The following is a 72089-nucleotide window of genomic DNA, read 5'->3' as shown; positions in this document are numbered from 1 at the left end:
CAGTAAGATACGGAATTCACCAACAAGCAAAAGGTTAGATGTTAGCTTTTGGAATTTATATATTTTTAATTTACATAAATGCTGGTATACGATTCATTTGAGGAGAGGTGCGATTTTAGAGTCAACAAAGGGTTTTTAACAAAGCAATTTTATGAACATTTCTTAAAATGAAAGCAAAAAATTATAGGGAAACATCACAGAGAACGCTTTTTCAGAACCCAGATTTCTAGAATAATTGAATACTGTGCGATACACCAAAGTACATACTCTACCTGAAAAACACACACCTTAAATCAATACGCTTATCTAACCGCTCCACCTAGAACCATGTCAACCCTCTAAAGGTCTACAGGATAACCAAACAGCCCTGAGCAAAATATCCCGCAGCTTCTAAAACGCAGAAGGACGTATTCACTAAACTGTGGTTTGCATCCAGACAGACCAACCACAGGCAATTTCTCCTGCAAGAACGGGCATCGTAATGCATCGTTAAACTCTTGGGGAAATCTTGCTTATTTAATATGCATTGAGCTGCTAATTCCATTAGCAATTGAGCAACATGTTTAATGTTTAAACAACATCCACTTACCTTTCTCAGCACATTGATGAAATTGGAGAGAGCCTTAAGTCGCTCCCCATCCAAGGTTGCGAATCGAGCAACCTCCACCCTCAAGGAATAGTGAAGAGCCGACTCAAGATCTGCCATGTACACCTTGGCGCTAGAAAAAAGTATGGAAAAGATATAAGTATCCTGGAAAACTCCAGAATATGGCGGTTCAGGTCGGCATTCAGAAAAAATGAATGCTTAGTACACAGAGCATGAAAATATTAAAAAAATATGCTGGGGCTTACAAGAACAACGGGTAAAGCAGGTATTAGATAAGAAATACTAGACAGAGGACCTAAGTGAGATAAAGAGGATTTCCTTTACCTGTCGGCCTGTCTCTTCGGTGATTCAGTAGCTACGAGAGATGTCTCCGACCATCCGATGAGAGCGTGGTTTCCCCTCTGCACCCCGGGTAGTGAACGCAGGAATTTGGTATACGCCGAGCGAGTCTCTTCCCCACTAACAGAGAGACCCAGAAAAGATCAAGAACAAACTACTTAAAACAGAGATAAGAGGAAAAAAAACAACCAAGGCAGGAGAATACTCACAGGTTAATTCTGCTGGTAGATCCGTTCTTAGAAATCAAAAAACCAGCGGGGAATGAAGATACGTTGAACTTCTCCACCAAGTCAGTTTGGTCTTTAACTACCCTGCGTACCGAGACACCTTCGTACTGAACCATATCCAGAGACACCTGTAATGACAGATCGGGGAGCTCAGACTCAGACGATTCCTTTCAATAAACATTAGCTGGAAACAAGCTGCTCGTAGATCAATGGGTTCTCGCGTGGTTTCAATTAGCCTGCACCCAGGAGGTTAGCGTATTAAACCCAACAGTACTTCAACCACAGCTACGGGCTCTGTGATTCACTGCCAGCCAAACGCTCTACAGCTGTTTGAGATCCGCACCGTCTGCGGCTGGCTTAGGATCATAGGATCTACAGTCAATATTAACCTATACCGCTGCTAGTATGAAAGCATAGTAAACAAATATAAATATGGGTCATGAACAGGAGCATGTATATAGCAAAGGCAGGTTCTCAGCGGAAAGTACACACTACCGTTCCCGGCGCATATTTATGTGTTTAGCTACATCCCCAGACTACAGAAAAACGATAGATTTGTCTTCAAGTTAGGGAATTACAGCGTCGGGGCATGTCCATTTCAAGAAAGCCCCAGGCGAGAGCATGGAGCAAGAAGGGCGCATGACTGAGGGGACGACAGGCAGCCCTCTCCCCCTCCCGTTTTCCTGTTTTTTAGTAAATTTGCTGAGTCAGCCAGGGGGGCCGGCGGGCAATGTTGATTGACGGCCCTGAGCTGACGATTGATAGGTGTGCATCACCTTACTGTGCTTAGGGGTGGGGGTCACTATATATATATGGGAGCCCACCCCGTTTAGGTCACTTTTTCGATTGACCAGGAAAGCTTTCCCTCCCTCCCACCCCTCTTTTTTCTGTTTCTTGGCGGTTGGTTATCAAGCTGGCATAGCGCAAGGGTTAACCACCTTAGGTGTGGTTTGACCCGTGGTGCACAGGCCCTCGGCCTAAGTGCAGGACACTCCTTGGGCTTGTGCCTTGGTGAATCCTAGCCGTGACAATGGCTGCCGTGCAGGGGACGCCGGTGGTCTCTACGTTTTTACGGTTTTACGCCTGTGCCAGCCGGTTCGGTTGTTTACAATTTAGGGTTACGATTTGTAGCCTTTATATTTGGTTTACAATTGTTAGTTTTAAGGCTTGCACGTGTCATAAGTAAGTCGGGTGGTGCGGCACGTGCATTGCTATATTATATACTATGTTATATGTGTTTACAAATAAAGTTCATTTCACTATGAATAAAGTTATTTATATCTGTGTTACGGTGTGGAAGGCGTAAAGCGGACTGCACCGTGGCCTTATTTTTCCATAGTTGACTATAATAAAGCATTATATTATTTACTTTGTGTTTGTGTATTTATTGTGGGAAGGGGGGTAAAGAGGGCGTCGCATTGGCGCTACCTCAGTCATGCAGCCATTAATAAAGAGTCTAATGCAGAAATCTGGCACATAATTGTAAAAAAAAAACTTGGACTGTAATCATTTATTTGCAAGTAATTTCTTTTTTTATTTACTTTCAGTGTCAATTTCAATCTGCAACCATTCACCAATATTAATTTCCTACTAATGGAATGACACCCATACACCGTAATATAATAACAATAAAAAAGTAGAGCTCTTGTTCTACCTGAACAGCTCCAATTGTTTCCATGTTAATAATTGTCCAGAGTAGACAAGGTGTTTCAAAAATACTAATATAGCTTGAAGTTTCATGTTATGAAATCTTTTCACTAGCTTTAATCTTTAGAGCATCATCTCTAAATTATGGAGATTAATAGAAAACCTTACTGAAGGCTCTTTAAAGGCTTGAGAAGTATGAGACATTTCGGTTATAGAGATATATATAGATATATATTCCTTACCTCTCTACCCATGTACATCTTGGCATCCTCAAATATCACAGCCAGATAAGCCTCATTGTTGTTTGCGAAGAACTGCTCCAACTCGGGGGCGCTGAAAGAGATCACTCAATCACACATTGCATTCAGCGAAGGTCCGCACCACATGTTTAGAGAACGCGACACTTGCCCGATTTAGGGTTTCCGATTAACCACAAGTACCAGACGATTGCACAATGGCAGGTGGCGAGACATATTAAACGCTCTCTTCTGACTTGGAAACAGTTATAGTTACAGTGTAACCTATGCTTACATTACCTGATTGGTTCCAAAGGAGGACACGCTGGTGGTGGGGACTCCTTCTGCTCTTCCAGTCTATCGATGATGTGCTTTCTGATTTCTTGTACAGACGAAGCTGAGGAGAGTGGACATGAAACAAACCGGATTCAGTGAAACGAGGTACGCAGTCTGACCATACGATCGTTAGTACACTTTACCCGCGTCTACCATCACGAAAAACAAGGTAACAGAAAAAACCAACAGCCATGCCAAGAAATAAATACTAGAAGGGAATTAATAGAAAGAGAAACAAATACAGAGAAGTCTCAGGTTGCTTAGAGCAGTATTGTTCTAAAGAGATGCTGCGGTGCTCCCATATTAACGCACATTTTTACAAGCTCTTAATTTACAGCATTTTTTCACACACACACACATATATATATATATATAAATTAAATCTAATGTACAAGTAGTAAGGTGTCTCAAAAATGGGCACATATGAAAAAAAAGGTGTTTTGAAATCTACAGCACTCTGCAAAGGTTTTCTCGAAGGAAATCTAATGAAGGGATTTTGTCACCTAAGCAGGGTAACAACGTGAATCAAAACTATCTATACAGCAGAATGCTAAATAAGTGTGTGACACCTCGTAAATCAAGGGGGTAAAAGGCTGTAAATTTGCTGGATACATCCCCTTTTGGGAGATTACCAAGTGGTGCTAAATCCTGATCAGGTATTCTTCAGGACAGCAAACAATTTGCATGTGAAGCTTTATGATAATAGCATGAATAGGGGCCGGTTCAGACATATTCCCAATTCATTTCTCTTTAATTTGTAAAGCCATTTAGGCCGCCCTATATGCTCCACACCATCTGTATGTACAGATCGGGTACAGAGCTCCTTCAGGGAAACTGCCGATTCACTTGAACTCAAAAATGTGGGATGTGCCTAAAAACTTGCTTCTTTTACTGAAACAATATGTATTTTTGGTAGGATTAACCGTGACTATTTAAGCTAATTCCTATAATAAACAGATCGTATAAAGTAGAGCGACAAACAACAAAAGAGTATTAGACACGGAGACAGACTTGGTAGCAATCCAGAGGAAAAGGATATAATGAAAGACATTTTTTTCCCCCATAAAATAAACAAAGCAAGATTGTACAGACATTCAGAAAATAATTGGGGAAAGGATTTAGTTACCATACCTGGAACTCGTACACCCTCCGAAGGACTTCCTGCAAACGCTTTAAAGAACTGGAAAAATAAACAAGACATTTACCGATTTGCACAGATTGTGTAAGAATGTCGAGGGACAGACGGGACGGACGGACAGACAGATGGGATGGGACAGACAGACGGGACAGGCAGGCAGATGAGACAGAGCATGGTTCTCAAAAGAACGTATAGGGAGGCACAGTGAAAATAAAGAATACTGAGAAACAAACGAACAGCTGTATATAATGAAAGGACAGAACAAAAATGAACCGCCACATTATAGAACATTACCTGAAGTGTAGGGTACCCAGTAACCCCAAATTCGTTACAGGTATCGCTGTTTGACTCCTCTGCACAGTCTAGTACAGCCAGGTATACTGCCGGTCTCCAATCTATGAAAAATAAACACAGGTACCTTTTAGAAAATATACACTAATTGTTTGGGGAAAAAGGTCAAAGGAAAAGCCAAGACGACCAGACAGACAGAAGTATTTACTTTAACCGCGGTCTCAGCTGCCTTATGCCTCGGTCGATAAACCGTAGAGCAAACACTCTGTTTCCTGAGCTGAAAACATACCTTCCAAATGTTCACCGCCCTTCCCAGAGCGTGTATAAACAGTCATTATTATTATTATCTTTTATTTATATAGCGCCAACAATTTACACAGCTCTTCTTACAGACCCTACATTCAAAGATTATGACAAAACCAGGTAAAGAAGGCTCTGCCTCCGTAATAGTGAGAAAAAGGCATTGGTCACCGTGATCAGGGCCGCTGCTACCGTGTATCTGGCCTGGGACAGCACATGAGGTAAATTCACTATATGGACAAAAGTATTGGGACACCTGACCATTACATCAACAGGGACTTTTATGACATTGCATTCTAAACACAAACATTAATATGTAGTCGCCCATTCAATTTCTGTATTAATTCTAGATCCAGGATCAAAGTAACCACAAGTTTTTCTGTATATATTGTTATTATATAATTTGTAGGCTAGAGATTAGCTGTTATATAGAATAAATCAGCTTTATCCAATTACCCATGTGACATCACTAGCAATTTTGCCTCTGAAATTCCTAAATTCTGCGGTTTATGCTTTCACTGTAATTATCTCGGAAATTTGGCAGGGTCCCGGGAGCGGTGGGTCAACGCACAGCATGTTAAGCAAATAGGCCTTAGAAGATCTGTCATTTTAGTCTTTCCTCTGAAGGTTTAATTACATAAAACCACAAAGATTTTAGAAGCTTTTTTTTGGTTCCTATCGCAACAACCTGCCGGTGTACCACATGACAATTAATTGCTCCTTGCAAAAATTCTAACAATTTCCTTCATTTGTTCACCGAGAAAGCGCTGGAGCTATGTGCTGGAAAGCATACCCCACGCAAGGAACGCAATTCCTGCTTGGAAAACGGCTCAAGGACATGCAAAGGGACAAAGAAATATGGGGGATTTTGCAGAATGCCTAATTTACAAGGGGGGGGACCAGAAAAATGGGACCATGGAGCTATCATTTGCATTAAAAGTTCACATGATGGCTGAACCATCAAAGTAAGAGGAAACGCACCTAAATACTCAACGAGAACCTGTCCAGGAATGTTACGGGATGAACCTGAGAGTGCTGTTGGGAAACATTTCCAAACAGAAGTCTAAAGGACAGCATCTTCTTCATAAAAAGAATAAAAGTACAAACCCCCACTGAGGGCTCTCCCGCTAACACCGTGAAGGAGCTGGCAGCGTTTACTGTGAGAGCCACCAAGACCTCTCCGCAGAGGACAATATATCATTTCTAAGCAGGAGGTACCAACAACAGCAGAATGATTTAACGGGTCACTTTGTAAAGAAGAAACAGATTCAAAACCTGATGTAGACTGACTCTCAGTAGAGTAAGTGTGCATGTATGTATGTATGTATGTATGTATGTACGTGTGCATGTGTGTGTGCATGTATGTATGTATGTACACCTTCCACTAAACACACCGTTGCTGTTTAAAAATGATCTGACTGTGCAGTACTGATCTATTGGAGTTTGTTGGAGAACAAAACCAAGGGCTATGAAAATTTGGCTCTTTTCTCCAGAAAATATTGTGCAACATAATTGTGAAACCATTACGATGTTACAAAAACAAAACAGACTACTTCAGCCCCCTCTATATTTTTTTGTTCGGGTAACACCAGGTAACACCCCCCTTATCATTCCTCCTTTAATCAAGAACAGATTGAATCAACCTTAGATAGATATACAATTGTATACAGATTTTATTTTATTTACCCACAATCTAAAGTGTGTGTGAGTGTGTATATTTATGTATGTATGTATGTGTGTGTGTGTGTATGTATGTATGTATGTATGTATGTATGTATCAGTGTGTGTGTGTATGTATGTATGTATGTATGTATGTATGAGTGTGTGTGTGTATGTATGTATGTGTGTGTGTATGTATGAATGTGTGGGTATGTATGTACGAGTGTGTGTTTGTGGCGTTAGATACACCTTTCTCAGCAAACTCTCCGTCAGTGTGTGAGTAACTTGTTCCATTCCACGTGTGCAGTGAAGTCCAAACATGACATGGGGGGGGGTCTAGCACACAAAGCCTAATCACGGATCTGTCCACACATTCCAGACGGCAAAAGTAACTTTTACACCGTTTCCTAAAATAAGATATATGACACTCACTTCCAGACCGTGAGACAGGAGGATAAATTCACTGGGATATAATGTGAGCAGGGAAAGGACACATACATTTACAGGAGAACATTTCTGCCAAAATACAGGCGATATTAAGTATTAAGTATGGCAAACATGTACCGCAGAACCTCGGGACACATACAGGAAGGAAGATATGGGAATATTAACTCACGTAAAACAAATATCACTCTTACTTCTGGTTAAACCAGGTTCATTAACTTGTTGCGTCAGCCATAAAGTTAATATCACGCAGGCAAATAGAGTGGAACAGTTTAGAAGACTGTTTGTACAACAGGTTGTGTCTTCCATTCTCTGATGTAATCGTGGATCATGACATCACTGCTCCAAAGTTAGTTCAATTCACAATCTCTATTTCACTGTGACTTTCCACATATAACAGGGTACACAGAGGCACAATTTGAGTTCCAGTTGTATAAAACACCGGAAAAGAAGACCCAAGTATTTTTGAAAGCTTACAATCTAATGTCATCCAATTAGCAACTCTTTACGCCGCATGGTTCTTAGGAAAGCCTTAGAACCCCAGTAACTCAAAGGGTTAATGCGACGTACCACCCATGTGTCACTTTGCCAAGTCCCCACCGAGATGCTGCAGTAAACAGCGCGCTGGAGGACATCTGAATTTTAAACGTCTCCAAAGAAACACAAGGGCCGTGTAATTCGTAGCAGACACTCTCTCCGGTCTCTGCCACACATTGCCAAGCCCATTGTTTGTCGAGAAAAACAAATCTGTCGGTTCACTAGATCCCACAAACATACAAACATGGGGTTAAATAGGAACTCAATTAAAAAAAGACGGCCCTTTTCATTGTCATTTAAAAAAAAAAATCAGGATTATTCTAAAATTCCTAGAGTACAGGACGGAGCCAGACCACTGTTGTGTCCTGTCTACCCATTGTACAGCGCTACGGAATCTGATGGTGCTATGTAAAACAAATAGTTATCTGCTAAGGTTTGATGTACTTAACATACTAGAGAGGGAGATGAATGTTTTGTCTGAGTGGATACTGTTTTTTGAGGATCACCATGAAAGGTCCTGAGGACCACCTGGTGGCCTCTGAGTACAGACGGTGTAAAGAATAATCCTTGTTTTCAAGGAGAACAAATTTCCGTAACTTGTAACGGTCTCTTGTCGGAGGCGTCCGCCTTGCGGTGCCAAATAAGCCGGGGGTCATGCGGAGAATTGTCCTGCTGGACACGCTGGTAGAGAGAGTTCTTGTTTGTTTGTTTTAGGCAATGTCTGTGTGGGTCACGGAGATATCTCAATCACCTGTGTACACGGAAAACGTACCGGGAAGAGACGGTTTACCATAACGTTTTAGGCTGAACCGGACAAAAACGGGAATTTGGACATTCAGTATAATTTGACTGCTGGAACTTTGGCTCAATGTCAGTGAAGGCATCTCAAAGGTTCTAAAAAACGTTAGACTTTTGCATTCTGCATACATTTGTCCAGCACAGTTTAGCAGACATGGTATCCCCTGTCGATGTGGAAGTAAGTATGTGTGAGCGTGTGAGCGTATATAGCGCATAAACACGGTAAACCTTTTCAAATATAAAACATGGCAAACCCTGCTTCTACCGATCACCGAACTCACTAAAGGCTTCGGAACAGCTGGGCAGACGTAACAGCAGTGACACAGGGCGTCTGTGTATACAGCGCTGTGCAATACGACAATCTGTCTTATAAAATATGGAACGGGATCGTCTCTGTGTGTATTAAGCAGTCGAAGCAGTCTGTCCTAATCCCTCATATACATAAAGAATGATCACAATGTGTCAACGCACTAAGGGGCAAGTACGCCCTTTCATAATGTAAGCGTGTGTATTGTACCCCAGCCATACTCTCTGTATAAGCACCATACTTCTTATAGCACCGCTCTTATTATACATCTCCTTTATTACACTTTAGATGGGTATAACTTGCACACGAGTTCCGTGTTCCTGGATATACTGAAAATACCCTTTATACATGATCTCGCATTATATAGATATATATACCGGTATATACAGTAAAAGTCACTATAGGTATATGGAGGATCATTTCCACGGCCGGCTGCTCACCTTGCACATCCCGAGCCAGCGCACTCCAGGTCGGTCTGAACGCCGCGCAGTGTCCGCACCAGGAAGCATAAAACTCGGCGAGCCAGGAGCTGCTGGACCCGAGCAGGAGAGAACGGGTCGCCCCGGCCAGGGACACCAATGGCTCATCCGGGGAATAGAGACCGCCCCGAACCTGGGACACCGCGACCGCGAGAATGAACACTGCCGCTACGGACACGCTCCAGCATCCCGGGCCCGGCATCATCACTACTGAGTACTGAGACTCAGTAGGATACCGGGCCGGGAAGAAATCACCGGGGGTGGAGAGTCTGAGATCCGCCCTGTAAACACTGCGAGGAAGAGACAGACTGTGAACCCAAAACGGTAAACAAAACACCGCTTGGCGTCCGTACGTTGTGACATCATCATCACTTCTGTGACAACACCGCTAGACTGTCCTACTGAGAGACCGCTGGGGTAAATACACCAGCCCTGTGCCCAGGCTAATAGACTGCTGGGGTAAATACACCATGACACCAGCCCTGTGCCCAGGCTAATAGACTGCTGGGGTAAATACACCATGACACCAGCCCTGTGCCCAGGCTAATAGAATGCTGGGGTAAATACACCAGCCCTGTGCCCAGGCTAATAGACTGCTGGGGTAAATACACCAGCCCTGTGCCCAGGCTAATAGACTGCTGGGGTAAATACACCAGCCCTGTGCCCAGGCTAATAGACTGCTGGGGTAGATACACCGTGACACCAGCCCTGTTACCACAATAATAGACTGTCCTACTGAGAGACCGCTGTGACACCAGCCCTGTGACCAGGCTAATAAACTATCACAAATAGTAGTAACGTGACGTGTATTTAATTCAGCAACAAGGGCAACGTTTCGACCTTATAAAACACACCCGTTAGTGAATACATCCATGTGGGAAGGTGAGAGCTTCACGTGTGGAGAAGAAGCTTGGCCCTTCCTCTAACCGTGGGCACCTCCTGCTTGCAAGCGTTACGAGGTTCTTGGACTCTTCTGGGAAAAAGCGTGGCTCCGACATGGACCTGGCTCTGAATTAGCAGCTCTCCTGCTCCTTTGTCCTACTAAAATGCGCATGTTCCATGTGATTGTAAGGGATATGCACAACAAATAAACAGCTTAACTCATACCGTATTATCCTAATAAATAAAGACACTGACAACTGAATTGGAGAAACAGGCCGTGGTCTTTTATTTAGCTTACAGAGTAACATCAACCAATTATTTAACATCAACATAAACATTGTAACCATAAAGCACTCTTGGCACAAGCCCCAGAGTGCAACCATACTTAAATACTCAAAGACCATCCGCCCTAAAGCCAGGACAGCCCAAAACCACTGGTTCACCCTAAAGAAAAAAGGGCAACCTTAACCCCAATAAAAGCCACGACAGATTATATTTAAACCCTCTTTTTTTTTTTTTTTTGGGTGGGAGGGTGGGCGCCTCAGAAGTTCTTCCATCTTCGTACCCTTGGCTCTCCCGCTAAGCTGCCGCTCACCAGACGCTACAGAGAGGTCAGTGCAGTCAGCTAGCAGTTCGCCGCAGGTGTGAAACGAACGCACCTCAGCAGGTCTATTTATAGGGCAAAATCCCGCCCTTAGCGCAGCGCGAGCGCAGCGCGAGATACCCTTTTACCTCAGATAAGTAAAAACGCGGTTAAACTAAGTGGCACGAGACACCCTCGAGCGCAAAAAGCGCGGCAAACTAAGCGGCGCGAGCGCATCTAGTAGCTTCTACACTTTTTTTTTTTATTATGTAACCTCAACCCTAACCTATTATATAACCTGACCTTTTCTTGACCCCTCTATCCCCACAACCACATGCCGCCCTGACTGCTAAATAGAGTCAGGGCTCTTCAGTTTTGCCCTCATAGCTTCCTCAAAAAATGCATGAACCAGGCATGTGAGGCCTTGTTAGAACCGGGGGATGTTGGAGAACACAATTTTTTTTCTGCAGTTGCACATATTGTATACAAAATATAATATTAAATCTAAAGCAACATTGCAACATATGCAAAAAAAAAACCCCACAAAAATATAAAAATACCTAAAAATTTGGCAGCAATTGGCGATAAAATCCCTGTTTGAAAAGTGTCAAAATGACCCTAGTTGTACACCTCGACTTATCTACTGTTCATAAACATATAATTTTGGGGGGATAATCAGTATCTGTGACAACTATTGCAGTTATTAGCCTACCGTGCCAAATTTGAAAAGAATTACATTTTAAAAACCTTGCCTTGCAATATTTGCCCTATACTGGTCAAAATAGATGAAAATCCTGGCCATATTGGGTGGTTTCCAAATTAGGACAACTTAATGAATATATTTTGGATACATTTTTCTGATTGGTTCATTGTGTGTACAATTTGTATGTATACAAAACTGTTAAAAAAAATTTTTTTTTCATTCCCCCCACCTTTTGACGTTTATTTCAAACAAAACAATGTACTACCCAGCTTAATATGGTTTCAAATGAAAGTCCTACTTGTGCTGAAAAAACCCCAATATATGATTTGTTTGGGTGCACTAATTCATAAGAGAGAAATTCCAGTTGAAGAAAGACATAGCAAAAACACAAAAACGGCTTCTGGCTTTTAGCGCAACCTTAGTAACAAAAACCCGGTCCTGAAGGGGTTAATCCGGCAACATATAGGTGAGGTTGGACCGTCATCGGCTGAATTTAAAGATTGCAAAACGATTAGAAATGGAAGAACGTTGGGGAATAAAAAAAGATTCTGCTACTCAGCGGAGTCTCTGCTAATAACAGGTTTAAGGCCGGCTTAGTAGAGTAATTTGTGGTTTTGTGTGATATTTCTTCCTAGATATGTGATACATCATTAAGCGAGGCGTGCTGTGCAGCCACGTTGTTGCAGGTTTGGGACAACTTACTCATTGTCATAAAAAAAAGCAAAGCCACGGCCACAAGGGAGATCTGCGACGTTTGCTGAACTACTCCCATGACCTCGGGACAGCTTTCTGTCCGACCAACTAATGCAAGAGACGAAGCTCAGAAATAGCTGGATTTACAGGACTATTTGGACTTTTTGTAGAAGAACACATTTAATTAGTTTTTGGCAAATATGTTAAACACTATTAAGCGTAGATCATGCATTCAATATTTGGAATATACTTAAAGGTGCTGTTCCACCGACGTTGTGGAATTTAGCTTTTGTATCTAAACGCAGCATTAGAAGTAAAATCCCCAGTACTGTCGAGTGGCCAAACTGTTCCTGGAATTTCTTTAATTGTGCTTCTCATAAAGTTTGCTGGGAACACTTAATTTCCGTGCGATACAAACGTGAGCACTGATAGTTAGTTTGTTGCCATAGAAACTGGACACAATTGGATGAAACCTTCAGGAAAATGAATGCAATGCTTTGGTCAGCTTAACATGCTAGAGGTCCAACGTTTAAGTGGAACAGCTGCTGGAGGCAGCTAGGTAAGATAGGTCAAGCCACCGCGACAAATAGATTGTATGCCTGGAGATGGGCAGGATGAAGAGATGATGGAAATGAAACATGGATTGCTTTGTATCTAACAGTCTCAAGCACGGTTTGGATCCACAGCTTTGGTCAAAGACTTTTTGGCATATGCTCTCCTTGAATAGTGTGAGAATACAATTGTATTCAATTAAAACGATTTTGAATACAGGAATACGATGATGTAAAGCAGATTTATATTTCTGATCCGGGTGTTGTAGAAGTATATGGAAGTATATGACATACGGTTATATCGTCTACTTAGTGAAAAGTTGACTCATTTGACATGTGCTTGTAACATTTGTCTGCACTTCCAGAAGTTGTGTGGCCTTCAAATGACTTAATCACAGCCTGAACTTTATCACCGTCAACAAACTTTCCTAGATCAGCATCCATAATGCATGATATGCATAATAACGTGGTTATACCGGTCAGGCGAGACTCAAAGGCTTTAAAGAACTGTTAATAATGGAGCAATCTCTAGGGCGGAGGTGTTTTAATTCAAAGTCATGTCTTTCTTTTAGACTATGGTCTATGGCCTTCCATGAACAAAAGAAGGGGTGAGCTTTGTGTCGGTTTCCACAAATTGCCCTAAAATGCATTTTTATAAATGAAATATTTTACCATGTGTTATGCTTAATACAGATTTCATTACGCCGAAATGGCACCTTTCACTCCTACTTCAAATAGTTCTAAAACATTTCAACGATTCTATAAATTAACTATCATCGAGAAAAACAGAAGAGAAGGAAAACCAAACATACTTAATTACAGGCGAGATGGAAGAGGTGGAAATTGCTTAAGATCCCCCATGTATAGACATTCAAGAAAATCCATGGACAATCCCTAAATTGTTTGAATGCAAATGTGAAATTTTATATATGAAAGATCAATGATATGAAGTTTTATCTGACATAGCTTCCCCCTCTCTCTGGTCAGGAATGGACTCTAGGAAGAGGACCACATGCCTTAACTGTTTATTATATGGCTGTATCCTTAAACTTTATGATATTTCTGTGCGAAACATGGCTTCTTTTGGCTTGGTGGCGAGTTAGAGTGCCTTTGTTTTTGATGGATATCAGTAAGGTTAAATCGTCCATCTGCAGTAGACCATTTGCATCACTGCCCAGAAGGCCCTGGTCATTAACATTCTGTAGCTATGACCTCTAGCGTTTGACGACAGACACGTATGTATTGTATGGACTTGACTAGTTGCATTTATTTAGCATAACTTGCAACAGGACGATGGCCCTTCGAAGTTAGCATTTCAGTTGGGATGCTTAAATTAAAGGTCAGCTCCCATAGCTTATTAAAGTGCTTTGACATTAAAAATGTGTCTCGTTACCTAAAGGCGGGCTGGCGTTACATGATTATTAAGATTTTCAGTAGTGAATAATATGGATACATTTTAATCCTTTGCTTCTGTTTCAGTGATTTTATTTTACTAGCGGTATAAGAAGTCTGGATGATGAGGATTATGGAAAATACACCATATCGAGGGACAAGCTCACAGTGTGTGGTTATGGGATTTGTAGAATGTTTGCACAATGTGTGTGAATGCTGTGTAACGAGCACTTGAGTGGGTTTTATAGTGTTTGTGTGACTTGCATGCGTGATGCATTTGGTTGTTAGAGATCTGTTGATCCATTGTATGGGCTCAAGCCCCAGTTATTGAGCCTAGAACACCCCGACCATTAGCACCACCATGTTGTAGGCTTTTTGCTATTTATTGTGATGATTATTACCAAAAGAAAATCTTAATTCAAAGTTATTTTGTTTATTAGTAAACCATAATCTTTCCAATAAAACATTTTGCAGCTGAGAATATAAAGTTCTGCATACGGCACAACTATACAAGACGTCCAGTTGCATGTGGACTATATGATCTCCAGAACTGGGACTTCTGAACAACACTAACCAGAGCACAGATCATTCTGTGAATCTGGTGAATCTGCTGGTGAGGTCAATGAACAACAACTTATTTTTATACACAACATACCTGGCTATTACAAGATTCTCTCATCTGCAGGCTTTGCCCAACGTTTGACACAACATACAGGTCCCATAAGTGATGGTTGAGATAACAGCGTGGTGACAGGAACCAGCGCAGTTCCTTATCGTGGACACATTCACCAATTATTTAATTAATATTTATTAGACAGTACCTGCAAGACTGTTTTGTACAAGCATGTCTTCCAAAAAAGTGACATTGAGCAGCAGTCAGGAAAGCCGCTCTCTGGGAGATTGCCCATGTTGCCCAGCTGTAGGTCCAGCCGTGTGGTAGGCGTCTCATGTCTTGGTACACCCTAATCAGAGAGGAAGAACATTATTACAATCATCCTGATGATCATGACATCCAGTGTTTCACTAAAGGACAGCATAAAGATAGGGATAGTAATAAGATAATTGGTCAGATATAATCCCTGCTATGGATGCTCAGGAACCCATTAGAGAAACAGTTCCCTACGGCCACACTAGAGAGATTTCAGTAGGAGATAATTATATAAATATATATTTAAGTGTAAGGTGAGTGCAAAGGTATTATTTTGCCCTAAATTATAATTAATTGGGGTGTGTAGATGTTTCCAAAGTATAAAAGCAAAGAAATATATTCATGGCATTCTCTTCTGGCATTGTTTTAGGGGATGTAGACAGAGGTATGGCAATGGGGCAGGGATTTATGGGACTAATGGGTCCTACTGCTTACTAATATTTAGGTAACGTATAAAGGTATTTAGAAGAAGAAGAATGTATCTCATTCACAATATTTAATTATATATTTTATGTCTTAACTATGACCACTAGAGTAACACCCAGTGATGTCAGATGTGTACTTTTAGGGTTCATTGATTTGAAGGTATTCTTTACACGACTTTGAAGTGGAATTAACATCTCATTTTCTCTGTGTCAGCTAGGAGTGCCACAACAGTAACATTAATATCTATGTAAATTAACCTGGAACGATGGAGGACCTCCTTAAAAAACAACAGTGAAACATCGGATCAATGGATAATGTTTTTAGAAATGAAATCATTACCGAAAAGATAATTTCTTGTTCAGTTCAAGTAATTCAAGATCTGTCATTTTTGAAATACATATCCAGAGGCTCTGCTGTTAGACAAGCTCCAACAAGCAAAAAGTATTATAAAAAATGTGTATTTGGCTTTCCAGCTGATCACATACTTAGAGACCTAAATGCACACAGTGGACCGTTACTATGTGATAAAAAAAGTCTAGATTTCAAACAATGTGGAAATCATGGGCTGCTTCAGGAGACTGGAAGATCTCACCAGTGAGTTGTAGAATTGCCCAATGATAGCTCCCATGTACCCAACTCATTCTGTATTGAAGCTGAGAACCACAATGTGACATCATATTTCAACGTTCTGCTCTAATACATCATGAGGCGCAGGGGCGGACTGGGCCGGGGGGCAGGGGGGCAATTGCCCCCCAGGCCGCCCTAAATCCGGGCCGGTGGGCCGGACGGACGAGCATTCAATGCGGCTGCGGCCGCAAAGTTAAAAACTAAGCGGCCGCGAGCAGGATTGAATGCGGCCGTCATGCGTACCTGGCGTGGGGGGGAGGGGGGCGGTCCGCCCCGGCTGCCGCTCATCTGAGGGGTGCCACCATGCAGGCACGCCTTCAGAAACGATGCGCGCGGCACAACATTGAAGCCACGCCCACCGTCTTCCGCGCTCAGTGCACCGGAAGGACAGGAGGAAGAAGAAGAAGAGGAGGAGGAGGAAAAGTGAGAGTGAAAGAAGAAAAGGTAGGAAAGAGTGGATTAGTAAGTGTGTGAGAGTGATGGGTGTTATGCTGAATGTAAGTGTGTGAGAGTGATGGGTGTTATGCTGAATGTAAGTGTGTGAGAGTGATGGGTGTTATGCTGAATGTAAGTGTGTGAGAGTTATGGGTGTTATGCTGAATGTAAGTGTGTGAGAGTGATGGGTGTTATGCTGAATGTTTGTGAATGAGGGTTTCAGATAGCATGGATGTGTAAGTGTTGGGGGATAGCTTGGCATAGGGAGTCCGTAATCACATTCCTTTCATGCCCAGATTCCAGCATGTAGTGGCTGCCTAGGCATGATAGGAGTGTGATTGCTGTTATAAATTATTTTTTGGTCCAACTTCGGTGTGTTAACACTTTTATTGGACAGAATAATTCAATGACAGTATTAATATATATATATATAATTGCAAACAGCAATCACACTCCTATCATGCTAAGTCAGCCAGCACATGCTAGAACCTGGGCATGATAGGATTGTGATTGTTGTTATATATATGTGTGTTTGTGTGTATATATATGTTAATATTGTTGTTGATTTTTTTGTCTAATTTTGGTGTTACTTTTAATAAAGTATTTTAAAGTTTTTTTTTGTTTTTTTTTTCAGTTTTGGCCAAGTGAATGCTGAATTTTTAGTTTCAGTCCAGTCCAGAATTTTCATTTCGTTGCATCCCTACTATATACTATGCCAGTCACTAAAGTGACATCAATGTTTGGCTTAGTATATAGTGATAGGGGTTGTCAGTGTCTGGCTCAATGTATAGGCACACATTGACGGTGGTACCGCATAATCCCTAAGCATATAATGATAACAAATATGCTGTACCCGTGTCAATGTTTGCCTAACCATAGAAACTATGCAGTTTTAAAGTGTGTGTGTGTGTGTGGGGGGGGGGTGCCACATACAGGGTCTGCCACAGGTGCCAAATACTCTCGGTACCCCCCTGCATCATGCGGCTGTCAGACCCAATGGCCATGCCTCAGCTCCTCTTCCCACGTCTTAAAAGTGGTGGGATGAAGAGCTGAGGCATGCGGTGCGTGCACGCCGGCCACTTTAATTTCATTAGGCGCTGGTGGAGTGACTGCCGCACGACGGCCGCTTTCAATGTCGCTCGCAGCCGCTTTGATGGTGCAACGGGCCAGTTGACTAGACTTGCCCCCCAGGCCTTAGGCTGCCAGCCCTCCCCTGATGAGGCGACTGGACAGGTGGATGGTTCTGCCCTGCCTCTACCTAAAACTCTAACTATGTAATGTCCCCCAATAAAGGTGTCCCACTTTGGACAGCTGAAATGTTGAGAACTATTCATAAGTCACCTATATGGTAGAGCTATCCCTGATTGCAATTATACCCCTAAGTTCCTGCCTAGTACCCACTTCCAAAATGTATTCATTTATGTTCCCATTTAATAGCTTATTCATTGACCATTTTGTGGTTGTGACTATAATCTTTGTACCTTGGTGCTCGTGGAATGTAAATTCTCTCTGGAATCCCACTTTCTCAATCAATCAGACCCGAACAGTTCCTAGATCAGTTCCTAGAAGACAAGGTCCCTTGCCTTTTAGTGTCAGTTATCATATAGTTTTTAGGCGCTGCTGTCAGTTCAGTCCAGAGCAACATAAGATCTGATTGCAAAGACAGTGTGTACATTAAAGTGAATATGACTCAGACCAAGTTCTCTTCCATCTTAATTCAACTGTTACTGACATTGTCATCCATTTGGTCTCGGTTGCGCATTTTATGGAGACTACATTAGGCTAATTTCTCTCTTTCACATTTAATCAGAGAATAAAGTTCACCACTCTTCCCTTGGGAATCAATGACAGGTTACATTCTTTTCTCTGTCCATCTGCACCTTATCTGGGGCCAGGGACCTCAATCGCTGTAGACTTGACCAGTGCATCTGCTTACTTAATGGCTTTCCTTAATCACTCTTCTGTGAATTGTATGTTATCCATCAATGGGCTATTAGCGGTTACATTCCCTCTGCTGCTGGAATGTATCATGTTCACAAAATCCTATTCTTGCCCATACATGCTGTAAACCCTTTGGATATTGCTGTATTGGTTTCAGGGTAAATAGCTCAAAGATGTAAGAGAACCAGCATTCATAGATATAGAGTAACATATAGAGTCGTGCAAGTTTGGAACATTTTGCCCAATGTGACTGATGGCCAGTCCGGTCCTTCTCTAATCCGTTCTATCATACCATAGGTAAGTACATAAGGGCATAAGATGTTTACGCTACAAACAGGAACAAAAAAACTATCTACGGGGGAAAAACCTTTTAAGACAAAGCGTTTGATCATTAGATATGAGCCAGTGAAAACGGTCAGCTATTTTATTTAGTTCTTTCTAATCGTACATGTCTAAATAAATTTTTTCTAAGCCTCAAATCTGTAAATATCCTGTTAATCTTTGAATGCACTCCACCTTTGTGACATTGCTGGAGCGACAACTTAATACGTAGATCACTGCTCAACATCACAACTTAGAGACGGAGGAAACCCCAGACTCAGCAAAAGCAGCCGTGGACGCCATCTCCGGCCAGCATGGCATTAGTAGTGTATGGTGCAACATGTGGCCGCTCCCTAATCCCAAATTCTCAATTCTCTCCTCCAAAGATAACTAAGGAAATGGCTTCCGTCGGATTTTAATTGACTTCCGATTACGAAATAATTGTTGGTTGGCCTTCCAAAGCCATTAATATTAATCCTCGCTTGTAGACTCAGATGTTTTTTTATGCCTTCGTAAGGTGAAGCTCGGAAATGTCTTAGAGGCTACGACCGTGAGACTGTGGCAGCCGGCACGTCACATGCAAAGAAGGTGGATTCATTAAAATGTGTCATGCTCTGAAAATGGGAAGGTGCCAACGATGCTGTGGGGTTACGTTGAACGGAATCCTTCCTGGTTCCAGCGGGGAACAGAATTTCTCTACAACTCATGAGGGACTTGAAATTGAGTGAATTGCAAAGAGATATGTTAGGAGTTTTATAATTCACAATATTTCCCAGAATACAAATAACTGGCTACTGCATCTTATCTGACGGGTAAAAATAAATCCGTAGTGCCAAGCGACATGTCTGTTTGTACCTTATAAAGATCAGCTCCTGATATTTTATGCGGATTTTTAAAAAACATATTAGAAAAGTTTAATGGAAACACGCAGAGGCTTACACTCACTCCAAGCATCATCATTGCATCCGCATGTTTATTCGAGGGTATGTGACCTTACTAGTTGTACGAGATGATGAAGAAGCTCACCAAAGCTGGTTTTATGTATGGAGTAGAGCGTGCAAAAGATGTATTTGTCCCTCTGTTTGTGTAAAAGCACAAGAAAACGTCACTTGGCGTTTTTTCACACAAGTACTAAAAACAAAAACATATCTTTTGGCAAGCCATGCCTTAAAATAAGGAAAACAAGACAAGTTAGAACCATAATGACCAATGACCCATGGCATCTTCTATGAAGTATACCACCCATACACGTGCCACAGAACGCAAATATTGAAGCTGAGCTCCTTCAGGGAAAATACGGGTCTTGTATATTGTACTTATACATCCACTAAGAAGGTAAGATATTGGACAATTATACTTTAAATATACTGCTAGGAATAAACATCCACCCTGTAATAGCCTGTAAACAGGGACAGATTGGGAGTCTTATAAGTCAAATATGCAGCAGGGTTTGACGGACATTTTTTAGATTGTTCACAATTGATTGTTCTGGTATTTTATAGACTCATTCCCAGAACATTTATTTGAAATATTTGACAAGTAAATGAATGCTGGCTCCTTGTCCTTTTTCTCTCCATTCACTAAACATAATAAGGTGCTTGCTTCGCAGATAGAGCAGAGAAGTTCACACGGACCTACAAGGAAACCAAACCAAGGAAGCATATTTGTTATCACGTTATCCTACGCATTATGGACAAGCTGTATGTGGCGGAATAAAGCTAAAATTTTGTTAGATAAAAAAACCCCCTTTATATTATATAACGTTAATGTTTTTAGAGGACCGGCCATTTTTAAAACAGTGTATATAGCAGCTTTTCTGTTAGTAGTTCCTGCATTTCAGGACTACAAGGCATATCATTTATTTTCTCTGCATTTACCGTTTTATATAGCGCCATGATATTACGCAGTGCTTGTAACCCTTCCTTTATCCAAGGAACACCGTCTAACAATCGTGTGCTGCTCGTATAGGCATTAACAGCCAGACTCAGGATTAGATACACCATCAACCCATCCACGCTACTGACATGCAAGTCTGCTAGTGTCTTGCTGCACGAGAGATAAAGGGCACAGGGCAAAATTCAATTAAGATGCTCAGACAACGAGTTGGCTTTAATTACCGTGGACGTCATCAGTATGTGGTTTAAGCTGCAAAATAAACGGAACCGGCGCCCAACTTCCATAACAGTAAAACTCACTTCAGGCCTGTGTATAAATCAATATTTATTTACAGCTTTGTTTTTTAGTTAAAGTACATTTTCCTGCAGTTTATTCACAAGTCATTTACAGAGAGGAGACTTTACAATGCAGCATTTCGGGCAGTAAGTACATCTGTTTACATCACTGGATGAAGCGAGGGACTAGAGGTCACAGGTAGAACTCACCTGGACATATATATCTCCCCTGTAGAATGGCGTGTATTAAACGCATCTAGTGTTCACAGTTTATAATGCAGTGATACAACTCCAAACTAAGGCGGAAATTCCTTATGTAGTTGTGCCGCAGTGGTTCAGAACAAGGAGGTCTTTGTATGGAGGGTTTATGTACCGAAAAAAGAGAGAGAGGAGAAAACATGTGGCATAGCAATGCTAACCCCACACTCCACCGGTAACCTTAATGTAATGAGTCTATACCACTTGTTGGAGTTGTAGTGCAAATCAAAATTTAATACTGCAAAACAAGTACCCCACGTTACGTGGCCACGATCCAGTTCATTTACACAGTCTCTTCACTCTGTCATGTTCTGTGAAACGAAGACCCAACAAGGCCATAACCCCACAAGGTTTTATGCAAAGTGCTCCCAGTTTATTCAAAGTATTAAGCAGTGGGGAACAGTCACGAGATTTCATTTTACAATAGTCACCCTGTTCTATTCATTAAAAAAAAAAAAAAAAAAATAAACCTGCCAAATAATTCTGAGCAGCAGAAGGTGGAAGATCGGCATAGAACGATGTCAGAATCTAGTGGGACTAGGATTAAAATTGAGCCTTTGGCATGAACACGTCTTACTGATGGTCATGGAGTACAATTAAAAAGGCCGACGTGCTGTTTGGAACAACTACACTTGACAAGTAATAAAGGTCATGTTGAATATTAAACTGAAATTGGGCATCAAACTTAAAATTTACATAAAATGAACTTTACTGAACTCACCAACGACAACTCTGCAAATGGAGTAGTGTAGTTTCTGACTAGTTTCAGAGGCCCTTAGTCTCCAAGTACAGTAATAATGCTAATTATTTTTTATTTTTAATGATGATCCTTTGCAGATACGCCCTCGCCATAATGATAACTCGCTTGCACAACCCATTGTAAGATTACGGTTAAAAAAAATAAAAACAAAGTAATTTTTCTCCATAGGCTCCAATAGTAAAGCTCTTATCCGAGAAGATTTCAGTTTGCCCAGCTATTGCATTATACACCCAACTTTTCAAGTATTGCAAGAAGTTAAGGACACTTGATGAGGCAGCTGCACACACACCCTGCCCCAGAACACTCACTTTAAGTTATACTGGTTATCGATATCACACACCCTATAGTCTGTTCGCGCTGCAGTCGAGGTAAGGCTCCAGCTAAACCCAACAGGCTGGCGGATAAATCTCCTGCTGCAAGGATAGCAGATTCTTCCCAAAATTACACAGAACCTGTAAATCATTTAAAATTAGGTCCACACCACGACCAACGGTGGTTCCTTTCATTCTATGGACGAATTTGTAGAATCTTGACACTTGCAGCTTTTTTGTTAGATCAAACTTTAAGTGCGAGGTGGTTCTTTTCCTGAATTTGCTGCAGGACCTGTAGTGTGTCTCGAATTAAGGTCTCAAAGATCCCATCAGCCAGCTGCATCTTTACAAACAATTCATCATCGTCATAATTCACCCACTGTGCCTCCTCCTCGTGCAGTTCCTGTACCTGTCAGATCAGAATGTAATCATTAGTGCAAACATAATTACGGCGTATATATATAAAATAAAAAGTAAAGGCACCGTCAGGAAACCTCCCTTCGCATTTATACTCTGAACACAACACAGCATATAAAAATAAACCTAAAGAAAACTGCACCCTGGCATCAATGCAGATTAATCACCTTTTCTGGGAACTGTGTTGCAATCCTTTAGTGTTAGCAATGTTTCAAACAAAATGTTTTCATTTTATGATATCCATAACCATAACTGAGGTTATAGCAAATATTTTATTTATCATTAGAAAAACCAGCAAAATAATGAGCGGTTTGTCAGATGCTAAAATCCACAGTTACAATACAAGGCACGCTGCGGGTAAGCACTTACAATGGTAAGCTCTTGTGGCCGCGCATGCTGCTGGCAAGAAAAGCGGAAGCCGTAGTGAGCTTTTTTTTGCCTTTTTTTTTTTTTTCCATTTTTTTTTGTTGCTTCCAGCAAATGAATGCATAAAGAACTTACAAAGTATTTTATGTGCATTCTTTGTTGGTGGGGCTGCATGGAGCACCCAAGTGTTCATTAAAATACACAACCTACGCAGGTGTAATTTAGATCAGACAATGGGTTTAAAACACATTTTGGTGACAGGGATGCCACAGATCTCCCCACACAGCCATTAGAAGCCCAGATATGACAACAAACGGCCACTATATGGAGATGTGTATTAAATTCCAAAGAGCAGAATTATGCAAATCCTTTAAAGTAGGTGTCTGGGCAAGTTGGCAGCTTCTATTTTAGCATCGTCTTCATAGCCAGATAAAGTTCATTTAGAACTGTAATTACTGTGTAAGGTATGTTTTGTGCCACCCATTTAATACGTTTTATTATTTTTATCTCAGAGTTTGTTACATTTTTATATTGTGGCTGTTTTTCAAGGGCCATTAACACTCTTTGTACTAAGTGAAAGATTCTGTATTTTTACAGTACCCATGTACGGGCATCAAAAATATCAGTTGATAAATGGAAAGTATGGAATTTGGTATGAAATTTGCATATGAGATTGAAAAAAAAAACAGCCTAGATGAATGCTGTTATAAGGATATTTTGTTGTTGAACTCAATAACTTTATTACCAGTATATGATCCACTCTGTCTCTCTTCTTCCTCCCAAACTTCATCATTCTTTGCCAGTCTGTTTTATGATTTTCAGACTTCTTCAAACTCAAGAGACTAAGCACTTCATCTGTCAAGAAAGTCTAAAAAGCCACAGCATGTTAAAACCAAAAAAAAAAAAGTAACAAGAAGGATATAACAAAACGAAAGCCTTTTATGAGACGGTACCTTCACTTCCTGCATGTTGTGAGGATCCATCACCCGACGAGCATATAATGGAGACACTCGAGGAGGCTTCTTCCACAAGGGGTAAGACCCACGGGGGTCTGGAGAACATATCTCATTAAATATGTGCAAGGCCAGGTCAAACAGCATCTGTATGACATAACAGAATAGGTTGCAGTTTCAAAAACAAAACAATGTGCAATAATAAAACATGGGGACAAAGTACCGAGCTATTCTCTACCCAATTCTAATAACCCAAGCAGTTACTAACAATGTAATTCCCTGTGCCTAAAAATGGGGAAACCTACAAAGATTAATTTCATCAATTTATCTATATTATTAATCTGAGCTCAATGATGTTAAAAGATTTTTTGGAACATAATCGGTCGAGCCTTCCCATGCAGAGAATGCACTACTTGTGTAGCTAAGAAGCTATCAAAAAGGAAACAGGACAGACTGCTCAGAGATATGTTCTGTTGTCTACATACAGAAGCACTTGCGTCCCTTCCCTTACTTGCTTTATGTTTTCTGAGTTTGCATTTAGGGATAATGAAACCGTTACGCTGCTCTGTCTTCTTCAAGACTGAAAGAGGTTTACAAACCAAACATGACTTTGGATTTAGCTTTTGTCATTAGTGGTTGATGGCGTCTTTTAGGGGGACCTTAGACCATACAACGAGGTAACATTTGGTATCATTTTATCTGCATTATAAATATGGAGTGGGAATGGGGTATGTGCACGCTTGAGGCATACGATACACGCTATGTGCTAACACCTCCAGAAACAGGCAGACCCTTCCTTTGGACTGGATATTCTGCTCAGACCCGGAATCCTCCGCACTTAACACTATAATATTTGTATTTTCTTATTTAGATAATTGACCAATTCTTGATACCTGGTTTGGCTACTTTCCATTTCTTAATTTGTGTCTTTGTGCCTTTATAATCCTAGATTTTACATACAGTGATGCAATGGCTTTGAGTTACTTAAATTATTTTCACGTCTTATAACTTGTTCCACCATAACACTGAATTCCTGGCCAAACATAGGAGGACCCAGTACATGCCTCCTTTGAAGGACAGACAGAACGTACTTGAATCTGCCTTGAGGGATATATCCAGCAGGAGAAGTCAGCACACAGTGCTAGTTCACCGTCCTCCAAGAAAGGATATACCCACCACTACTGCAATAACTAGTGCTGGTAGAAAAAAGACTTACAGGGAAAAACCCCTCAAAAGCAAAACCGGATGTAAGAAAACTAAATACAGTGGAAGAACAAGCAATTTTATTGAGATCATTTGACTTACGGACTTGTAGGCACAGCTAGCTGTCCTCTGCCCGTCTTCAACAGATTGGGTGAAAAAAGTACGGATCTCCTGGAGGTCTCCACCATGGTGTTTCCACCTCCACAACGCATCTGAAGCCACTTGCAGTAGTTGCTCTACTTCAGGCTCAGTGTGGGAGACTACAATTAAAGGTTCTGCCTGGGGAATTGGGAGCACAGGTTTGGGTGCAGGCTCAGGGACAGGTGTTACAAGACTTGGTTCTGGAGAGAATTCTGGGGGGGCGTCCTTTTCAGATTGACACTTCTGGATCTTGAAGCTGCTCAGACCGAAGTCCTCGTCAAACCAGTCTGGCTCCTCTCCAAGGACAGCAAGCAGGTTACGGTTTGGCCCAAGCTCTGTAAAATCCTGTCCATGAAGCGGGTCGAACACAGATACCTGATTCAGACCAAAAGTTACAGTTTACATAAGAAAGCCTAATACTAACCTCGTCCAAATGCGATGTGACCTAATTACAAGTGTCTAGTAACATTTTTTTCATCTACAATGCTATTGGGTTTTCACTAAATTATTGTTTAGCTGCCTTGATAAGACAGGATTAGCACTTATACTGCAGATGCACAACTAGCACATTCTTATTTAGTGCCTAGGCAATTGGCGTAGGAATTTGTTCCAGGTACGCAGCCAAATAATAGCCTTAGGTGACATTTATATCGGTACCAAGGCAGCTTGCTTTTATTGTTGTCAAAGCTACCAGCATGTTTCTGTGTATCAAACAGCAGTCACCATTAGCTTAAGACACTAAAGTCTAACAGTTAAGTTCTTTGTGTTTTTGAGATATCTCCTACTCACCATCTGAGGTTGTAGATCGTCATTTTGGGTGTCATCATTATCACAGTGAACATCATTGGTGTTAAGGGAGCTTAGTATGTCTTGGTTGTTCCGCTGAATTTTCTCTGCCCGCTGTCTGCGTATATTTTGGAGGTAGGCAACAGTTTCCCTCAGACAGACCTTTAATACATTTTCAGAAAGTGTATTCACCTCAGGGACATGCACCCCATCTCTCTCTTGATGTTGCTTTTCCTTGTCAAGTGTCTCTGGAAGAACAGTTTTTAGGCTTGTGTTGTTCTCTTCCAGGGTGGTGGTTTGTTCCTGGATAGACTGTCCATCTTCTGAGATAATACACGGTTTCCTTTCAAACAGTGTGGTATCCTCTTTGGCAGGCACATCATTAAATGTGGAATCAAGAGTGTCAAACTCTCCAGTGTGTTCAAGAGGCCCTTCGTCGTCATCAACAACCGCACTTCCTTTAGGGGAATGAGACGTCTGGTTCTCTGCCTCCAGGTGTGAGATCCTATGTGGAGGTGCAAACAGCCCATGCTGGAAGGGACAACTAAAATACCGTTTGCCTTCATGTGCACCATCGTTATTGCCCTCAGATTTGTCCAGTTCTACTCCTGCCCATACACCTTCAGCAAAATGTGTTTCACCTTTAAAACGCAGTGTTCCTGGCTGCACCCCACTTACCAGAACCCTGTCTCCTAGCTTGAAGTCTGTAAGAGGATCAATGATTTCATGGAAAACAATGGGTTCTTGTGAGGTAGCAACAATCTCAAGTAAGCGAGGACTGGATTTATAGCCACTATGTTCCTCCTCACGTTCAGCTGTTCCTTCATCTGAAAGAACGGAAAATTCTATCTCCTCGCGTGGGGTTTCAGCACCCGATGGGGACACAGAAGAAAACGCCTCAAAATCATCAGCATATGATTGGTATTTATTGGTGGAGAGGATCCCCTCTGGAGTTTGGCTCCTAAGATTAAGGTTCAGTACCAGTGGAGGCGACACAGATACATGACTGTGGGAAAGACTTCCATCTGGACTTTGGCTCCTAAGATTAAGGCTCTGTGCAGGAGGAGGTGAAACATAAACATGACTGTGGGATAGACTTCCATCTGGACTTTGGCTCCTAAGATTAAGTTTCTGCGCAGGGGGAGGAGATACAGAAATGCAACTTTGGTTTTCCAACATTTCCTCTGGGACCTCTGACTTGATAGTCGACACTGGACTGCTCTGTGTAGAAGAGGACACACTGTCCCTTGGAGGGCAAGACCTGTGGTCACTAGGCACGTCATCTTTTGAAGAGAAAGGAGCAGGACCATGCAAAGACTGATCCAAGACACTCTGCATCGCATACAGCTGCTTAGTGTCCAGGCAGTCCACTTGATTGAAGCTTCCTGTATGATGAATAGATGGTTGAGAATGTATCACAAAAACTACTTCACATCATTACAGAAAAAAAAATAAAAAATCACGTCATCATACCATCAGACAAGTCAATGGATTCCAATGGATGTTCATGTTCATTTGAAGTTTTACAGGTGGGTGTGCCATCAAACCTGAAAGATGCAAACAAGACAAGGTTACACATTTACATGTGTCAGTGCTTATTCAGAAGAGTCACTGTATATTCATGTCAAGAATGTGTGATAAAGAACTAGTAACGTTAGATACCTGTCAGATAGGGCTGGTTCTCTGGCAACCACTGCAGTTTTAGCGATGGGTTTTGCACTGGATGCTGGTTTGTGGTTTTCACCGAGCTCAGCTTGAGCCTTTTGAATGTACTCATCATATGACTGCAAAAAATAAAAGAAATGTTAGTGGATGCTCATATTTCTCATACATATCTATCTCACTGAGATCCCTTCCTTTGGGGAAGCTTTTAAAATAAACATTACTTGCCGCTCAGGAATATTCAGAGAGATCAGCCTCATCCTCACCTGTAGTTGCTTCAGTAGAATGGCTTCCTGTGCTCGCAGCTTTTCTTTCTGCCGTCTCTTTTGCTCTCTCTTTAAATTTACCACCACAGACTTGCGTTTTCTCAGTTCTTCCCTTAAGGCTCGAACACGGCACTCGGTATCACTTTGATCTGATGTGGTCTCTATATAAAAAGGCACAAAAAGCAATTCTAAAACTATGTATAGGCATGTCAGCCACAACATCAAGAAAATCCTGAACAAACCAACATGATAAAACAAAGAGAAACTGGGAGTTCTACAATAGTTTTATAATGTATATTTATTATATATAATGTACATATGTAAAACGTAAGCACAACTACATACATCCAGAGTCGCAGAGGAAAACTTTGTTGGGATGTAGTGTTTTGAAGAGGCTGAGATTTAGTAAGTAAGAAAGAGCGGTTTTACCTGAATGGGTTATGGATAAAGATTCTTCAGACCAAGTGTGAGACAGCTGATGGAGTTGCAATGTAAAGTGGACCTGATGCCTCCCAGACTTTGGACTCTCCTTGGCGGAATCTGGAGATTTGATGCTTTTTGTTTGAGACTGCAATTCATAAACATTATGGTTACCGATACAAATGACACAATCCACAATGGTACTCTCTTGCATAACAGCTGGTTGGTACATGAACTGAATTCTGCCATCCAATGGTGACAAACAAGATCTATGTCAGTCTGCAAAGAGATTGGGCTGGAAAATAGATGTACCATACAACACAGGCCTGACCTATTGCTGTATCTTAAGCTTTCTATCGTGTTATATAATGGTGTATGTAACGGAAGCCTGGCCATTGGGGTACAACATGTCTGTATAGCAGTAGATTACACCTGTACTCTGCCCCATTTCTAATCTATAAAACTTCCATTACAGCAAATTATATAACAGATAAAGATTGTACTGCAGACCCTAAAAACAAAAATCCCACTTTTGTTGCATCTTTGTCCTGATTTCATTCAGGTAGCAGACTGGACATCTGCACATAAACATCATTGTTCAATTTTGTGGCAAGTTTTCGCAGAAACTTGCGGCAAAATGGTTGCTTGGCTAGTGTCGTAATGATCCTAGGAAAATAGGTTGTCTGGTAACCAAAATTATTCATTTTTTGTGGACATTTCATAGATGCTTTGGCTCATGGTCGATGCTACAAACCCAGCATTTTAAAAGGTAAAAATCTACACTCTAATATTTACCCATTAATTGCCAGAAGTATATGAAACTTATATGTAAATCAAGACACATATATTTTGGGGTGTTTGGCCAACTTTTAGTGGAAATGTACATAGGTAAAACCCCCTGCCACATGGGGGTAAAGTAAAAGTACCTCTTTGCTATATGAAGATGGGACCAATTCCTCAGAGATGCTGCTGTGATCACCACTTTGCTCCAAAATTTCTTCAGCAATTGTTGAATGCTCAATAGTCTCAGATGGGACATAGTCAGATTGGGGACTCCCAGAGGTCTTGATGCCACCTGGGGAACTTAATGGAACTGGAGACCCCTCAGAGCTTCTATGATCTGTGAAAATAAAAACCAAATTAACATTAACATTTGGTTTGTTGTTATGAGCACATATTCATTCACCCTCTACTTCCTAAAGTGTTTCAATTTAAGTCGTTTTTCTTTTCTCTTGTAACCCTATAGTATCTAGTTTATGGGTATGCAGTAGGTTTCCAATTATCTATAGAGCATTACTTCCATTATTTAATGTTAACATATTTTACTCATCGTTGATACACAACTTTACCCATGCTTGCCACTGAAATAGTACGTCAGATTCTCAAACACTTTGCTGATTACCATGTGATGTGCTTTATGAAATAATAAAGGGTTAAATAAATAAATCACACTGTTTACATTACTCTGCCTGTAAAATCTAGTGTCCACCTGCCCCAATAATTCACAAATCACTTCTTCCCCGGTCGATCTTTGTATTGTGTTCCATGGTGGGGACATGCCCCATTTTCTGAAAAATATGGTTATTGCTGTGAAAGGCGATTCTACTAAGTACTGGACTGTTGAGTACTAAAAACACAAACTAAATCTGTTTATATTGTTTTTCACTACCAAAAGGTTTCATCAGCAGCCACCATTCTTTTTCTACCAATGATGGACTGCCAAGGTTTTCTAGAATGTACACAATCTCACCTTCAGTAACGTCCTTCGCTTCATCTGGACCCTGGCTGTTTGCTTTCACTCTCTGTTTGTCCCAAGCTGCTAGAGCTTGCTTCTCAATCTGTCTAACTTCAATCTCCTCTTCATCTAGTCTCTTCTTCCAGTCCAGAAGCTCTTGGGCATGTAACCTACGCTGCACCAGTTGCTGTTCTCTTTTGGTCAAAAACCTAAGGGAAATGTGAATTTAAGCAACACTCAAATAGGTAAAGCACCTCACTCAGGGGGCAGGGAGAAATGAGGGAAGAGCAGGCAGAGGAAAGGGGGTGATACACAACATCCGCATGCTCTACCCCCACAAGCCCCCCGTCCCCTCAGCAGCACACGGTCATGCTCTTAGGATTCTTCACCACAGCAGCTACCATGCCTCCCGTAAAATGTAGGGAGCGGAGGGAGCGGTGCCTTTACCTGAGCAGCTGGCGGCAGATATAGAGCTGGAATTTGGGGTGAAGTTTGGGAAAGCACACACTGAGAGAAGCCCAGTGCTGGGGCGTAAAGACAGAGAAGAAGCAGTGAACAGGGCAGATGTCTCTACAAGAAAAGGAGCAAGAGTTTACCACGGAGACGAGAGCGAGAAAGTGTAGAAGAATGGATCGGAGGCCATGATAAAGAGGACCACAGCAGCGATACTGGTAATTGTAAGCAGGATCAGTTAGAAGTCAGAAAGGTAGAATGCAAAGATTAGGAGGGCAACATGATTCTGGATGGATGGACTTGTAAGTAGCCATAGATGTGAATCTGACTCAAAGACATAACATGTGGAGCAGAAGAAGAAAAAAAAAATAGTATGCTAGGAGAAAGAAACAAAGGAAAATATAAACTTAAACAAGATATAGGAGAAAGTATAGGATCAAGATAGAATTCAAATAAGAAACATGTTTTTACGAATATGCAATTATGAAGGTGCCAGTGAATAGGGGGCCTAAACTGTAAATACATATATCAGGAAAGTAGAACAGAATGGCTTCACAAAAAAATGCCACTGACTGTAAAGACACGATGCAAGAAAGACTCGAGGAAGCATTGCAGACAGGAGGGGAGCAGAACGCACTAACATCCAAACGATTTCGGAAAAGGGACTTTACATTTCAGTCACGTAACCTGTATTTAAAAGTCAGCAACAGAAAAGGAAGCAAGGACTAGTTACTTGGCATCCATATGGCTGTGCATTTTCCGCAGTTTTTGCATGATGCTGCTGGTCTCGCTGCTGGACACAGACACCGGGGACTGGCTGCGACTCTCTGCATCCGAGGGGACCGGGGTAGACGCAGGACTAGGTGGGATATCTCCTTCACTGGGTAGCTCCTGGAAAAAAACAGCCCAAGTGAGAAAAGAGCCTAGAAACAAAATCCAGTCTACCAAAAACTCAATCCATTGGGACACAGAGGGCAGCTCCCTCGTATTATTTTAAACTGAAATGACAGATTAGATTTTTATATAATATAACATGCAATGACAAGATAAGAGCACAGGATAAGGTATCTGTATTTCATGGTTATACTAGTCAAAATTGTATTAATTCAGATAAATTAACTCATAGCAAAAAAACTAATCTACGATCTCCTTGCTCACAAGCTTGCATTACTAGCGAACAAAACCAACAGCGGATTATACTCAATGAGTAAAGAAAAAAATTCATAGACCATTCCAGCTATGAAAAAGGTGATCACTGTGTCCCTTACTTGAAGACTCTTTTTTTAGTCACAAATAAACGGTCAGTGCTTAAGTCTCACCAGTCGCACGCTCTCGGCACATTTCAGCTTCTCTTTCAGTCTCTGTGTACTGCTTTGAATGCGGTGAATCTCTTCTTGCTGTTTCAGGATAAGCTGCCTCTCCCTATGAGCCGCTTTGTTAACTTCTTGCAGACGTTTAATTTCAGCCTGAAAACACAGGTTCTATGTTACAGAAAACAAACAACCACAGATGCATCACGCTGAATTCTGTTACATGGGTATGAAAACACACCTGCTCCTTCTGTAGCTTCAGTAGTAGACCCTGCTGGCGCTTCGTCAGTGTAGGCATCTTATCATCCTCTCCTTTATCTTTCAGCCGTCTAAACAACGGGAAACAAAGACAATGTAACACAACACAACAGCAATTAATCAAATGAAGTGATCCACATGAAATGACAGAAAATGGCACATCGGGAGCGCCTTATCCTGAAGGGCAGTGTCGATATGTGTTTTTATTTGTGATCACGTGCACACTGTTTCGGTCTTCTCTTCTAACTGGAGATACTTGGAATGGCATTAAATCACTCTGGCAGCCCAACTTCCACTTTTCACTCTTCCCCCATGGCTACAGACTCCGAGGTTTCCATTGTACTCCTCCCTCACCACCTGTTCCCTTCACACCCTCATAAATCTTCTTGTATATGCTCCGTAGAGGAGTCCACTTACCTTTTTTGGTGTTCTAGCAATGCAAGCTCTGCTTTGGTCTTGTCTTTTAGAGCTTTTTCCCGCAGGCGAAGAAGAGCAGCTTGGTGGGCCGCTCGCATTTCCCCTTCCTGCATGTACTGCCGCACCATTTCCATGGTAAAGCGAGAAAAGCTGTCCTGCCCACCTGAAAACGGGCCACTGTGCTCCTGAGAAGAAACCATCAATGTGAGTTATGCAAGGGCTAAAAATAAATGCTGCTGGATAGCAGGTTTCCACTGAACATTCAGTTTTACCTTGCCAGGAATATTCTCCTTATAAGATTCATTGGGATGGCTTAACTGTCTCTCCATGCTGTCTCTGCGGTGGGCCTCAGAGGGAAGTAGCGTGCGAAATGATTGTTCTTCTATAACCTTTTCATCATTAATGTGACCTGTTGAGCTGGGGCCTGAGGAACAACATACAGTCAGTCATAATCAGTCATAGTAAAACAATCCTCACTTCCACTACATACATCAAGCAGCAACCCTTCATATTTCTGTCACAGGTCTTACCCATGGTGTGGATGATACGCTAGTTACAAAGGGGACTTTGACAGTAAAATGATTCACAGAGGCTCTCCAAAATGCATTACCTTTGTTTCTCAGAGACAGGCTCCCTTCTTCCAATATACTGCTTGTCGGAGATGGTAACATCTCAGAAATGCTCTCCTCGAGCTCACTCTGGCTTATAGTTGCTTCCTTGATTGAAGTTGGTGGACTGTTGTGTTCACTATCACAACAAAGCAAGGGTTGTCACTTACAGAAACATCCTTTGGCCGCATATGAAAAAAAGAACAATAGCTAACCCATGTCTACTTCCAAAAAAATAAAAAAAGTCACAACAAGTAGTTCAAACTTAACCCCTAAACTACAAGAATACAAGCACTCCTGTCTCTGTGTAAAAACAAAACAAAGATTTTAACATTACCGTTAAAAGAGTGATACAACCATTTTATTGCAACATGCCAAGCGTTTTAATACTTAGGAATATTCTCACCTATAAAGATGCTCCCTAGATTGACTTGTACTGCTGGAAGGTGGAGATAATGGAGAAGCTGTACGAGACCCCCTTTTTCTATGAAGAGAAATGTGAAGGCATCATTTATTGGTTTGCTATAGGGCAGGACACATTTCAATGCATTTCAAAAATCTATACCTATACATTAAAGCAAACATGAAATACGGTTCTGCAATACCTGGACTCATAGTGACGTGGTCTTTTCGGCTGATCAACAGATAGGGTCACAGTGACATCTGAGCTGGTTGGAGACAGGTAACCACGATCTATCTCCTAACAAGAAATACGCCAGTAATATGTAAGTTTATACTACACCAGACTTACTGACTATACCAACACACACGCTTGCATTGTTGATGAATGTCATGTACGGAGTTAAGAGGATTGACAATATAGCCAATTCTATGCAAATCATCATAAAATGTTGCTAACCTCTTGGATTGTGTTGGCAGTCCGTGAACCAGATGTTTCTGATGTATTCCGGGAGCTCAATTGCGTTTCGTCCTGGATTACCTTTGCTGATGTTTGATACTCCTGTCCAAAGCTTTCCTGCTTTTGCTCCATTTCTTGTTTCAGTGCAAATAAGTCTTGTTCCTGCTGCTCTTGCTGGGCCTGTAAGAAACAAACAAGCTACTGAAGAACTGGATATCATATTCATAGTTTACATTAAAAAAAAAATAAAAAAATAAAATATATAAGATATATAAAAAAAAATTTCATGAGATGGAGAGTTTAGACGTGTCCAGTTGTAAAATGTTTAATTCCTGTCTCCATTAACGTGAAAGACAAGCCTGTTCGCCGTTATTTGTTGTTCTGCATCTGACATTTTTATGTGCTTACCCTGAGCCTCTTTACACGGAAAATAATATCTTCCTCGGCTTGTAAAACCTTATGAACTCGTTCCACAAAACACAAGTGCTGCATGGTGTCGTCCACAGCACTCAGGTGGTTAATTTCTGCCGACATACGCTGATGAAGTGCGGCAGGAGAAAATCGCATGGTACCTGCAGAGGGGAAATTCATTAATCACGCTGCATTTTTTTTTATTTATTTTTTTTATGTATGGCAAAAGTTTAGAGACCTGCCCAACATACCTGGCCCTGACACACCAGCTGGCACTTTAGATCCCAATGCAGTGGTCGCAGCAGGCGGTGGCGGGGATGGAACTTGTACTCCCATCTCCTGTAAGCTAGAATGACGACTCACTGAAGAGTTCCCAGCATCAGACAACAGACTGAAAGGGAGATGATAGAAAATAAAAAAGATAAATACGCAATTCATCGGCAAATGTAGTAACGATGCAAACACAATACAGGAAACTTCATACCTTGCTATGGAATGAGAGGACAGATTACTAATTGTTCTATCGCTGTCTGATATTATAGAGCGCTCCCTCCTCTGAGAACGCCTGCTCCTTTGATATTTGTTTTCAGAGCCAGAGGAGGAATATTCATGTTCCTGACAGACCTTGGGGCTTCTATTCCGCAATCCTTTTCCTGCAAAGTGAGGTGCCACAGATTAACTATGTTGCATCATAATGGAGAAAATACATTCTAAAACTAGAAAAATGCAAATACCCCCTTATGGGGTTTTTTTTTTTACACTTACGGACCAAAGGGGTTATTAGCCATTTAGCCATAAATGTAGAAACTTTATGTACACAGATAAACCACGATTTAGTAGAAACATCTCCTTGCTCCTGATATACTTACAGACATTGGGTCATATCGCTGGATCAAATAATGCAATCGGTTTCAATGGGATCACTTTATGTCTGCTTGAAGCAGGCAACCAGTGGCAAGCATTATCGTACCAGGGAGGAGGGCAAACGCAACCTCAGGTTTTTATTTTGTTTTTTAAAATGCATAAAAATGAGCGTTAAAGTTGAGGATCTTGCCTAAAACAGGTATTTTAGCAGTTCTAGTCTTCACTGGTTAGTGCTTAAAATATTAGAGTTTTTAGGTCAAATGGTGAGAATAGCAAAACTAAGACATGCACACCACTACTTTATTCATGATCTTCCATGCCCTCATGGTTTTCTGGCACATGTTTTCATGACAGCATGGATCATCATGAAGATCTTAAGGGGTTAACAATAAGTAAAGTAGGGTATGGACCAGAAGCTCCTTTGAATGGCTTTACTTACGATGTTTGCTACTTCTTTGAGATGAAGATGATCCAGAGGGTGATGGAGTAGACTGAGCCCCAGAGGAATGGTATGAAGCCGCATCACTTCTAGACCTGGGAAGTTCTTCCTTGATGCTGGAAGAAGAGCTGTCAGCGCTGGAAACAAGACCAACACTCTGTGTCAGAAAGCCCTTGTCTATTCTCCATTAGCACATTTTAACATAAATACATACCCATTTTTTGTAATGGTAACACTATATACCATTTTTAGGATGTAGTAAACATCTAAAAAATGCAATTTGCTAGCGGTTTGGTTTTATTTGGAACACAAGATGAAGGGACTTCATACTTCAAGCAAACTTGTAAAGTATAATACAGGGTTTTGTAAAGTTTATGAGTAAATACAGCAGCCCTGTTTTCCATGCCACTGTTGGCTGCTTGAAGTCAGCAGTGAAGCTGACTTGCAGTGACCATAATGTACACAAGTTTTAGCTGTACACACCTCCTGAAAGTGTACAAGTTGAGCATTTTGGAAAAGAATATATAATCCCCTTGGATATATTGAAAAGTTAACCTCATGGAAGTTGAGAGATGTCTCCTAGCAACTTTACATTTTCTGCTAATAATTGCATACTATGTGTATAAACATACACATATTTACATCATATTATATACATATATACACACACATACATCAGCCATAACATTATCATTATGACTACTGACAGGTGAACTGAATAAGAGTGATAATCTTACCATGGCACCTGTCAGTGAGTGGTATATATTAGGCAGCAAGTGAACATTTTGTCCTCAAAGTTGATATGTGTCACAGCTGAATATAGCGATGGAACCTCTTGCAGAATTAAGCAAAATAACCGAAGGCAGAAGTACACGGAGAGCAGGCAGGAGAATAGTCGGGCAGGCAAATAAATTGGTGCAGGCGGCAATCAGGCAGGGTCAGAAACCAGGAAGCGCATGAAACAAACCAAACGCTAGCAGAGGCTCTAAGGCACTATTACAGGCAAGGTGCAATGATCACTGCAGGTTTAAATATTCCTCCCTTAATTGGTTAACCAATAGCAGCATAGGGAGGAGAATGGAAGGTTTTAAGTACGGCCCTTTAATTCCTGCAAGAAGACAAAATCTGTACTGCGCAAGCGCAGTGAACAGAGCTATGTGCGCTCCATTCGGCTGAAGGAAGACCGTCGGGGGCACACAGCTGGAGGACACATAGCGTGGCTGGAGCTGGAGTCTCTGGAGCCTGCTGTCCAGGACCCCTGATGATCCGAAGAGAGGGGGGTCTGGCTGGAAGATACAGGTAAGCACTATGGTGTATATGTGTTAGAAGCAGGAAAAATGGGCAAGCGTAAGGATCTTTGTGACTTTGACAAGGGCCAGATAGTGATAGCTTTTTTCAACATGTTGATGCATAATATATACATATACATATATACACACACACACATATATACCGTATTGGCTCGAATATAGGCCGCACTTTTCCCCCCCACTTTAAGTCTTTAAAGTGGGGGTGCGGCCTATATTCGGGGTCTAGCGCCCGACGCCCGGGACATGCAGTCCCGGGCGCCGGGCAGGCAGCGGGGTTAGGATACAGTTTCCCCCCCTGTGGGGGGGTGCCGGCACGGGAGGTTGTCTAAGCGCATCGTGCGATTGTCTAACCGCACGATGCGTTTTACCTCTGGCCCCGGAAGTTGTATACACGCGTATTGCGTAGATGTCCCCCGCCGGCCTCGCAAGATACCCGGGAGTCAGCTCCGGTAAGTCGGGGGGCAGAGGAGGACAGTGGCAGCATATCTCGGGGCGGGAGGAGGACAGTGGCAGCATATCTCGGGGGGGAGGAGGACAGTGGCAGCATATCTCGGGGCGGGAGGAGGACAGTGGCAGCATATCTCGGGGGGGGACAGTGGCAGCATATCTCGGGGGGGGGGGCAGTGGCAGCATATCTCGGGGAGGGAGGACAGAGTGGCAGCATGTTTTTTTGGTGCTTTTTTAAAGAAAAAAACTTTTTCTTTAAAAAAGCACAAAACTTTTAGGGGGCGGCCTATATACGGGGGCGGCCTATATCCGAGCCAATACGGTATATACATACATACATACCGGTATATTATACATACTATACATAGCACACGTTTAGTTGGCGCACAGAACTTAAAAACTGTAGGATTTGGCCAAAATGACAGATATGCACTGAAAGTGAAACAATGTAATAAATGTAACAGATCTCACCTCAGCTTAAGAACTTTCTGAGTGTTTGCTGAGATTTCGCTGACTGATGGTGAAGTGAAATCATCTGCATAGGATACACTGTCCTGGACTCTGGTATCTGCACAGGGTGGCTGAAGTTCTTGTAAACCATTCTGTGACTGCCCATCCACACCTACAAGAAGAATGTAACACAACATATCAATACAACAACCAACTAAACTTGTTCATTAACATGTTGCAGATAACATACTGACCTTTTTCTAGGACCTGGTATGACTTGATGAAAAGGTTGATGACACTGTGAGGACTTCCCTTAGCTAGCTCTTCCAAAGGATCTTTTGATTCCATATTAGAGGATTGCAGGGGTTGGAAATGACTGGCATCTCTCCGGAATTCATCAAGTGGGTTGTGCAAACTGGTATCACCGATACAAAACTCCTTGTTTATAAATGCTTCCACTGGGTGAAATAGCAACCCGCGTTGTGCATGGAATTCCTCACCTTCAGAAAGGCTTTCTTCTATCATCAATGGACCCTCACTGATAGAACTAGTGCTTGAGTTGTGAGAGGGACTTGGTTCAGAACGTTTGATAGGGTGACAGTCAAGTTCTTGTTCTCCTTGTGTAAGCTGTGTTTCCTCTTCTTCAACCTCGCAAATTCCAGCTGTGGTAGCTGCATCGGGATAATATTTCTCTGGAGATTTCTTGTAGAGATTGTTGGCACCAGGAAGGACCTTCTGGTAGAAATTACTCTCACACGTCCTGAGCATCTTCTGTATTCTGTCTTTGAAAACATCGTCTGTGCTTTCTCTTTCAGGTGGGCTATCTGGTTTCCGCGATGTAATTTTGGTTTGACTCTTTGGGTAAGGATCGCTTCCCCAGGCAGACTGAGGGGTTACAGATGCCTCAACCAACTTTTTTGCTTCATTTTCAATTCTGGAGGACAAAGAGATGGCAGTGGCCTTTAGAGCCTCAATGCGATCAAGGTTACTCCTGAAACTGGCTGTTGGTTTACCCTCAAAGGCTTTTCCAGGGTGTAACAAGTCCTTTGAAAGAGTGTGTGGCTGCAAGGGCATTCCCGTTGCCCCTGGCACTTGACTCAGAGACTGAGGTATTAGGCCAGTCGTGTGCAATTTGTCAGGCTGCAGACAATACGTGTCGACTAGATCAGTTCTGCAAACATATCATAAAGTTTGTAGAGTTAAAAGACAAAAATTCCAAATCCATATATATCCCGAGCAGTGACCTAATAACATATTATAGGGTCATCTGGCAGCTGAATCTCACAAATAATTCCACAGCTTCTTGACAGTTATTGAACTTAGTGTCCCACAATGTAGCAAAACACATGCTTCCCAGCCAAATCATGTCATATTAACATTTACAAAAATGATAACCGTGCCTAATACAAATTTTGTCTCTAACTTTTATTACCATATATGAAAATTACCGGTCAGCATTTACACCAGTACATAATAACACTACTTGCAAAAGCAGAGAATGTGTTTTCCATTATGGCTGGAACCAATGATGAAAGAATCGGTAACGTCCCAATAAAAAAAACCAAAAAACAGAATGACCTTTATAGAGCTGCAGGCACTCGCCTTCTCCATGGTCTGGTGATTTTCACCACTGATTGGGTGCTTGAAGCAGCCTTTCATTACAGCTGTTAACTAAATGTGTAAGTTTTTTTGTTTTTACCAAAAAAAATTCTATTAGACACACAGAAAACACTCATTTACACATTGATTCAGAATTGAAAGAAAATACTTAAATCAATTAAATGCGACACGCACAAAAAGCAAACTCACCCGAGTAGAGGTTGCAGAGGCTCCGAAAGGGACAGTTCGCTGCTGGATGAGGCACTAAGAGGTCGCTCCTGACCTTTGTTCTCTTTGTCAGATTCCCCAGAGGGCTGGTACAAAGGCTTCACCTTAAAACAGACAGGTAACAAAATGTAGGAATAATTGTAGGCTAATGGAACAGCGGCAATATAAAAAAGAAAGCAATAGAGAGGAAAATACCAGACAGAATTGCGGAAAGACAAAGAAGAGACGACAACGATGGCCAGACATTTAATAAAGTAAAATGGATATTAAATGGCCAATTTATTTTTCCAGGGTGCATTCATAGTCCTTGGTTTTCCACAATCTGAGCGGTATTTCACTACAAAGCACTGTTTCTGCCCCCCAATGTCCTAAATGACACAAAATCACAACCAGCGGAGCAAGACCTCTGTACTTGCGGCTCTTCCTTTGCAGCCAGGATGAGTTTTAACACTCAATGTCATCCTGTTTGCATAAAATGCTTGGATATAGAGCCTCTCAGGAAATTGGCAAGGGGGTCTTTAGCCGCAAAGCATTATTTCCCATAGAAAAACATATATATATATACATATATACACACATACATATATATACACACACACACACACACACACGGAGGCCCAGTATTTTTCAAAAAGCCAGAAAAAGGTAAATGACTTACAGCTTTAGATGGTACATCTGTGTACGTGTGTTAAATTAACCTACCTGCTTTTCATGACCAGTGATATCAAGCCAAGCTTGTCCAAACAATCCAGGATGTGTTTCCTGCGGGTATCGGGAGCTGGGCGCATAGCACTGGCTGGGAGTTGGCTTTGGTAATTTAACTTTTTGTTGGGCAGCTGTTGCACTTTTGGTCTTGGCGACTGCCTCTTTCTGCTTCTGATAGAGTTCCTGTAATCGTTTGGTTTTAAGTTCCTCTGTCTTTTGCTGCGCCTGTTTCTGCTCAGTCTGTTTCTTTTTCCTCTGCTCCTGCTGATGTTGTATATACTCTCTTATTTTGTCCGGGTTATAATGTCTATGTTTGAAAGAGACAGGAGGCTGGTGTGGAGCATCAGCTTTGTCTAGCTTTGTTTTGGCTGGACTATGGCTTCTACTTCGTTTCTTCTTAGTCACTTGAATTTCGCTGTCCAGTTGCAAATCATCCAAGATCGCCCTGATTTCCAGAGGTAGGAATTGTTTTTTCAGTTCTAAAGAATCAGCCTGTTGCTTGTTGGTATCCGGGGGTGCGCGAGACATTTTACTGGTAGCTGGACACAACTTATCCGCATGTGAGCCTGATCCAGCTGTAAATCAGATGAACATAAAGTCTTATACAAAAAAACATTTACAACTCAGTATACCATCACAGAAAAACACAACCTTGCCATGTATTAAGAAACTCTACAGACAGGTGTATATTGTGGAAGTTGGGCAAGAGAACTAGGGCTTCCTGGGGTAGATTCAGATGTTAAAACACCAGCGTTGGCCTATGTTTCACTTACAGAACATAGTGAAGTTCAAGGTATGTAAGCAGCAAAATGCAAACTCTTCTGTTACACAAGTTTATACTTTATCTGTTATTTGTTTTAGACACAAAGGGAATACAAAAATAAAAGGGTAGCACATTATCCAAATAATTGCACTTCTGCTTTTTTGTAAAACACTTTTAGCAAGTCAGGACTACTAGTCCTATGAAGAAAGAAAAAGTGAAAGGCTGGTGTTATCTAAAACATGCAAAAGGGAAAACAGGGGAAGAAAAAAAATACATCTACATTCTTACAATTATACAAATTATTTATTTTAAAACACTGCACCATGAGCCACCAAGAATTACAAAGTGACACAATATTAACCTTTAAAGCAGAGATGACCCTAATCTTGATACGTCTGATATATGAATTAGGGTTAAAAACCTTCTCTGTGTATTATGACCACTTTAAATAAGGCAAAAAAAGTTTCCAACTCGGTAGAAAGTTTAACAGTCTTATATTGTACGGTTGTAGAACATAACAGGAGCAGGATTTTCACACCCATTAGGCTCTTCCCTGGTAGCCAACATGAATTCACCAGGCGTGCGTGAAAACAAACCAGAACATATTACAGACTCTCAATGGTTAAAGTACATTTTGTTTTTACTAACCTGATTTACTGGATCTGTCCTGGTCATCTTTGTGTTTCTCTTTGGATAAGTTCTGTTTAACAGTCTGTCTGTCGCGGGACAAAGAGCGACTTTCCCTTTGCCTCCCTGGGTCTACCCTTTTCTCAGAAGACGCCGGCCTCTTATCAGACTGCCTATTAGTAAACGTAGTCAATTTATTTTCACGTTTATCAGGGGATCTGTCTTTTTGTTTTTTAGGAACCTTTGTTGCAGGCCCAAGGATTTGATTCACCAACTTTTGCCCATCTCGCCAAGAATGTGGGGTGATGATTTGTCCTGCAAATGTAAAAAAAAAACCAAAAAAAAGAACACTTTAACATATATTACTAAAGTAAGTAAAATAAGGAAACACCTGAAACGTCCCATCCAAGGATAGGTCAACTATAAACAAAGATTACATACATACATAATTATGTCAGAAAAGAACAAAAATGACTCATCTACTTTGCCCTTTCTGTAATAACTTAATTCTTTGGGACAGCTTTATGCAAATCCCAGGCTTTCCTGCATTATCTTAGGGCACGTCTGCTACTTCCACTGGAGGTATATTCCAGGTCTATATTATATTTTCTTTAAAGTATAACTTTCTCACATTGTTACCCCGGGGGGGGGCTTGTCTTCCAACTTCTAATCACCTTCCTTAGTTCTGACAATCACCATTTAGACTTTATTCTATGCCTTGACTTATCCGACTAGAAAAAGTGTTCTTTCTTTGCCTACCTTAGGCCCAGGATCAATGTGTGGTCCTCCAAGACCCTTATACCATAGTATTACACAATTTAGTAATTTCAAGCCTATGTTTTTGAAAAGTATGCAGTCTTCCACATTACAAACTTGGATAACATTGCATATCACAATGTAGTTTTGCTACATCATTTTGTAAAACATAAAGCTGATCTAAGAAAAATCTGGAAGAGGAGATATGTAAATATACCAACACAATTGAAAGTCATCTGTGCGAGTCTTATCTCATTAGCATAGTGTATGTGCTTGCTAATCATTATAAAAATATGTATTCACCTGACTTGCGTTCAGGACTCTGGGGATCCACAATTCCACCCACTCTTGTCACCTTCCGCACTGGTCTGGATGTTCGCTTTGTGGGAGATTTCTCAGTGCCACCCGTGTCTTCTGCAAATAAGGCCAAATGTTAGGGAGGATGCAATCTCTGTCCTCTTGCATATTCTCAGTAAAGGTATAAGACCATGAAGCTTGGTTTTATAGTCTATGCACAAATCATCCTCTCACATCCGAAACATAACTTTTCATATAATATTTGCTTTGTACATGAACACTTCCCCCCCCCCATCATTAACTACTGTCATCAACCTACCCATTATTGCAAATAATACTTTAAAACCATACTTAATTTGCACGCAGTGTGCAAAAACAATAATCTAGAGAAGAATTCACCTTGCAGAGGGCGTGATACACTTTGTAGCTGCAGAGCACTCAGGTTGTGAAATTCCTCCTCCTGCCAGATTTTGCCATCTGGGGTACGGATCTTTGTCTTAGGGGTATTAAATCCTAAAGCAAGAAAGTGTGACAGTTTAAAAGTTTTAAAAGAACAGAATTTGCAACAGCAAATATGTTGAATATAGCGTTAAAATGCCATGCCGGCATTTAAAGTACTAAACATTTAACAGATTCCCAACATTAAAGCACAATAGCTGTAAGGTCTTAATATATTTTTTATTAATGCCACAAACATCAAAAGGTGCATACATGTGACATCATATAACGAGCAAATTATGTCAACTGCAACCTACAGCTACCTATCATGTTATTTCAATAACCAATTTAAATACAACATGGAGCATTTTTCAAGAGGTCGTAAAATAGTTCTACAAGAGAGGATTATTTGTATGCCTTTAATATTAACAAACCAAGCCGGTATAACCACTATTCTCTCTCAGGAGAACATTTCACAGGAAAATCTTAGGTTGTGAACATTAGCCTCGTATCTCACCTGGGTAAACGGGTGCAGGAGGAGCAGTAGTGACTTTGCGCGTCAGATTGGCGTTAGTCTTTGGGCAGTCTGCATTGTCAGGAGTCACAGCAGCATTATTCTCTCCCGAAAGTTCCCACTGCCTGCGAATACGTTCTTTAAGCCTCTCTAATTTGGAGTCAGGCTGTCGCTGCTTTAACTTCTCTAGCCTGTTGCTAGAGGGGGTGAATGAAGGAGCAGATGGTTTTCTTGGCCTGTAATCTGCCTGCATGGCTGGCTCAGAAACGTCCCTCTGTGGTCGCTGCAATCGCCATTTTAAAGCATCAATCGCTGCCTGGTCATTCAGAAATTGCACTGCCGTGCCATCCACAGCTGAAGAACGTGTGCTGTCAAAGTCTCTCTCCTCCGGGGCACCAACAGCCTGTCCAGAAGACGAACGCGTCTCGGTCTTGCCCGTGCCAGCAAAGAGACTGCTAGAAACCTCCCTAACAAGAACGCAAAGTTAGGAAACATTTCTGTCCTCTAGAAAAATTTGTATTGGGCAGATTGTTAAGATAAGTTTGCTACGAGACTCTTACCGGTAAGATGACAGAGGCTCTCTAAAAGCCACATGGCCTGTTTTTTTAACATTGCTTTCCAGGGTGGTAACATGAAGGGGTCTACGTGGAGATGTCTCTCTTCCAGATACCCTTGGTTGCAAAGATTTGCTGCTCTGGTTATTGGGTAAGTCCTGGTATCTCCCATCTACAAAGGGGAAAAGAGCAAAAGCGGTTAATACAAAAGGTAAACAAGCATTCCATAAAACTTTAGGAATTACAGAAAAAAAATGTATAAAATTAATTTACAATTTACTGTGGTGGACATATGTGAGAGTCCAGACAAAAGTATACTCTTTAAATAAAAAAAAAAAGGATTGATGAATGTTTACTAATTGTGTAATATCCCCTAACTGCCTTTAGATTGTAAGCTGGTTTGAGCAGGGCCGTCATCACCGGTTTCTGTCAAATTGATATGTTATATACTACGTCTTATGATCTGTCTACCCATTGTACAGCGCTATGGAACAGGATGGTGCTTTATAAAACGATAAATAATCATAAGTACATAGTAGACATTTAGGCTGTATCAAAAATGCGTGTAGCTCCACATTGAACATGTAATCAAGCTAAAAGAGAAAGGGCCAATGGACTGTGCAAAATGTTCCACACAAACAAAGCAGAACATAACTGGATCTCCACACAGATCTCGGCCGATATTGGAAACAGATCACTTGGAAACGCCCACTCTGTTATATAGAAAGAAAATAACGAACGCTCACCCTTGCGGCTGACTTTACGTGTGAGATGGAACGATGGCTGCTTGGTCTCCATGACAAGCACATCAGTTTCCATAGGGAACACATCCAGTTTCTTTTGTAGGTCTTTCAACTGTTAAAAAATCAGTTACAAATAAACATTCTAGAAAATGAATAAATTAGTAATAAATTACTATTTAAGTACTTTTTTTTTTCTATTTTCATGTTAAATGCATACCGGAGTCAATTTTGCATAAACATGTGAACATGATGGCTGCGGGCAAACTGGCACATTATCCGATTTAGGTCTCATTTAAGCCCACCCTCTGCCTCTAATATAAGAAGGTAGGATACCTCAGTATGCTTTATGCACACGTGGAGTAGAACCCACATTCTACCCAATAGGGGACATATTCCTATTGACTGAACAGTACCGGCAGCAACAAGTCACGTGCATGCAATCTGAACCCTAATGTTTCGCGGTGTAAGTAATGGTTAGTAAGTGCAATAAGTAGACATAATAATAACAGACCAGTCCCAGCATCCAACTCAAATTTACATGCAATGAAATGTATTTCAACAAGTACTAAGAAGTAAAAATCCAAATTTGGGGATAGACTGTTTCCTTAATATTGAAACACCATAAACATATGAGAATATCAGAACAATTTTGTTCTCAGTCAATGCATGGGCATCCGACTTAGTAGTATTTACTAAATATTGAAATATGATTAAACAAAGTGCTAAATCGGCATAAATGCAGTGAACAGTTCCTTAACATCTGGCACTCATTGGGTTAAAAATATATATTTTTTTAAGGTACAATTCTTCCTGTGTCCGATCTGTTCATTTCGGGGGTATACTCACAGCAGAATCAGTGTCAGAGATCACATGCCATAATACGGAGAGGTCTGTAATACACAAGGTAACAGGATCATTTAGAATATACATGGTACTCGGTGCCTGTAACGTTAGCTTTTGACACGTGTATTTGTAACATGCTGCCACGTTCTTTACCAGGCCATCTTGATAAACTATAGAACTTACTTGAATCGTAACAACCCTTCTACTAAAGCGCTTATCGTCTGCAAAACCGTCACAGTCAGGGGGAGCAGTTTTGGGGCAGGAATTACACATTAACGCTTTGATGCCTACACGTTCTTTAGATTTGCATCTCTTTGGCAGTACATGCGAGACGGCCCGGACAGTAAGGCTCCTAGAAGAAGACAGAAGTGACCGCTGACATACCTCCGATAGCGTCTCCCTTTTTTCGATGCGATGGACAATGGGATGGAAACAGTGTGTGTGCCCTCTGTGCATTCTCCTCAGCCATTCATCTATTAGACACAAAAATATAGAGACGGTTTAGCAATAGTGTGTATATTCTCCAAACCCCCTGTACATGAAAAGCCGCGGCTCGTGTAGAGCTGTCACTTAGCCTGCGGGGCTTGACACTTTTCAAAACAGCTGTGGGTACGTATCAAATGATGGCTCTTAGAAGCTACAGGTTTATTGAGGAGGGGATTTGGCTACAGAGATAAGCAATCTGTGGCAGGGCACACATTCAGCCCCAACGTGACCTTTCGGGAACCAACATGCATTGCCTTAAATACAAAATCTTTCCAAAAGGCAGAAAAAGATGAAAACCCCGAATCTCCTAACCAAGGTGCTTGTATTCCTTTACAGCAAGAGCACACGGTAATAAGAAATGCTCTTACAATGTCCAAATAGTGGCATTTTATGTGGTGAAGGAAGAAAGGGGACCGCACAGAGTCCTCAGACTTTCCATTATTTTAAAGGATGTGAAGCAAGACAGGAGCTTCTAAAGTTTAGGAGCCAGAGAGCAAATCAGCCAAGGGTGGCCGAAAACATACGACTAGAAATAAAACGAACAAAATTACTTATACAATGAATTTTTATGCTTTAACAATGGTCCGCAGCTTATATCTCAAATAACTATAAATACTTTTAATGAATGCAAATCTGACACGGGCTCTCGCATGAATTATAGTTTCACAGAGTCATAAATTATGAAGAAAAAATTATAGAAATAAATTACATTTTTATTTGAATGTAAGACATGCCTAATATTAGAAGGAGAAACGTTGGGGCAAATTCAATGCTGTCACACTTCTAGGTAAATTAGAAATAATGAGGGGAACACATGGGTGAAGCAGATGACCAACATGTACATCTTCTGTACACTTTGATCATCCACTTGGCTACATTTGGGAGTTGGGTAATAAAGTGTATAGCTGACAAGTAAAGGCATACGTTCCAGATTGTCAAAGGTTGTACTTGCATTCTTCAAGGACAGGACCAGTACTAGATCATGGAGAACAGATCAAATCACGGACATTCACCTTAAAGGAAGATTGTGCCGCTCACACTTATGAACTGCATCATCAAATCAACATGACTTTAGAACGTAAGCAAAGTCTCTAACTCTCTTTCAAAGAATGATTCCACCTTTTCTTGGACTCAAGGTGTGCACCAACCGTCCATAACAAACACATCCCCATTCATAAAATTAAAAATCTAATTTAAATGGGAAGGGTCTCACTGGTCACTTTTTTCATGGGGCTGTCCTGCATCAACCGACAAAAGCAAATCGGTTACTCAAGCATACGTCCCATACAGCGCACAGCAGCAGTTACAGGTGCTGCTTAGCAACGTGCAACATTTATGCGCGTTCTGGAGAAAACGTGAGACGTGGCCGTCTTATATCACACTCAAGTCTGAGAATCGTTATTTATATGCCAAACGCCCCAGGGATTTATTCTCTACAACATAAATCGTCCTAGTAGCGGAAAGAACTGAATACATTCCTAGAAAGAAAAATGCACCAGATCCGCCCTCACCTAAGCTGTTAATTCAATGACCAACTAGTTTACGTCAAATTAAACATTTGAAACACAAGATAAATGACAATAACTGCATGCCAGGTGCATTAAATATCAGTTACTTCCCCCGTTACAAAATAATTATTAGAGAAACCAAAATGAATCGGGATCCTAACATTAACTACATTTTGTTTGTGAAGCTCTGTCCCTTAAAGCTTTATATATTTGAATAAATGTGAAAAAAACAAAGCAAAACGTCTACACAGAAAGGAGAGACGACAATATAGGCAGCGTAATAACAGGGAAGCGTGCATTTATGTTGGTAGCTATAGTCTTGCGCCTTTATAGGGGACGGTTCCTGGTTATTAGATATTCTCAGTCCTCTATACCTATTATTAATGCATGGGGTATTTAGGGGGTGCAGTTAGACCTCTAGGACTCAGCTTGAACATTGACAGACAAGCTCTCTTGTTATTGGCGGACTGTTGGTGATATCAATATGTAAAGCGAATGCAGGCCAATGGGGCTCGCTCATGAATAATGTATGTAATTATTTATATATATATATATATATATATATTATTTAGCCCCATTCATATATGGATATAGATATAGATATCTAACCGGCAGCCGGGTGATGACACTGACACACCAGCCTCAGCTGTCAAATGTTACTTCCAGGCGCCTATAGAAGTTTCCATACATACACATTCCGGGCAGGACACAGTAATAACATCACCAGCAACCCCAAGATCCCGACTCCCTGCAACTTGGAATAAATCCACAACACATTCAAATAAGAAAAAGCCAAACCTCGGGCTCCATAAACTCCAAAGGAAAACATAAAACATTGTTCTACCGTTAACGGAAACGTCTGGACTCCAACGTGACACAAGAGCAAGCTGCAGCCAGAAGTTAAGAGCGGGGAACTGATCCCGGGTGAGGGGCCATTAAACTATCCGTGAGGAGGTCTCTCTCTCCAGACAGGGGCAACATGGATTTCGGGGGGTTTGGGAAGCCCCTCTCCCTGAAGTGAAACGGCCCTAGAAACATGAACTAAACCTTCTCTCTAAACCAACAGGACCTTTAAATGAACCGGCTACCGCTGACCTACCGTATACTTATAACAAACACCGCCCAGAGCCACCATCTGTCAATCTATTTGTCACTACTTACCGCATTTTCCTATCCAGCGCTTCTCTAACCGTTTGCGCTACACGAGTGACTCCGTTTCCGTCGCTTTGTTATTTTTTTTTTTTATTGGTTGCCTTAGAGAGGAAGTAGTAACCGAACAATAACAGACGTTCTGGAAGCGGCAGAGGCGGCGCGAACATCGCGAGACACCCAGTGACCTCATCAAAATGGCGCCGCGCACGGCCTAATCGCTTCCTGTTACAAGCTACTCGCTCTGCGGATTACATCGCGTTCGTGGACACGCAGAGGCCGCGTCTGGCCTTAACCAAAAGACTCTCGGAGGGCTCAACGACAGGGAGTCGCTTCTTCTGCAGTATACCGCGGTTAACGGCTGAGAGCGGTTCGGCTGCACAGTAGTAAAAATGCCGCAGTCAGCATTTGGTTGCCATGGTGACTGCAACATTACTTATACTACTTTGCGCCATTGTGTCTCTTTACGCATAATTTGAATTAATTAATCTTTGCTGTACCATAACATGTTAGTTTAACCCCTTTGTCACAATGCCAAGTTAACTTATGACAAACCAAAAGTTCCTAATATTAACTCTACATGTTCCGCAGGAGCAGGGAACACAATTAGTTGGTTCGGATGAATGGTGCTTTTTCTTCTTTTTATGCTGCTCCCGTATAGCCGTTACTTTTTTATTCACATACATTATCTTACTGTCTTTCTCCAGTAACATGGGCTGACCCTGTATAATGCATAACTCATAGTGCCATCCATGAGACTTGGGAGAAATCTCACAGCTTTAATATACATTATACAGGGCCAGCCAAACCCTCCCTGCAGCAGAAGCTCACAGAGGTTGATCCTTTATGATGTATTGGGAAGCCATGGACCTGAAACCACAACTCATCTGTCAACTCTCCTGGGCGTTCTCTAGGTACTATGCATGTTCCAGTTCACATTTAGGGGGTCTGTCTTCCGCATAGCTTGCTGTAAGCCCACCTCCTGGCTTTAAGAGTCAGGCACACGGAGTTCAACGCTATTCCCGTGCAGTATGCACGGTATTCCATGTATGTGCAGTTTAAGTAGAATGTCAGGCATGCGCAGCGTGGGCACCGGTGACTTTGAGGCTTCTGTACATTGTGAGGGATAGCAGGAGACGTACAGAAGCTTCACACAGGGCAAGAAACACTCAACACAGCAGAATACTTGCTCTTTATGCTGCTCTAATATAACAAAAGTCTACCATAATATTTCACTACTTCCATTCAATGTAAATGGATTTATAGTTTAGTTACATTTCCTTATATTTAATAAAATCCACTTGAACCGATAGTAAAATTATACTTACTAAGTTTATTGATCCAGTACCGAAGGCGTAAGAACAGTCTGGGCTCCAGGAACAGAAAGTCAGGAAACCGACTTGTGCAAGGAAAATAATTACAGTGGGACATCGGCATTTCTATGCTGTATATCCTTTGTTTTAATTAAAAGTCATATTGCATACAAAATCATTTACATGTATACAAAGGCAACATGTCTAAATTGCATGAATTCAATCAACCTCCAAACAATTATATGCGACTATGAAATTTCAGGAAATATTTAGGGCTTTGCTAATATATCATCGACATAAGGCTATTATCACAAAAACTCGTTATAAAAACAGATTTCCAGAAAGCTAGTAAACTATGCTGACATATTAAAATAAGAATCTCTTTTATTGTATTGACTATATGTATATAAAAAAAGTGCCACAACAATAAGTACAATGAGACACACTTATGCTGTAAGCCATGTGACTAATAATGTAAAGCCCTACATTCTCGATTTGGAAATAGTCCTAAACCTTAATCTACTATATACATTCAGTGCATTAAAAATAATCTATATTGACACCTATATAAAAGGCAGGGTCAATCAGAACACGGAAATCATCTTGCAGAAAGAGTGGGTTGCTCCTTTCTCAAGAATCTCAGTAAAGAGGATTATTGCCTAAGTGACTAGAAAAAGGCAAAGGCAATCAGTTTTAACTGAAATGATACGACTAATGAAAGAGTATTTTTTTTTTAAATACAGCTGGTATAAGACTACATTGCCTTGTAATTTGGGCCTTTAATTTGGTACTTTGTAATGGTAAGTATTTATTTTACCAGACTGCTCTGATTAATTATTAAAGCCATGCCAGCCTCCCAGGATTCTGTGGATCAGTTTGCCATCGCCTTTTGGAGGTTATCGGCACCACTATATGCCCGTTCGCTCGTATGCATGCATAAAGCACCTGGAAGCTGCTGCTGAACCAATGTTGTTCAGCACAGAACCAGCTATCAGTGAAACTTTATCAGTCTCCGTGTTCCTTAAAAGTAAGTCTCCAAACACAAAAAAAGTTACGTTATGCAACGCAGCATTATTCTGTTCCATTTACTTCTTTAAATTGTTCTTATTGGTAGAAAATATTGGGCACTCCGACGACTCCCTACATTACCAGGCGATCCTTCATGGCTCTGCTTGTTTAGAGGTCTAATGGGCTGCCAGATTTTGATAGGAACATGGGAAGACTTACATATACCACACAGAATGGTACGTTATATATATAGGTTCAAAATACTATACAGAAGAAAAAGCATTCCTCAAGAAAAAAAAAAAATCCCACAGCAATTAAAACTAAACCGCTGCCAATTTGCCAAAATCAGAGTTGAAGATACTTGTACCTCCTCTTGAGGAAGGGTGAAAAAAGGTTAACTAATTCTCTGTGCCTAGAGACTTACAGTATGATAGCATCATAGGATGGAACCTCTTTGATAAGATCAAAGGTACCTCCCACAGGCGAGCATCTGATCTGAGAATGAGAGTAATAGCAGTCTTAAAGGGTTAAAGTTGTCATTGGTTCATGCTTCATGGCCTCCTTCCTCACATTGCCCCAATGGTTTGCTTTCTGGTAGCACAGGAAGCACAACATGGGCAATGCGGCTCCACACTCCACCGAACTTGTCCACGTCCATTTCTTTATGAGACTTGGTGCCACTTGGGCCACTACCAAGAAATTTATTGTTCAGGTAATCTCTGACTTTCTCCTCCAGAGTTGTGAGTGCGATTCCTGACTCCAGTTCCGGTTCTTCCAGCAGCACCGTAAGCACCAGTGCCACATTTTTAAAAGCAGCATTTTCATGATCGCAATATTTATAGAGAATGAGGAGAGAACCGGGAGGCAGCAGTTCTAGTCGGTGGAGCACAGCTGCACTGGATGCAGACTGGAAGGCTGAGCTCAGATTATCGTCTATTAAATGTTTGGCTTCTTCACTGTCCTGAAAGTCTTGGTGTGTGCCAGCGATCACAGTGTAGCTGCTGTTACGGGAGTTGGAATAAGCCTTTGCAAGTTGTCTACTTAAACACAGAAGGGTCTTTTCTGCATCGCGGGCTGCAGTCAACAGAATGATTGCAGGCTGCTTATTTTCATTCAATTTCTGAAGATGGAGTTCTAAGATCTTCCGACTTCTTTTCCACAGATCCCCAGACTGAGTAGGATACAGAGACTGCAGGACTTTAAATTGATCCTGGAAATCTTTCACAATGTGACTCCCTGCAACTCCACTCTTACTCAGGTTAACCTTTAAAGGATTCGTGAAGACAGCCACAATAGCAACAAATAGCAGAAAAAGGAGAACCCACACAAAGGAACTCCGCGAGGTGTCTGTAAAAGAAAACACAAAAGGTTCTTACAGTATAGCCTTCCCAAAAGCCAGAACACTTTGGAAATACGGTAATACACAGGGTTTTAAGTAAAAATGTGGCAATGAAACAACTTTTGCTAGAGGTACACAATTTTTGAATAATGCCAGACTTTCCAAATAGAATATAAATGCATGCATTAAAGATCTAGGAGCCCCAAAAAAGCACAATCATAGCTCATTATGTAGTACCGCTTATAATCATGGTGATAATAATACATCTTTCATTAGATCCAGTGCGCATAGTAGCTGTAAATTACTCTGAACCAAACTTCCAAATAGAATTTTCCTACTGCGGCAATTTACACAATTAACACATAATCAGAAACAAAAAAAACTATTAATATAAGTAATCTCGTACTATGGAGCCTCCTCGAAAAAATATATATTAAAATACTTTGTGAGTACTTTAACATGCATTCGTCCAAATGTATACTGGAGGATTCCGCAGGATCATAAGGAAATTTAAAGGTGCCACTTAGCTATCATATGCATTAATGTACATTACGATGGCTGGTCTCTCCTCAATGATATATTGTATAACACACAAGCACTGAGGTTTTACCTTCCATCTTTGCCGGAATCGGAGTCTTCCTTGGTAGATGTAAGCTTTGGTTGGCAGGCACCGACTTATTAACATCTAGAAAGAGAAAACAACTTTTCTATACTGAAAGAAAGATGTAAGAGGTACAGAACTACTGTTCTTGGGTAGTTTGTTAACTTTGTACCTTGGCTCTTGATACAAAACTTCATTATAGTAAACTTTTTTACACAAAGGCACAATTTTCTAACTATAAAAGGTAAGTAAGTGTTATATATTGTTGCGATTGTTATTATAGTTATTAATATGACATTGTCCAATTATATTTATAGCTAAAAGTAACAGAATCTGATGGTAAAACTGCTGCTGCTATTTACTCACCTGTGCTGATCTTCGCTCTAGTCTTCTTGCTGCCAAGATCCATCCAGTTATGAGTAACATAGGGTGTCTTGGGGTAATGGTTACTTTGCCACGCTATATCTGTAGAAGCTGCATAAAGAACAATATGATTAACTTAAACTTGACTGTTAACAGAGGAGGAGAGGTTCAAAAGCACAGTACAGACAGAACAGTGATTCGGTGTATTCTGTTAACATTTTATATAGTAGTTGTTTATGGGGAATCTTCTGCTTCCCCCACAGCAAGTAGGGCAAATTAATTAGATTTTTTTTCCCCAGACTAGGGAAGTGTCTTCTGTCTTTCAATTCTCAATATAGCCCTAAACCCACAGAAAAGTTTCTCACTGAAATAGTAATTAAATTACATTGTGATCAACAACTCGGCAGCATCGCAAGTAAATCGGAACCCATTATACAGCACTGTGGTATATGAAGGTGCTATATAAAATCAGAGAATTAAAAAAAAATAAAAAAAATATTAATTGCTGTGGAGTGATCAGCCATCGCTCACTTTTGTGAGTATTCTGGTGAGAATATCGTCCAACAGTTTCATCTTTTCTCCATTTGCTATAAGTGCCTCCTCCTTCATCACGTTCTGTCATATCTGAAGACACATTGAGAATACAGAGCACTTAAATGTCAGAACTTGTCATATTTTGTTAACATAGACATACTAATCAATTGAATCACATTTTAGGTTCAGGTTACTGCATCCTCAATCACAAGTATAACCGCTGCAGACCCTTGGATTTGCCAATGGAAAAATATGCAACAGTAGGCAGATCCAGGATTGCCAACACATACTGAAACCAGAAAGAGGGTCTTCTAAGAGTGGACAGGCTTGATGGGTTGGATAAAAGTTCAATCACGCATCTTGCTGTGGAGACCCCAACAGAGATCCACAAACCAGGAAATAATCTACTTACCATGTTTATAAGTAGGACCTTTAGTCACCAGTCCTAAACGAAAGGAAAAGGGTCAGTGCTTGTTTCTTAAAAATAATCAGCTTTACAGGATTATCAATATCATCTCCACTCACTTTGATGGATACTAGGTTCATGGAAGGTCCACTCAACATTAGCAGGTCTTTTGGCAGCAAATGTCAAATCTGAAGAGAGGTACATACCATATAGGGTCAGATATTTTCAAAACTTGTTTTGTAACTTAAATATTGTATATATTAGAAAACATCTTTAAAAAATAAAGCTTCTTCAAGCCTTCAAGTGGACGATCAGTTTTTTTAAACTATTTTTAAAAACCATCAGAGCAGGTAAGTAGAATGAAGAGTTATTTGCGAAAAATCTAAGTTTAAAACCTTTAAACTACCCAAAACAGCTATAAATATCTACACATACACCTCAACAGTTTTAAAAGAAAAATTTACCTTCTTTATGGTCCACGTTATCCATTCCCTTTTCAACAAAACTAACATATTTTGATGAATTTCCTTTAAAACAAACAATATTGCTTTAATGAACACATAAGCTTTGTGGAGGTTTAAGCGTGGCTAGCTTATTATTCCAAATCTGTAATACATATTCCATTCACGACCAATATGTAGTCACCATCAACACTGCACTAAAACTAGAGTCAAGAAATTCCTGTAAGAAAACACCATCCTGTATAAAAATGGGAACGCAAGATAATTTTATGTTATGTTGATTATTTGCTCGGGTAAATGATAGATTGCATTATTTTTGCTACAAATTAATTCTTCACATAAATCTGCAATTTATAAAAGCAGAGGCAGTCTGATCACACTAACCAGGGTATGGAAGGAATCAGGTATGTACCATTACCAAAACATGAATTAAAGTACAAGTGCTCATCGCGTTATGCGGATGTGTAAGAACGTGGAAGGAGTGCAGGCTAACACTGTACAGGAATCCAAGAAAGCTTGGGGTGTGCATGTTACAATAAGAAGTCTTTCTATAAGACTGGGGTAGATTGGCCATTTGGCTCTTTCCAGCTGTCATGATCTATCTTTCTATGTATTAGGCTGACACATTTCAACAGCACACCGTGAAGCTGCAAGCCGACAAACATGTATACCTGTTTGTGAATACGAAAAGTCAGTTTCTTCATCAAAGTTTTTGTGGTCCATTTGACCTAAATAAGTGAAGAAAACAAAGTATTGAATTTTCAAGAAAAATACAGATGCCTTTACACCTGCCCTCTAAAGCTCTCCCCCCAAACAAAGCTCATCTGACATGGTGAGGTAATATAGCATCGCTGGGATTTATGATCCAAAGTATCAGGAATTTGTACAGTAAGAAAAACAACTTTGTTAACTAAAATATTCCAGGGTTGGCCTAGGTTATTTGCAAACACGGTGGGATACAGACATGGTAAATTATTGATATAGGCAATAGCAGGTTAAAATTAATAATGGCAACCACCCAGGGCACTCTCTATTTCCACAACTGAAAATCTACTAAAATGACCCCAAAAATTTAAAAAATAATAATAATCGATCTTAAAATGCCGGTGAAAAAAACCCAATCATATTTGGAAGTGAGGGTGCTCGAACGCCAAAGACAAACACTTATGGCAAGGACAAGCAAAGCTGTGAGTGTTCTGCATAGAAAATTTATTTGGGCTTCTTAGTTCTAGTACACGTATGCATACCATTAATTAAAACGTAATCCACAACACACATTAAATATCTATACACACCAAAAACGTTGAGTTCTGTTAAAAGTAGGGCACCAGGGTAAAATAAGGGAGGATCATAGAGAATTGGGGGTTTGCAGATAGCATGCAGGATTTCCTAATGGGTTATCACTGGGACAGCTGCCTTGAATTGTCACATCATGCATATCAGACATTCAAACAGAAATTATGTTATGAACTATCAGTCAGCTCAGAACTTCCTGAAATGTGTATTTATTTCGGCTCATGAACACAAACCTTCATTTTCTTCATCCTGGGTTGTGTAATTCATTGGCTCTTAAAAGAAAGTAAGAAAAATAGGTACAGAACCTTTATGGAACAGGTGGACGTTACATCACATACATTACATTGGCATGTTTTCATAGCAGGCTGAAATATTAAAATATATCAATGGTTATAATCCCATTTTATAAAGTTTTCACTTTCCAACAGAATATTTTTGGTCTCATTCCTAAATTCTGTAATAAGTCAGCCACTGGAAAAATGCTTGGTTTACCAATTTATGGTAAGATTAGATGAAAGGGTAAAAAAAAATTAAAAAAATAAACCCACTGGTTAAGTAATACAAAAAAATGTACATAAAATCTACCTGCTTCTTTGTTTAAGTCATTCTCACTTTCTTCATGTTTGTCATCAATTATAGTGCCTTTAGGATAAATAATAAATTGGTTATTTCTGAACTTTTTAGAGTCATTTTTTGTTATACATTTGCGAAACTAGTGGGACTAAAACACAGTCACAAAAAAAACCTTCATAAAAAAAAAAAGATACATGTTGTGTTCTAAATCCCATGTCCCACAAAAGAGCGTCTATTGCAACTCAACACGATTTGCTTTTGAAAGTTTGACAAAGGGCCTAAAACTGCTTGGAAGCCTATATTTTTGATGTTTGCACCAAATACAATAAACAAAAATATTTATTTATAAAGTTTGATTTCAGAGGATATTCAAAAGGATATCCTATTGAAAAAAAAACACACACTTATTTTACATGGTTATTTTTCCCAGTTCCACCACGAGGCAGCTCTAGTCCTAAATATTTCAGAATTAAGTCAACAAAGGTGAATTTTAACCAGCTGCAAGGCAAATGAATTAAAACCATGCAAAACGTTCATACTTTCTCAAGCAGCTACTGATAAGTAATAATGAAAAACAGTCTGAAAAAATGAAAACGGATTGCCAGACCACGCAAAAAAATGTTTATTTCTGTAAGCTGATACCGGCTCTGTTTTGATAAAAGATAAAAATAATAAAAAAACATTAATATATTTGAAAGTTAGAAATTACCTCCTTCATGTTCCAAGTCCCCCATTTCAAACATGTCTAGATTTCAAACAAATAAGAAAGGTATAATAAGCATGCAATCTTTGTGTTGAGTTATTTTTTCTTAAAACTTGTTACAAAAAAATTGTAGTGGATTTCATCTAAACAAAGAGCAGGAATACTCTCGAATCATGCAATTTTTTATAAAGCTGTCACTCAGAACAATGTAACATATTTGAATATATATAATTAGTAGTTTATTTATTCCACGCTATGATTTCCCAACAAAATATTCTTACGCTAGGTCAACTAGTGGCAGAAGAACCAAAAAATTAGATCCACGCAAAAATAGCACAAAACAAACAAACAAAAAAAATATATAAAATCTACCTTCTTTTTTGTTCTTGCTTTCGTCATCAATGCGTGGATTTTTTGGGGGACTGCCTGTAAAATAAATAATAAACTGGATATTTCCGAGCAAACATTAGTAGTTTACAGTTAGTTCCTTCTATATAGGTAATACTCAGTCTAGTATACGGTCAAAAATAAAATCAACATTTAACACCCATATTTTAAGCTGCGATTCGGCTCACTGGGCTTTACCGACTAAAGTAAAGATTTGAGTTCCGATTTCAGTGAAATTCTTCTGCAAGAAGAACTTGGTTGGCTCTGTATAAAGGAATGTATTAAATATGATTTCATTTTTTTTTTTTTTTTTAAATATCCTTCAAAGAGGAGACATTTAGTCGTCAGAGATGGAAAATTGAAGTTATGAGGAGCAGTTAGCTTATATCAGACCATGCCCTAGGCCTGTCTCAAGGCAGCGCACCTGTGCACCAACCTACACAATGCTGCGTATGAGGAACGTCCCAAGATTTATTTTAGGGACAGCCACTTAAATCTTTACGCGCTAATCATATCACATGAAACATTTCAACAGCAACAGCATTATAAACCCATCACTTCACGGGCTAAAAAACAGTTATGCGTTCCAGTTCATGAATACAAACCAGTGGATTCGTCATCCGAGGTCTCGCCAGCCACTGGAACTGAGCAAGGGAAGAAAGAAAGCAATTTGTTTATTTTGTTATTATTTGTCACCCTCATTGCCTCATCCAAAGGCAACTTGAGTCCACTTTTGTGATTAGTCAGTGGAAATGTACAACCTTCCTGCAAACTTCCACTTTAGTGAATAAACCCCTTGGTTGGATGGTAGCCAACTACATTCAAAGCTGAATCCAGCCATTTAGGAGGAGAAGCACGCATGGACACCCTGTTAAAATAATCTATGCACTGCACTGGTTTTTATCATTTACAACTGGTGCCAAGTAGATATCCCCTTAAGGACAATGAGTGGCCCCTAAACCCATTGAAAACAATGACAAAGCCATGTACGGGCTCAAAATGCATTAAGGGGATATTCTGCCTTATCTTTCTTCTATTGTTATTTTAGGGCGAAATGTTTTTTTTGATGCACACACACTGCCTATTATTAATTATTATTATAATGTTTTATTTATATAGCGCCAACAGTTTACGCAGCGCTTAATACAATACATATATTCAAGGGGTATGACAAGAATTGACAGATTAAGACAAACCAATACATTAGGTGGAGAGAGCCCGACTCGCAAGCTTACAATCTTGAGTGAATGGGGTGACAAACATAAGGCACAGAGAAAGGGTGAGCGGTAGCGTGGCGGCTGTATCAGTGACAGGGAAGTTATGGTGCCGCTTCCCTGAAGAAGTGGGTTTTGAGATGTTTCTTGAACGTTGGGAGGGAGGGTGAAAGCTGAAGGTTCGGTGGAAGTAGGTTCCAGAAATAGGAGAGTATTTGCTTACGAGGGCAGAAAGGATCCATGGTGGCCAGTACCACTTAAAGAGAAACTACTGTCCCTTTAAAGTGGGATGTACATACATGCGATCCTTTGTTTTACTTTTAACATGACATTTCCTTTTTAATTGGATTCTGGAGTACGGGAAGATGAACACAAAGAGAAATACATAAGCGAGCCCGCCTATTACCTTTTGCCTTACGCTTCACTGTTCGGATCGGCGGCCGAACCAAATTTTCATTCCCTGCAAAGTAAGGAAACATATAAAACACTTTGCTTCATAAATCTTTAAACGGCAAATGGGTGTGTAAAACATTACAAAGAACAATAAAAGTGTATACTGCCTCCCAAACGCTGCTACTGCCGCACATTGTATCCTCAGCATACCGACGCCACTAAATGCAATAAAGCAGACATGGGAAATAAGCCAAAAAGCTAAAATAATACTTTATATATATATTTTTTGGTAGTTATTCTATAATAAATCGAATGGCTGTGTGTTACTAAAAGGTCCCATCGGAGGGGGAAAGAGCAACTGAGGTCACAATTTCGACTGGGAACGTCTCCCATGTATGTAATTCAGATGCCTCGAATATATGATAAAATATTTACTTGCATTGTATTTCACAAATAGATAATGAGAAACGTACATTTGAGAAGTGATGATTTTATAAATAGAGCCAACTAGTTTTTGGGGTTTTTAATTGATTCTTTCCTTGTACTTATAATGCTACCCTGAATATTCAACCAAATAAAGTCTTGTGTTTTACAGAAGGAAAAAAGGGCAGTCAAGGGAAAATTCTGCTTCTAGTTACCCAAAGGAATCTATTCACTTACGGGCGAGTCGACAGGAAAGTTGAGGTTTTAACTCTCTTATGCATTATGAAGGGCCGACCACCGACAGGTTTCTCCAGCAACAAGGGGTTGCACTGATTTAACTATACATTATACAGGGCCAGGCAAGCTCTTGCTGCAGCAGTAGGGTTGGCCCTTCATAATGTATGCTGCAGCATAGGAGCAGAGACCCAACTCTCCTCCAAACTCTCCCTTTAGTGAATAGACTCGAACGCTGATGGTTCTAATTCACCCAGAGCCGTCTATATGTCTAAGCAGCCCAAAACAGATTATTTTATAGTTAATTAAAATAAATGAACAGCTATAGCTGGAGGTTTCATTTACGCTTCAGTTCTGCAATTGATACTTTCGGTTTCAGAGCTCGCTCGTTTCCGCCATTTCCGCTGTTTAACGTCTCAACTCAAACACCTATGTAGGGTTTTTTTATGCCACCCCGTGTAATTAGTTTGCCCACTTACCCTCAGCGTACTCCTTGCTACTTCTTGTCTTCATCTCTCCCGCGTCTTGTTTTCACAAACGCTACCCACAGCCTCAAGCGTCAAAGACGAACTTCCCTCCTCAAGAAAAAAAGGTTCCCGGCTATCCCCTGTTTCCGTACGACGCAGTTAGCAATGGTGCACCCGAACAGAAGTCACTGTGTACCAAGTACCGGAAGTTGTGAATACTCGTTTGCTGCATCAATTTGATAAAACCAAACGTTAAGTGTTAATGCGCAGCAACGTCAAACACCCCACCCACCCATTTATAATTATTTACATACGGTATTTGAAGTACCGTATATACATTAGCGTTCACCCAGAGAGGTTTTCATTTCTGCAATACCTAACAAGCTGAGCAGCGTGGACTACATATCCCACAAACCCTTGCTTCCAAGCCCCTCCGTTTCCTATATGTAACGTAACACGGGGTTAAAGGTCTGTCAGCTCCCTGATAAGAGAAGTTTCGTTTTCTATGCAGTTTGTGAAGTTTTCGGTTCCTGCAAGTGCGGGTAATCCTGAAACCCTCTGAGGGGGCAGTCAAGGAAAGGCAGGGAAAAACCGCGTCACGGAGGTGGCAGAGCGCCCATAAAACTGCATTATTTCCATTAAGGTTTAATCTGTGTCCGGAATTCTATGTAAGTTCCTTCTCTTTGTATTTTACCTGCTGTATATTATTGTATGTGTTATTGTCTTGGGTGAGGCTCGGACTAGTAGCAGGTCCTACACACACCACCACCCGTGTTTTGAGCACGCACTTGGTCTATGAAGCATCCTGTATGAGTTACCTATAAACATTAAGGAGTTTTAAAAGTGGTCTTATCACCATAGCAACCAATGAAATGCTTGAATCAGTGGGCATATTCCATAGGTTGCTATGATGTGTGTATATATTATATACTGTAAGTGCAATGTCCTTTGAAACTGGCTGTTTTTTGTCCCAGCCTCTTACATGCCAGCATTTATTGTAAGTTTTATATAACTTTAGAAAAAGCTTGAATCCTATCATTTTTGTGAAGTTTGTGTATGAGCTGCAGCACACTTAAGGCGCCCTTATTGATATTGTCAGGGTGGTGATAAGCAGCATCACTAAATTCATATAGAAAAGACAAAGTCTTAAATGCATCTGGAATGTAATAATCTAGCCATCGTAATCGCTTTAATGCATATGATGACCACTTTCCACATACCCCCATCTTAATGCCACGTGGGAGATGTGTTCCTCCATATACTCTCCATCTCCAGTGCTGGCTTGGGGGACTGCTGTGGCTAGGGGGTCTGTAAAGACCCCCCTATGCATGTGTGGTAAGTCCTCCTGTTGAGTTTCCTGGCAAGAAATATCAGACCATAGTGGAGGAGGGCGGCTTTAAAAATAAAACCCACTTCATGGGTAACATTGGATTAGCCTCTTGTAAAACTGCAGGATTATTCATGGGTTGCTAATTGTTGTTTGGTTAACGCAGCCTTTATAACGGTAGGATGAGAGGTAATGCTTGTGCCGCATCGAGACAGAGATCCTGGCGTCCTTTAGGATTCCATTCAATTCCGATGTATTTAGAACATTTTCAGACACAACAAAACGTTTGTGTAAAATCTGAAATAATATTATTGGATTTCAGGGACGTGTTGGCATGCCAAAAGTTCAGATACGTGCAATGAAAAGACCTGGAGACAGAATATTTCCATCAATCAATAAGCAGATCTGAAATGTTACGTTGACACAAAGAGCAAAGTACCGTGACATGCTGGCAAAAATAGTTACCGGTCATTAATGACTCTTGTTCTCAGCACTTTGACCCGTTTTCCTCTCTTCATTGCAAATTGTGACATTGGTCCATACAAATCCAAAAGTAAGGGGGCAAGAATCCCTAAAGACACCAGTAGTGTAATACAGAAGGCCATATGGTAAAGCACTGTATATCATAAAATTGAATCGATATTGTGCTCAAAGTTACACATTTTCTAATTGGCAGACTGTGTGTTAACGATCAGGAAAAATTAATAAGGTTGCATTCACAAATCTACAATTCCCAAAAAGGGAGAAATAGGCATATAAAAGTACACAATAAATCTCGGCATGTTTCGTTATATGCACCCCATGGCTTTCTTTAGAAGATATTGCCATCAGAGCTCCACTTACAGCCTCGACATGTAATAAAGTCACGGCCAGTCGGTCACAACCTGCAAATTGAAACTCGTCGGGGACATCATCGGACTGCTGCTTGGGCATCTAGGTGCCCAGCAAACAAAAGGGGTTCCTGCTGAATACACAGAAAAATAAAGTGAAACGATATACGTGTTCTATAAAATATCAGCTTTCTCTCCTTGACTGCAGTAACACGTATGCAGCGTCTGGTGGCCAAATTACGCGCTATTATAGAATATACTATAAAATCTTACGCCGTACAAAGATATTCTGTAGAGGAAAAAAAGGAAGCCTTGATCTTCTAAATTAAGTAAATTAACACAGTACAATTGGTATGTATTACGCAGGGCAAAGTCTTCTTGGTAACCATAAATTGTACAATGTGGGGGTTTTCGATTTAGTTTTGCATGCTAATTATTATTGTTATGCTCTTGTAGGATATCTTCCAAGAAGAAAAAAACTTTTTATTGAGAAAGATTGTCGATAGAATCCTGCAATACGAATGTTACAAAACCAAATCCTTGAGGCAGAACACTAACGTATATTGAAAGCATGGAGGGTATGGTGGCAGGAACGCAACCTGGTGTAGAAAAAATGCAACAGGAAAGACCAGCTGACGCAGTAAAGGTGCTAGAGAATGCGGAGACGGGGGAACAGCAGTGTCACAAAACTAACCCCGATGATGCAGGGAACCCGCAACAACCCGACGCAGATAAGGAGGAGCAGCAGGAGCCACAGCACGGTGCCGACACAGAAAAGGAGCAGCAGCACAGTGCCCATGCAGAAAAGGATGACCAGCAGCCCGGTGCTGACACGGAAAAGGAGAAGGAGCAGCAGCAGCCCGCTGCCGACGCGGAAAAGGATGAGCTGCCGCAGCAGCCCGCTGCCGACGCGGAAAAGGATGAGCTGCCGCAGCAGCCCGCTGCCGACGCGGAAAAGGATGAGCTGCCGCAGCAGCCCGCTGCCGACGCGGAAAAGGATGACCTGCCGCAGCAGCCCACTGCCGACGCGGAAAAGGAGGCGCAGCAGCACGGTGCCGATGCAGAAATGGAAGACCAGCAGCCTGGTGCCGACACAGAAAAGGAGAAGGAGCAGCAGTCTCACTGTGGCGATGTAGAAAAGGAGCAGCATGGTGCGAACGCAGAAAAAGGGGTGCAGCAGCAGCGTGGTGCTGATGCAGAGGAGGAGGTGTACGGAACCCTCTTGCGTCACAGGCATGCAGGTACAAATCTGGAAGTCAAAAGGCACCTGACGAAAGACACAGTATATCCATCCAACACAATGTCTAGGATGGAGGAAATGAGTCGATTATCGACATGTAAACCTGGCCCTGAAAGTGAAAGCTGTAAGAATTATACAAAAGTTGCAACAGGTAAGAACCTTTTTTTTGTTATAAGAGAAAGAATAACATAATGCAGAGCTGTAACTAGCGTTTTTTGTGTCTGAGGTGCTGTCAGAGGTCGTACCACACAGGGGACCATGCAAGTGTTGTCCTTAACTTGTGAAGGGTAGCTTCCCCTCTTTTCTCAGAAGCTTATGAATTTACCAGGACTTTGAGTACATATTTAAATCTGAGTTAACCTACGAATTAATAAAAATATTCTGACATTGTGTGTCTCTTGTTGCAGTTTTCTTGGTGATAATAGCCTTTACCTGGTATTTCCTTCGTGGGTCCAATCAAACTGTTGACTCCAGTACCACTGTGCTGAAACGTTTTCAGAATGAGTTTGAAAGCCTCATGACTGATTTTCCTGGACAGAATCGGCACTTGTGGTTGAGAAGCCAAAAAATGCTACAGAGGCATCTGAACAAGTCCCATCCCATGGAACCTGCCACTCTCATCCTCGCTGCAGCCCGGGACGGAGAGCATACCTTGCGGTGCTTAAGTGGGCGTTTGGCCAGGGCATATTCTGTTTCTCTGAATGCCACTTACTTGGTGATAGATGCATCCACCAAAGGTAACTATGACAGTATGACAACTAAGCTACACTTAGATGAGACTTTGAGTTCAGGTTTTGAATCCACAAGCCGTGCAGCAGTTCTGCATCGTCTGGAAAAGCTGCCCTCTGGATCACTGCTCATCCTTTACAAATACTGTGATCACGAAAATGCTGCCTTCAAGAATGTGGCCCTGGTGCTCACCATATTATTGGAAGAGCCAACCTTAGAGGTAGGCTTATCGCTCAGAGAGATAGAAGAGAAGGTAAAAGATTTTCTGTGGGAACGTTTTACTAAACCAAACAGCGTGAGCTCCCACAGTGAAATGGATGTGGACAAACTAAGTGGGGTATGGAGCCGGATTTCACACTTGGTCCTCCCTGTGCTACCTGTGGATCCACTAGAATCAAGCATTTGTCCCTTGGAACCGGAATGACCTTTGGAATCTGGTATTGCAAACCACTCTATTGTGCACTCGTCTCAGCCGTGGCGTCTTTGCAAGTGGCCCATTTTAAACAAACTTTTTTTTTTTTTTTTTTAAACTTTTTAAATTTTCTTAGAAATTGCCTTCCTCTTTTTAAATATCTCAACCTCTTTGAATCAGTGTTGTCATTCCCAGCAATGACTAACCAGAAATGTGTGTTTAACGTGCTGGTGGAAACACAACAAAACGTTTGCACTTTGGCTTAAAACCAGACAGTCAATCAAGCTAACAAACCACTCTTTAATTGCACAGTCAAGGAACTCCAGGACAGCCACTCGCAAAGTTGTCTCCTATTCTACCTTTCACAATATCGAGTTGCCTTTCTTTTTTTAATGGCTTTTATTTAGGAAAATTATGTGACACAATTGTATGTTTCTTATGAGCAACCAATTGCTTTGCAATATATTTCTATTAACCATGTTGCCAAAGTTCCAAATATTCCTATATTAAAACAGTTCTACTCCGCTTATTAACGGTTTAACATGACCTTTATCGGTTAAATGACAGCTTTGTCAGTTAAATATATAAATTTTAATATTTCTATAGCCAAACAATTTCTAATTCAAAATAAAACCATAATATAGAGTTGAATTATGTTTGTTAAACCTCAAGTTTACAAAAGAAAGTATAAGTCAATGATGGACTCCTGCCTACGTCTTTGAAAAGTATTTTTCACATAAAAAAATATATATCTCCCTCGATATAATCACAATTATGCAGCAGATACTTGAATGAAGTTCCTCATTGTTGTTTAACATCGAACACTGGAGCCAGAGACCCGTATCATACTGCGTGACAACCAAGGCTGCTCACTTGCCACATTTTTGTTATTACAGGGCAAGTCATACCTACGATACTACACAGCCTATCGTGCCATATCGGTAACGGAGGCTTAGTTGCACAAAATCCTTTTTAGAGGACACAGTTGGTCAGGTAAAATTCTACGTAAAAATAAAACAGAATACGCAGCAACTTCAACAGGACTGCACTGGCTCAAAAGAAATAACTAAAAATAATGGATGAAGACTTGCTTATTGCTGGATATATTATGATGTTTTGCTCCAGAAGCATGCTGTGTGTCCAATTAATGAATACAGTGAATCAGTGGGCAATGCTAACGAGAAGTAGTTAATTCATAGTAGAGCGAATCCCCAAACCTTTCCCAGAAATGATTCTTTCATCATAGAAGTGGTTAATTGTCACATGGTACGTAGCGGGCACTGATAGGTGGAACAGCAACATTTTGGTGCCATAAAAGAAAGCAAAATAGGAACATCTATCTTTTATTGGCTAGTAAGCGCTTATTGCTTACAATGCATTGGTTAGGAGTCCATGCAAGCACGATCTGCAGGGGTGTGAAAAGACCTCAAACTTACCAGATGAGGCTGCCCAGAGCTCTCGCTCATCTGGGGAGTATTTTCACCAGTGGGCAGGGAAAGCCATTCATCCATTGAGGTGGGTCTCGCCCCAGGCAGTCTTAAATCGCTATGACCAACTGCTTCTTCCTTTCCCAAGAAAGAGGAAAGCATCAGTGAGAACGGAAAGTGATTCCTCGCTAGGAGACTCCAAGTTTATTTTACAATGTGGATTGAGATTTCTATTTTGCATTTTGTTTTATGACGATTAATCTCCTGTGAAAAACAAATTGCGATATCCCCAGTCACACAAATATAAGATCATAATTTGAAAAAGATTTAAAGGTTTCATTACTCGCCCCCCAAAAACCCTTATGTGTTCTGAAATATAGTAATTATATTGAGTCTTTAAATTAAACTTTCTGTTTATTGTGAATATGTGCAATTATGATTTATGTTCTGATTTAAGATTGTTCCATTGTTCGGTTTTAAGATATTTTGAAATCCATATCTTTTGCAACAAAATATCTTTTAAACAATAAAAGTATACATGTATAAAAAAAATGGACAAAATGTGTATAACTTTGACCTATTTTAAAATATGTTGAGATCCAATCCTTATCACTAAACCAACAGTAGTTAAATAAGCAATCCAGCACTATCTTCATGTCAAATGCATATTAGATTCCTTTTTGGTGTATATTTTATTGCATGCAAATAAGACCAGGCTTTAGTTGTTGGAGTTAAAAATACAATTGCATACCACCCTAGAGTCCGGGTTTTTGGGTACCCCTCTAGGTAACCGCCCCACTATCCTGCTTTTTTGGGGCAGTAGGGATCATGGGCGGATTGGAAGATCCCCTGATCTCCCCTACCTGGCCCAGGGAGGTGAAAAATCAGTGAAGGTCTGTGCTATTGCTGCTCCAGGTAGATGGGTGGCCATCCCGCTTCTGAGCTGGTCCCGCACCCTGCCTCCTGACACCCCTCAATACAGGTGTCCCGGTTTGGCACCTGATATGCTGGTCGCTATTCAATTGACTACTGCTACTCCCACTAACTTCAATGGAAGTGCTACTGAGTGTGTGCAAGAAATATACATATCAATCCCTTTTGGTTTAGATAGATATAGCCAGGGGAAAAGTAAAGAATGTAAAATGTTAGTTTAATACAATAAAATGGTTGATATATTACATTGTTGAGTGATGATAACAAACATTATGTTAACAAGCTTTGATAATGCCTGCACACTTGCGTAAGGCAAGCAGAAGTTAAAAACTTATACACAGAATTGTGTGCTTGATATGTTTAAATTTTGTCACTTTGTAATTTTACCACTAGAGGGCACACTATCATTAGCAGATTTAACATAAACTGATAATCGCTGCACATTTTAGGTGATACTTTAAGATCACATAATGACAATTATCAGATTTAGTATTTGTTTAAAAGATCTTTGAACAAGATGTTGGCTTAGTAGCTAAAGGCCTGTTGACGTCAGAGTTGTACATTCATTTGCGCGCATGATTCAAGTAAGTTGGGTTTTTTGGGGGTTTTTTTCCTACTGCTTGCCACAGTTTCTCCTGTTTAACAAATATATTTATTAATAGTCGTTTGTCTCTAGCCTATGTAATGTGCTTACTAATGATCTCACACTGTGCAAGCCATGTTTCGTTTAAATGAAACTGTGAATGGAGCTACGTTTAAGAAGTCATGAAATGGGAAGGACTTGGGGATAATTTTTAGACAATAAACTTGGCACCTGTTCTCAATGTCAATCAGCTACTACAAGGGCCAGTATTGTAATGTTATACATAAAGAGGTAATGGCTCATGGGAGGAAAATATAATTGTGCCTCCGTATAAGTCACTGGTAAAACTGGACTTTGCGTATGCAGAGCAAGTCTGAGCACTCGTTTGTACAACGGACATTATGGTAAATAGAAAAAGTGCAGAGGCAGACTGATTATTAATAAGTAGAATGGAACACCTTAGTTCTAAAGAAAGGTAATAAAGTTAAATGTGTTTACTTAAAAAAAGGTGTCTTAGGTGGCATATGATGTCATTATACAAATACACATAGAGAATATACAAACGACGGTTCATTAACAGGACTGCACAAAGAACAAGAGGACAACCATACAGGCTTGAAGAAAGGATTCTTCACCTAAAGCAGTGAAAGGATTCTTTACAGTAAGAACAATAAAAATGTGGAATTTACTACCTACAGAGTTGCCTTTAAATACTATTTATTTATTTTTTTCTTTTAAGGAAGAATATACAGGGATATAACAGGTTCTAAGGACTAGTTCTATAGTTTGTTGAGAAATCAGATTTTGGAGTCAAGAAATAATGCTTCTGGATCATCAGCTGGGTTGACCTTAATGGAATTGTGCCCCCCCCCAAATAATAATAATAAATTACAATGTTACTATGTGCAGATTTTGTTGTCTGAACCCAAGTGTTAGCTTCTTTTAGCTTATCCTCTTTCTGTTTTTATTATGTATTTATTGTTTTTGAGTAGACATAAGTAGAAAAGGAAGCATATCAGGAATTCTAAGTAGGATGGAGCATTTATATGTACAGATGGAGTCTGTAACTACATTTATGGAAATACTGGATGTTATTCTATATTAAGGACCAGGTAGGAGAAATAAACATCCAGATTTTAAGTGTTTGACCACTGAGGTCCAGCAAGTGTACTCGTTTATAAATGCCTCTTTGTGATTGATAGATGCCCAGGTCTAGTTGCCAGAAGCTTCAATTATTTTTAATGGAATTTGAAATAATCAACCTTGTGTCTGTAGCATGCAAACTGTTCTTGCCAGTGGAGGTGAATACATTACACACAGGTAGACACATTCAACCCAATGCATCCCCTGCATGATATTTCAATGGGTGGTGAGGAAACAGGCAAAGGCTTCTAGAATCCCCCCCCCCCTTTATTTGAAAAAACCACTCACCTGCCATATGCATGAAAGTGCATATGATGGCTGGAGTGTCCCTGAAACTGCTTACGCTTACAGAATAGCGCCAGAATACTTGTACGATCTCCTGTAATCATAGGATTGTATCTCACAATTAAACCTTTGCCCCTGATAGACATGGGAGGCTCAGATTTTTGGAAGCCTTGGCGCACCTCCCTCCATGCACTTTTACAGATTGTTTCCTGGACCACACATGGAGAAGCTATCAACAGAGAGATCCCAGTTCAAAACATGATGGATTTATCAGCTGTGCTACAGGAGCTGAACATGTGGAGATACAGATCTGCAGTCAGGGAGAAAGAGACATCTGTTGTTAGTGTCTGAAACATCTGGAGAAAGGCACAGGAAGAGAGACGAACGCAGAGGTATAAAAGAGGCCATTTATTACTATTTTTGCAATTTATACATAGAAACCGTTACATATTTGTGCTGGATGTGCTAAGAGAAAAAGATTCTTTGTACAAAATAAATTAAAATGGAAAGTATCATTGTTTTCATAATCTTTTGCCTATCGTATTGTGACGATATTGTGTTTTTTTAATGAATGCTTTACCTACTTGAGTTTTAAAGATATAGACCAGCGTTTGACTGGTGGAACCAGTTGGCATAGCAGAGCAATGTCTGTGGTTGGCAAAATGAATAAAATATACTTTTGCCAAAATAGCACACTTTTCACCACGTCACCTTTTCATTCATTACCCGTGGTGCGTTTTCTCCCTCATTCACGAACGCGTGCCATGATATTTATACGGCCTGGAGTTCGTCCTGCAGAAGCTCTAGCGTTACCGGATGCTTAAAAGACGCACCTGTTTATAAAACTAATCACAGAATAAAGAGAAAAAACTGCATAAATCGAGGCCTGCCCTTGACCAAACTTAGGGATAGTTCTATTATTATATTATTTTATTTATAAAGTGCCAACGATTTACGCAGCGATTCTTACAATACATACATTCAGGGTTAATGACAAAGCTAGAATATATGGCTGAGGCTTAACCTGGGTTCAGATGCTCATCTTAGTGTATGTATTCACCAAGATATAAGTGTTATAAAAGAGTATGTGACAAATTACATTTGCAGAGTTACATTGGACATCTGCTATTGTAATCCAGCCCTGCCCGGGCCGGAGGTCTCTCAATGTCTGACCCTCAGTCTCAGGCCCAAAGAGCAAATTCCCAATCGCGCAGGAGCTGGCTCCTTCTTTATACTCTAATAGTATCTGAGCATCATCATAAGTATGTTTCTCACACGTACATCACTGTTGCATTTCCTGCTTGAATACAGGTACTTAAATTCAGAATACCTTTACCCCCTGACAAGTCATGGCTTTATAAGACCCAATTTGGTTTTGACAATCAATGAGTCACTAGAATAGAAATTTTGTGCATATTCTTGTTTTATAGGGCACATTAATGTAAGGTATATTGACCACTAAAAAGTGGTTTCTGCACATCTGGATTAAGGCACCGGGGCAGATGCATGCAATTTAACAGATAAAAGGAGGTAAGGGGCTAGTGAGATTGAGAGTGGCATATTAGATGTACACATGTGGAAAGCAGATCTCCCCTTCAAGCTTACCATTGAACACCTGATTCCACTTTAAATAATTTCTCAGTTAAAGGGAAGCGGATGGGAGACATCCTACTATGTGCCTGAGACGGCCTATGCTTCAGTGATCGATGAAGAGGGGCGAACGTCACGTGTAAGACAATGTGTCCCATAACCCCTGTAGGTAAGCAGCTGGGGGTAATGCATGCCTCCAAAAATATTCGACCTACCCGTCTATGTACAGACCTGGGATGGAACATGCGATTGCAATGATAGAGTTAACAGAGGCTGCATTTGTATATTGTTTAGGTTCATCGCCACAGGAAGCTGAACAGAGGGAAGTCACATCAGCAGCCCCCTTAACAGAGAGCCTGGGAAGAAGAAAAAAGAAGGGAAACTAAAGACCTGGGGCTTACAGACAGATTGGAAAACCTGTGGGAGGAGGGAGCACTGGGAATCTTAACCCGAAAACCATATCATCCCAGACTGGAATATTTATGAGACTGCAATAAACATATGCATATGTGAGCATTAATGCTGTATGTGTGATTCCCTTCAATGACACCACAAGGACATTT

At 40.7% G+C, this 72089-nt stretch overlaps 1 protein-coding gene across 1 annotated transcript; it reads right to left on the bottom strand.

Annotated features, from left to right (window-relative positions):
- Positions 1-20407: 20407 nt before the first annotated feature.
- Positions 20408-61073, bottom strand: LOC149288396 (centrosome-associated protein 350-like). The gene is given in 49 exon segments (XM_089491615.1): positions 20408-20461; positions 20705-20873; positions 21834-21922; positions 22578-22736; positions 23856-23978; positions 24064-24210; positions 25369-25782; positions 26197-27578; positions 27667-27740; positions 27856-27977; positions 28122-28282; positions 28551-28689; positions 29468-29661; positions 30292-30485; positions 30724-30846; positions 31463-31617; positions 32049-32195; positions 32281-32368; positions 32715-32899; positions 32975-33138; positions 33325-33461; positions 33928-34022; positions 34182-34361; positions 34590-34753; positions 34844-34983; positions 35077-35245; positions 35896-36032; positions 38124-38274; positions 38357-39273; positions 39912-40033; positions 40632-41209; positions 42046-42339; positions 43084-43194; positions 43477-43590; positions 44033-44700; positions 45320-45438; positions 46353-46521; positions 47498-47630; positions 52204-52980; positions 53940-54047; positions 54468-54560; positions 54996-55064; positions 55341-55403; positions 56009-56065; positions 56867-56905; positions 57219-57275; positions 57916-57951; positions 59917-59970; positions 61040-61073. Coding segments are annotated over 49 exon segments (10068 nt in total).
- Between the last annotated feature and the right edge of the window lie 11016 nt (positions 61074-72089).

This window comes from Sceloporus occidentalis, unplaced genomic scaffold, assembly GCF_023333645.1.
Source record: "Sceloporus occidentalis isolate IW3139 unplaced genomic scaffold, rSceOcc1.0.p SCAF_51, whole genome shotgun sequence".
Classification (NCBI taxonomy): domain Eukaryota; kingdom Metazoa; phylum Chordata; class Lepidosauria; order Squamata; family Phrynosomatidae; genus Sceloporus; species Sceloporus occidentalis.
This window is presented reverse-complemented; position numbering and strand designations above follow the sequence as displayed.